Consider the following 72089-nt stretch of genomic DNA (forward strand, 5'->3'; position numbering starts at 1 on the left):
AAAAAAAACAGATGTTTGCATACATTCCCATAAAACGTAGTAAACAACTTGTTCGCGGTTAATGAGATTGTAAGAAAATCTCATTGTTTATCCAGCCACTACGTGACTGACTCCTTCGCAAAACAGCGTGTTTTATCATCGTCTATTGTCACGCATTTTGTATCCATGCCACATAACACAAGCATAAATTATCAGCGTAAAGAAGTTATCTTCAGGCAGATGCTATCACCGCTTAAGCAAAAAAGATAACGCCTATCTCATGTTTTGTCAAGTAGTCAGTCTAAATAGACCAAATATGTATAATTTTCTTTATCAAATAACTCAAAACTGAAACTAATTATACTTAACTGTTTTTCATTTCATTACAGTTGTTTGTCGCAATTGGACTCACAATTTGAAGCAGCGCTTTTTCGGAATAAATTAGCAAATTTATTTTTGAACTGTGATATATTAACACGTGTAAAGCAGAAATTGTAATATTCTCACACATACAATTATCGACACCCTCTTCTTAAAGAAATTTAAAATACCAACAAACACGCCAAAAGATGTCACAAAATCAGTCATACTTTTGGCAAACCACCAAACATAATGTTTATCTCAAACGTTCGGCCAGATTGCAAATGCTCATAGCATTAATGGCCGTATTGACATTCTCCACCATATGTCAGGCGGAGGTAGCACGCAGAGAAATAGATGAAAGTGTTGCAACACTAGGTGTACCAAGCGTAAGTGCAACAAAATCAGCAATAAATAATTACGAAATCCACTAATAATCAATGCTCATCTCTTTCTATAGGCCTTCCCCGATGACACACAGTTTATGAAAGATGCCGTAAATGGAAATGCAGACAATGAATTGAATGAAAGTGATGCCACCAAGGAAACTAAAACTAATTCCGGTTTTATCGATGCGTTCTCCGCATCGATATCAGTAATATTATTTACTGAATTAGGTGATAAGACTTTCTTCATTGCTGCCATAATGGCGATGCGCCATCCGCGCCTAATCGTCTTTGCTGGCGCCATATCAGCGCTGGCGCTGATGACCGTACTCTCGGTGGTGTTCGGCATGGCAGCTACCATTATTCCTAAGATTTATACATACTACATTTCAACGGCGTTGTTTGCCATATTCGGCTTGAAAATGATCTATGAAGGTTATTTCATGAAGGACAGCGATGCGCAGGAGGAATTTGAGGAGGTGCAATCGACTTTGCGTAAACGTGAAGATGAGGTAAGTCAGTGGGGTTGTAGTGAAAAAGTGAAATGAAAATGTAAAAACAAAAGGCAGTGCCTGTAGTTACTATTTAAACACCATTTCAAATTTGTTTTTAGCTAGCTTTTAGCTTGGCCCATTTTTCTTTAAATTACTTTTAGTTAATTACCCTTGGACTATGTACATATTGACATATTTGTTTTTGTTTTTTGTTTGTAAACTTCCTTTGCATTCAATTTCATTTAATATATATTATTATTTTTGCCTGAAAATTCAAAAAATAAAATAAAATAGACCAAATNAGTGCCTGTAGTTACTATTTAAACACCATTTCAAATTTGTTTTTAGCTAGTTTTTAGCTTTGCCCATTTTTCTTTGAATTACTTTTAGTTAATTACCCTTGGACTATGTACATATTTACATATTTGTTTTTGTTTTTTGTTTGTAAACTTCCTTTGCATTCAATTTCATTTAATATATAGTATTATTTTTGCCTGAAAATTGAAAAAAAATAGACCAAACGAAATGCAAAAACTATCTTTATTAGTTAACAAAACTACGATCACTTCATCATTCAGCGCATGAAGCACACACCATACAAACCCTTAAGAGCCTATCAAACGTGGCAATGCAATATCTTTCGAAAAGGCTGTCAAATTAAGAAATTTCAGAAAGCAGTTGCATGGGCAGTCACACCTTGAATGTAAAGCGTCTTTCGAAAGAGGTTTTTTTTTATTTCCGAAAGGCGAAAGCAAGTTGAAATATATTTCCGAAATCGATTTGCGCTCTCTCAATTGCAGTATAATCTTGCAACTTTTATTTCAGAAATTGATTTCCGAAATGTGATAGAAAGGTCNTCACACCTTGAATGTAAAGCGTCTTTCGAAAGAGGTTTTTTTTTATTTCCGAAAGGCGAAAGCAAGTTATATATTTTCCAAATCGATTTGCGCTCTCTCAACTGCAGTCACATCTTGCAACTTTTATTTCAGAAAATGATTTCCGAAATGTGATAGAAAGGTATTTCTGGCTGTTCACACATCAAAATAAAATTTCTCTTTCTCAATCTGACAGCGAATTGCGTGGAAAAGTTGGAAATATTGCCACGTCTGACACGCTCTTTACATATGGACATATATACATTTGGGCAGACGTAGAAAAGCGCATATTGCGCACAATTATTAACAAATATTATTTATTTAACTTATGTATACACAGAAAGTAAAACAGATATATGTACATATAGATGTATACATACATACAAATGTATGTATTTGCACTCTTATCGATGGGCAACAACAATGCTGAGTTAATAAAAGATTTTATCATTTACGCTGTAAAAAAACATTAGTTAGCTTTTGCACTGGGATAGAAAAATGTCATAAAATGGATTCTATATTATTTCATCAACAAAAAAAGCTGTAAATAATAAGGCTTAATTTTCGAATCCCTGTTCACTTAATTATGGCTTCATTTCAAATCAATATTCTCTCATTTGAGTTCATAAGTTCAAACGTAGTAAAAAGTAAAAAGATTTGGTCCTTTAAAACTGATAAATGCATCTCTTCCTAATGTTTATATGACATTCGAAATAAAAAAAAGAAGTTATCTCAACTTAACAAAACTTATGTTACTTATTTAAGCATTGCTTCAAAAACTAAGCCATTAATTTTTCTTAAAAAAAGGCAATACTATTTTCTTGTTTACCATACCAGGGGCTGCATAGTTTTCATTCAAATTCAGATTCATAATTTTTTTTTAAATATTTGAAAGAATTGTGTGTTTAACCTCCTCCGGGTAAAGCAAGGGTTTAAACAGGGACATGACTATGGAAAAGAACCGCCGGCGGTCACCGCGTTTTTGTATTTTCAGTAGTAACGCAAAATAATGTTTAGAATACGTAAAAAAATATTTCACGGGCCGGCACCCTAAACAAGTTAAATTCAAAGGAAATCAATTATTGGATATTATGTTATTAGTTTTAAAGCATTTACAACTGTTGGCAAAAGTATTACTGCAAATGCATTTTAAAGTAGCCTTACATAGCTTCAAAACGTAGTATATTATTTGCTTTGTTCCTGTGAACAGGCTTTTCACTGCATTCCTTTCTCCTTTCTGTTTTGTATTGAGTGGTACAAATAGAAGGGCTTCTGCTTTCGCTGCCCACAGAAGGGCTTCCGAAGGGATTTTGTAGGATGTACTTCAGAAAACCATTTGGNGATGGGATCTTGGTCAATCGCAATCAAAGTGAGGTATCTGCATCGGGCGCAATGTGAAAGATGTAGTTTATTATAGATACATAGGTCAAACCATTTCGAATAATTATCATTCTAATAAACACCCTGTTAACTTGGGAACTCAACCATAGTTACCCCACTCTTACACAAGTGTACACCGAATTATCTGAGTGGTCGGCAATCGGCAGTATTTTTCGAGTTTTGTAGCTGGAGACTGGTAGGGCGCAGTGGGAAAAGCAACAGACAGAAAAAATAAAAATAAAATATTTGACACACACACACATTTTTGTTAAGCATTTAGCCGAGTCTCCTTCAATTTGTAGCGTGGGTCTTGATGTTTTGCGGTAAATGATTTTATTACTCAACGTATGTTCTGCAATGTGAAGTTTCGCAGCACATGCGCGGTGCGAATCCATTCAATTAAAAGTTCTTAGGTTACAACTGAAAAGTGTTACAGCACCCGTCAATTTGAGGTCTTCAAGGGATTCAGTCGCCTTCTCATCGGGTTTTATGTTACACATTCACTTGCTATAAGCTGCCAATTAGTAATATTAAAACATAAATAAATCCAAAATTTCAGGTTTCATAGAGCAATATTCGTTACACTGGGTACACACTACTATATTTTAATCAAACTTTGTGACTAATCGCACGTTCATTTGGCTTCAATTTGCGCGCCACTCTGCAAAAGTACCACACATATCTGCCTTATCAATGTACTTACCTTTACAGTTAATCCATAATTTAAATATTTCTTTAATTTATAAACTTGATTTTGCAGCCGTCAGTAAATAGCAACAAAAAAATATCAAAAATTCAAGCGAAAATTCTTTTCCAACTAACGAAATTCATAAGCCCAAAAACTGCTTTATAACAACAATTTTAATGATAAGCAGAAATCAGAAATGTTACGGATTGTTTTAATATGTATTTTTCTTTGATATTTTTCTCTCTTTTTTCGATACGGATGCATTTTGTTGCACGAATTCTTTAATGAAAATGAATAATAAATAAAAAAAATTACGATATCATAATAATAATTTAATTATGCATAAATGTTGAAATTTAAACAACAACAAAAAAAACCGTTAACCACGCACGCAACATTGCAATGTTCGTTTATGCTACGCCTGCACCACACAGTTGATGCGTAAGAAGCACGGCAAATACGATGATGCCGATGCCAAGCGCAAAAACAGCAACTCAGACAAAGAAGATGAGGGTCTAGAGCGTGGCGCTGGCGTCACCACCACCATCAGCAGCGGCTGCACCCCCACCACCGCCACCACCATCGCTGTCGTCACACAAAACACAAATCCCGAAATGTCGCATCGACAACGCAAACACAATAATAATCATTTAAAAAATACTAATAATAAAAATGGCTGTGATGTTAACAAGGACGGCGCTGATTCGGACAATAGCAGTTGCCATGAAAACGATATCTTCCTAAATGGTGTGAATGGTGGTGTTGGTGTTGGTGTTGGTGTTGGTGATGTTACCATTATTGGTGGTGATAGCTTGAAAAGATCCAACTTCCATAGCAGTCCTGCACTGTCGGCGTCCGTGCTTTCGAATCAAACCGAACAAACGAATTGTGATGAATTTACTAATAGTCCAAATAAGCTTAATTTTAATTCCCAAAATGATAGCGGCAACGACGATAATGCTATTAATGGCATTGACGCTGACGTTGAAGATGATGATGATGATGATGTTGCGACCGTCGATAGTGGTCATGGTGGCACACCGATACATGGCAAACGTGGAAAACAACAACTCAAAAAATCAGGTAGTGTTGATAGATCAACAGCAATGGTGCATTCAGCATCCGCTTCGGCTGTCGTTATGTTGCACAACAACAACAATAAGCTTGGAATCATTACAGGCACCAGTAATAGTATAACTAGTTTGAATAGTCTCAACTTAAAATCAAACGGCAGCTTTGGCAGCGGCGGCGTAGTGACGGTTGTAGGCGGTGGCGTCGTCGGTGGACAGCCGAATGGCGAGTTGAAGCAACTCGGTGGAAGCAAGAAGCGGGTTAGAATTCATTACAAAATGCCATTCATTACTAAATAAACAAAAAAAAAAAAGAAAAGCAAGAATACAAAAACAAATATATCATTCTTAACCAGCCACACACACACACACACACACACAACACAACAATCACCAATAATCAATTGCATTTATTTGTACAAATCAGCAGTTACATCACCCCAAACATTCTCTCTTGTCACTGCAGCTCATTGTTGTGTTCATTTATCCTATAATATACTGCATATATGTATATTTCAATTGCTTTCGAATTTGTTTTGATCCATCAATCAGTCACCGCACCGTTAAACCCATTCCATTATGGTTTTTGCATAACACAACATATTTCGGTTTGTAACCTCATCCTTCGTTGCATTTTGAAACACTCACTGAAGTGAATTACAAATTTTTTGGTTAAGTTTATATTTTTATGCGTACTAAGAGTTTGTGTTTTTCATGTTTTAAACTTACTGCTTTACATATATGTATGTACGTACGTAAATCTGAAAACCAAAATTAACGTGTTATATCGCAGACAATCATTGGCTTCGTTGAAATGGTTTTTCTCATTCAGCGAAATTTGTATGCATTTTATGCAGTACTTTTTTTGTTGGCATTTGCATGCAAAGTTATTGGTGCATGAAATTTTTTTGTGGTATTTGCATGCAAAGTTATTGGTATATGATTTTTTTTGTGGCATTTGCATGCGAAGCCTTATGAATAAGAACCAAGCAATTGCTTTTTCTTAAAATTTTTGACCTTTTACTCAATTTATTGAAATATATTCAAGTAAGAGCAATTGCTTATGGTGATTTCGTTTCTTCCGAAAAATGTTGCCCTTCCCCGGTGTAAAATATGTTTTATGTTACACTCAACCATGTAAAAAGGCATGTCTTTGCCTCCTTGCCATTGTCTAGATCGCGCATTTCCTAATATTTTCGTTTTAAACAACCATCTGATTTTCAGGGCAACCATCTCCTCTTACAAAGGGCAGAGAATGTGCCTTTTTTGCCTTACAAGAGTGTGACATTTTAAGAAACGAAAAGAGAAAGGGGCAATCAAAAGGCGACATTTTTTGGTAGAAACGAAACAACCATTCGTTTTTAGTCGTACGGCCCATTGGCTCATGAAAGTTTTAAAAAAGGGATGCCATCTACATAAAATGCACACGTACATACATAAATGCCATTCATTTCAAAGTAAAATATTTCAATTTAGAATGTAAGTTGATTTGCAAATTATTTAAAATTGAATCATAGTCAAAAAAATTTGGCTGGAAAGAACAAATGGAGAGTTCAGTTAAATAATGTTTTGAAATTTGACAGAAAACCGACCAAACGTCTAAAATCTGTTTTTTGCCGTTAGTCAATTATTCTTCTATTATTTGTCTTTATTTTCCTAACCTTAAAAAACCTATATTTATAAAAAAATTTGAGGTTGGAAGTGACAACTTTTAAATTGTGGTTCCTGATTCCGATTCAATGGCCAAAAGTCTATCGGGTACCGATTTCAAACCTTACGATTTACTATTCTCGACAGGCAATTTGTAATACAAAATTGAATAAAACCGAAAATAGCGAGGTGCATAGGTACGTGATTAAAAGCTTCCTTCGGAGGTGTTTCCTAGTCATGTATATAAAAGTACCATTCGTAAATTTCGGATCCAAAAAATTAAAAGTTTTTGGATATTTTTCCCCATTTTTGATTGGAAGGTATTTTTTAAGATTTCTCGCTCCACCCGAATAGTTACTTTTTCCTTTGAAAACCAAGTATGTATACGTGACATTCCGGGTTCAGCTTTTTGCCTTCACAACATTCTAGAGTATCAACTAAAAGAAACCTTTAAAATAATAATCCAAACAACAAGATTTATAAATCGAAATGTTAATGTTGCCTATGCGCAGCATCGGTCCTCAAAGGGTTAATAAAAACACTGAAAATCGGGATTTAATCGGTACAAATATGAAAAATCGGGACAATTTTCTCAAAATTGGTACTGTCCCGCCAAAATCAGTGCGAACGGTGGTCACCGTACGTGTAGTTAACTTTATTTCCTGTCCATACATGCATCATAAAAAAAACATTGAATTTACCAATCGATTACGCGTAAGTGAAAAATCGCAGCATAGTACTTCCTATTGCAATTATGTACAGAATTTCTTGCTATACAATGTGGTATTTTAATCTCTTTGATGAATGTATTTGAATTGACGCCGTCGAAACAAAATTTGCAAATTTTCTAAGCTTAAACCGTTTTGTCATTTGAGGTGATTTTTTCATAAACCACCTTTAAGAAACTATTTTTGTTCATAAAAAATAATAATAATTTTTTTCCGAAATATTTTGGCTGGCGTCTTAAAATATAATAGATTGTATAATTCCAATGGAAAAGCAGTACAGATTTTTTTGTATGGGGAGTGATGCAGTCTAATTTACATATATATATCAAACTGAAAATTGACTTTATTAGGAATATAGTCTTATGCCATTAGTGTTTGAATATAATTTCGATGATGTGAGCACCGTAGCTAGTTCAGATGTGGCACATTTTGAAAGTCAAATTTTCGACGACTTTTTCAATGAAAGATACGGTCCCCATCTCGGCAACGCTTCGCACAATGTTGTCAAGGCCTCCAAGGTTTCATGTAACATGTGAGAAAATTATTTAGAGGCAGAAATGGCAAACTGAATTGAGCACAATTGATAATGGCGTTGCCAGATTTTACCCATTTGTGACCGTTTAACTTCAATCGGAAAACGCAATCTCTTATAAAACAGCCGATTTAGCGGAACCATTTCTCAAAGCTATTGATGAGAGTTAATATCGTACGTAAATAATGGGCAAAAAGATCTTAGCCGAAACCGTAAAAGTTTCATTAACAGCGGCCAAACCCGCATTGGTTGTACTGTCTATTGACAAGAGAAAAATTCGATCAAAGCGATTCAATACAAAGGGCCCAAATTAATCAACAAAATGGCGCCTTCCTCCATTACGATATGGCTAAACCACACATATCTTTATTGATTCGGGAACAATTTACTGATGCTTTGCGTCGTCCGTATAGTCCGTTTATTGCCTAGCCAACTATCATTTCAGTTTCTGCATGGATCTCAAAATGGTGCAAAGCTTTAAAGAACTTTAAATTCACCACGATCTCTTTGGACAGTATTTCGCCTGGAAATACCTAGAAGGTCTATGGTGTCGGAACCATGGTTTTACTTATCCACTTATCTATTACAAAAAGCAAAACTTATTACAAAAAAAAAACAAAACTTCATCTTACTTATTTAGCTTGAGGGCGTTTTTGTTTATGAAAATTTTGTAGAAAAACAACATTAATTTACATTTTGGCAGAAGTTATAGCTGCTATTTCGGAAAACCAAGATTATTGAGATACTTGTGCGTTCTATCACATATTTACTTTTTATATGTGCATATAAAACACGTTAAATTAAAAATAGTATTTTGAAAAATTCATTTCTTAATTTTTGGCATTCCGTATGCAATTTTACTTTTTGTAAAGAAAAAATTTTCTAACTTCTCATTTAAAAAAAACAACCAAACCAGAGAAAAAACTAAACAACCAAATTAGAATAAATAAAAGAAAAACAACCAAGTTTGGTTGGAAACAACCAACAGTGGCAATCGTTACTAGAGTGACTTTTTTGGGTAACTATTAACAGGAAAATTGTCGCCACTGTCTTTCCACTCACCACAGTCTTTCGTAAGACAATTGTCAATCTTAGCAACAATTTTGAAAGCTCTTTTCTGTCTTTCGAAAGATTAATTGAAAGATTTGCTAGCGAGGAGGTATTAGCATTATTCTGTTTGTCTCTTAGCAATACGTTTTCAAAAATTAGCAATAAAAGAAAAACTTTAAACATGGTGGAACAGTTAAGTTTACATAATTAAAATTATTTAAAGTTTATTTTATTTAAAATATTAGAAAATATTTTTCTTTTAAAGTAATAAAAACTGAAAATGAGCGGAAAAACTAAATGAAAAGAATCAAAAAATTTATACAAAAAGAAAGAAAAACTTAATTAGAAAAAGAAAAAAATTTTATTCAAAAACGGAAAAAAATCAATTAAGAAAGAAAAAAATAATTAATTAACAAAAACTTAAAATTGCATTAAAAACAGCAAAAAGAAAATAATTTGCAAAAAATTAAAAATCCGCTGGATTCCAACCTAGGACCCCTCGAATGCCACGCCAGTACTTTGCTCACTTGGCCATTGCAACTGTTGGAGCAGTGCAATCAAAATGATATACAGTGGTGGTCGCACTATTTATTTATATGTAAGTTTTGACCATTTATATTTTCTTTAATTATTTTTAATTTATTTCTTACAAAAATATAGTTTATACTACAAAGAAAACCATGCAACACAGAGTCGAAGCTTATATATTATTTATAAAGGTGCGCCAAATATCATAAAATGGTCATCAANAAGCAAAAAGAAAATAATTTGCAAAAAATTAAAAATCCGCTGCCCGAGGATTCCAACCAAATATAGTTTATACTACAAAGAAAACCATGCAACACAGAGTCGAACCTTATATATTATTTATAAAGGTGCGCCAAATATCATAAAATGGTCATCAAAGTTTCAAACTTTTTATTTAGAATTTCTAGTAAAAATGTCGTTATATAGCCCACTCAAATTTAGTTTAATATTGTTCAATTGTTAAGCGGCTAAATATTCGCATTGATTTTTTTTTTAAGTGTTTTTTGCTGGCGGTGTTACGCATTTTCGTCCATACAAAGTACTTATGTTCGAATATTTTTTTTATGTGTGAGAGAATGAGCAACACAAACAGCAAAAAATGGTATTTTCTGTTATATCCCCCAAACAAAATAGTAGTAGGTATAATAATATTGCCCCAAAAATGCTTTATACAGTCACTACAACTGAAAGTACCATGTAGGTGGCTGGTGTATAAAGAAAGAAACAAAAAAATATATAAAAAATCAACGCTAATTCTTATATTATATACATACATATATAAATTAAAAATAAATAAAGAAAACATAAATGGTAAAACTTGTAAATAAGTAGTATCCCTAATTATGTGGCCACCACTGTACATACATCTCCATTTGAACATGCTTAAGTGCTTTCTCTCAAAAGAGATTTTCACCATGAAAGTTGGCGACGGAGCTTTATTTGTAAGACTTCAGTGTCAGAATAAACCAAATCTTTCAAACTAACTTGCCTACTGTCTTTTAATTATTTTACAAACGACTTTCAACTATCTTTGAAAATATCAATTGTAGCTTACTAAAAGACTGATAAATAAATTAGTCCAATTCCTTCCTAATTTGCTTGAATATGTATGCAGTAATATATTTCACAACATTTTCATTCTAGGAACTTTATTTTAAAGGCGGCAATTCAATTAATTTTGTTTCCTATAATTTAAGTGCCTACAGAATTGTATAAGTGTATTTTGTAACCACTTAAGATCATCCCGGGTGAAATTTTATTGGGTCAATCCTCCGAAACTCATTACATAATCGTACATAATCCCTATTCTTTGTTGAATTTATGCATGCACCTGGCCATTAAGTATTCGCACTTCGCCTTAACAATAAATAGTTTTGTTAATTTTTTCATTTTATTAAAAAAAAAATAGTTTCATAAAAAACTTAAAAAGTTACAAAATCGGCCTTCGTATTTACTAAATACATACATACATAAATACTTTCACACATATGCACACTTTTTACATATGTCATCTCAACGCTTTGCCAGCGCTTGCTTTGTTGTTGTTGTCGATATATGTAACTGCCACCTTTTTCTCTATCTCGTATTGAAACAAATTTCTAAAGCTCTCAAGCAATCGGCCAACAACAATAATTCGCCAAACAAATATTGTGTTTTGCATTAGGTACTTTTTCTACCGTTACGGCCGCGCTCTAAATTATCTATGAAGTGATCGATCGTTTTCTGCTATAAACATATCGCTTATTTACAAAAAGACTGAAACAACTAAAAAAAAAAAATTTTCAGGAGACGAGTTTAAACTTTTAAATTTACTCTCAAAGTGCAGAAAATCGAAAACCAAACAAGCGTTTAGCACCTAATTTTTACACAATAGTGTGTACAAAGTCAGTAAACATTTTTACGAATTTTCATGTTTTGGCGTTTCGTACGCAAAAACTTGCAAAGTAGTGGAAAGTTAGGAGCGAAATGACAGCTGAAGTTGCAAGTTTTTACTGGATAAATTTTGACTTGTAACAATTTGCCAGTACGAAAAACGCTATCGCATCTGGTGGATGCAATTTAAACTAATAAGGAAACTGTTTGTGGGGTTTTTATAGATGAAATTGACAAAATAAACCTATTTAAATATAAAATATATTGTTTTATTAGGAATTTGCTGCGAATAAACAACCTATTTACAGCTTTTAATGGAACTTGCAAATTATTACTGGATTTGCGTTCGCGTACTTTTTTGGATATTTTTTCTATGAGAGCGAATTCTCAGAAATTAAGTTACTGGGCATTGCTGGCAAGTTACTGTATAATTTGTAAACAAATACAACAAATATTAAGCATTATCTAACGAGTAAAACTAACTGCATCATTAGGTCCATTCGAAAATTAATTTTTTTAAGTTTTGATAGTCTTTTAGTAAATAAACAATTTGTACATATTTTCTGTGTCTTTTAACATAATTTTACCGTAGATGTTTTAACATATTCTTATTTCTTTGTTCAATTACTTTTAATTTTATAATATTCTAGTCGCTTAATTTTAATATTAAGTTATTTGTAACATTATGCACTTTTTCAATTGTATATTTCTGTAAAAATTTTAAAATGAGTTTGTATGAAAGCGAAAGTTTTCTGTAGTACATATAGAGAAACTGAAATTCCATGCTGAGTTTAATGTGATTTTCATATTAATTTTTATTTTTTAATACAGTACCCAGTGTTGCCAACTTTTCAGTTTCAAAAAGCACCAAACCTTGGAAAAAAGAGCGTTTTACCGCACTAAAAGCACTAAAGTTTTTTTTTTATCAAAGGATACTCTTCTTCATAACAGTTTGTGGTAAACAAAAGTAAAAAAAAATAAACAATTTTTACATGTATAAATAAATACACATTCATGCTTGCGAAACTGGTACATCTGGAGAAGGAAGAATCGAATCGCAACAAACGAAATTGAATTTTAAAGGGGAAGAGTAATACTTAATGATACCCTAAGTAGAAATGAGCGAAAAAATTTGTTGTTTTATAATATAACCTCAAATATTGCGAAAACCCGTGTTTTTACACTTAGTGGCTAGGATATCTCAAAATTCTGACGTGGTAGAGAAATTCTGCAGCTAGATTTGGATTCAGCACCGGAAAATCTACACAAAACGGTTCCACTCAGGTGGCAAAAAAAGTTAAAATTTTTCGAACTGTGTAATCAATCAATAATTAAGAAAATAAAAAAATAAATACTTAACTTCTCTGCGTGCAAGCATTTTGAACGCGAATACAATTTAACAAAAACGCAAGAACGTGGGTTTGCAACTTCATCTTTTTATCAATCATGGTTTGCANCTCTCTGCGTGCTAGCATTTTGAACGCGAATACAATTTAACAAAACCGCAAGAACGTGGGTTTGCAACTTCATCTTTTTATCAATCATGGTTTGCATATTAGTGCATTTAAATTTGTAGATTCTTGTAAATTCAGAAATTTTAGTTCAGAAAAAAGCACTAAAAAGGGCACTAGGCACTAAACCATTTTTTGGGCGTTTTAATTTTCAAAAAGCACTTAATCTAGTGCTTAAAGCACTAAGTTGGCAACTATGACAATACCTTCGACCTGAAACCAGTCGCTTAAGAAAGCATCATGAAAATGATTTGATATGAATATGCGAATGAAAACCTTCTCGAAACTTAGCAGTCAAACAGATATGAAACAGGCTTAATTTATGCGAGCTATCATTGTATCCATCGTAGTCCAATTTTTCGTGAAATCTACGAAAATGCCATTACTGATTTCGATTAGCTACGAACGTAGCGTATACTTTGACAGATTTCACTCAACTCGAACTACGATGGATTTATTCCCACTCCTTAGTATCTATGGAAATTTAACTTTTCAGGCGCCGCTCTAAAACTTACAGTCCAGTGTGAATTATGTAAATATTACAAATCGTATTTGATGTGGTGACTTTAGTATCTAATAAAAAAGTTCCTTTGATTTTATACAACTCGGTGACAGTCAGAATAACCCAGTAGATAATTTCAGCAGCTAAAAGTTCTTCCAAAAGGCTTTCTTGAGTGTCAAGAGACCTTTCACTCTGCATTCCTTTCTCTTTTTTCCTCTTTTTTTTTTTGAATGGGTTAGCACAGATTGAAGGGATGTACTGCACTTTTAGGCGGCTTGCAGGAAAGCACTTTTAGCGTAATTTTTTACTGGGAAATTCTGGCTTTGATAGTTGAAGGCTTTTGTAAGACAATTGAAAATGGTAGGCTATTCTGTCAAGAAATACTTACAAAAAATGCTCCCTTGTCAAATTTCATGCGGAAAATCTTTTTGACAGAAGGCACTTTTATGTCATTTTATTCGCACTGATTCAACAATCACAACGGCTGAACGAACAAAGCACCGAGGATCGAATCCTCGGCCAGCGGCATTTAATTTTTATTGTTCTAAAAAGAAATATATGTGCATATATATATTTTTTTATTTTATTTAATTTTTAGAAACTCATAAATATTTTATTTGTATATACTTTTTCGCTTTTGATTTAATTTTTAGATTATTATTTATAAAAAAATTTATTTAACTTAATTTTTAGAAACTGACTGTATCTATATTTCATCCTTTTCTTAATTAAACTTGTTTTCTGTTTTTCTTTAATTTTATTTTCATTTAATTTTTAAATATTTCAAAATTATTTTTATTTTTTTAATAACATTTCATTTTTAAAAACTTATTTTATTTTTAACCGACTTCAAAAATAGGAGGAGGTTATCAATTTAATTTGATTTTCTTTTAATTTTTAAATATTATTTCAAAATTATTTTTATTTTTTTAATAACATTTAATTTCGAAAAACTTATTTTATTTTTAACCAACTTCAAAAATGTATGTTACCGCATAGCTTTGGATCACGTTAACTGTTTTCTATAATTATTTTTAGTACTTCAGAGATGGTCCCATACCAATTTGGTTTAGATCCGATCATTTCATCATGAAGAAATTAACGGTACTCCCAAATTTTTATATGAGAATTTAACTCGGTTTTATTCTTTTTAGAAAGAAAAATATACATATATATATTTTTAAATTTATTTTAATTTTTAGAAACTTATCTATGTACATATATTTTTTCAGGGAGAAAACAGTTATAAGTTTTATAGCAAAAACGTTGCTCCATAACAGTTATTAGATGAGAAATATTTTTTATTTCGTCGATAAGAGTTATAACCCAACGTTTACATTTTACGTTGCCTGATAACTGTTATGCAGGAGAAATAGTTTTTCCATTGCCGATAAGAGTTATTTCCCAACGTTTATTTTTTTACGTTGCTGTACAAGAGTTATTTTACAACGTTTATTTTTTACGTTGTCTGATGAACGTTGTAAGATTAGGATATTGATGAAGATGGAGATGGAGATGGAGAATAAGATAAAGATGATGAAATAAAAGTGAGAGAGTAAAATAACTATTATCAGATAACGTCGGGCAATAACTGTTATCAAGCAACATAAAAAATAAACGTTGGGAAATAACTCTTAGCAGCAACGGAAAAAATATTTGTCATCTATTAACTGTTATGAAACAACCTTTTCGTTAAATTTCAGAATTCAGGCAACGTTTTCAATTTGTAAATTCGAGATAACAGTTATTTTTGGTCCCTGTATTTTTTCTATTGAATTGAAAAGAAAATAAGTTTTTTTTTAGTTTAATTTCTTAGGAACTTATTTTTTCTTTTTTAATTATATTTTCTTTGAGATTTTTTGAATTTCATTTAATTTTTAGAAACTTATTTTATTTTTAACCGGCTTCAATTCGCCGGAATATACATATATTTTTTTCATGTTATGCATAACCTTGGGCCACGTGAACCGATTTAGATAATTCTTTTTTTTTTATCGGAAAGCTGCTTCCTCAAGGGTGGTCTATACTATTAATTTGGTTTTGATCCGATCATGGGATCATAAAGAAATTAATGGTACTCCTGAATTTTTATATGAGAACTGAGGTCGGTTGTGTTTTTTGCTTACAAATTACTTGTTTTCTTTAACATTTTTTCTTTGCTTTTTAATTTAAATTTCTTTTAATTTGTGGATTTTATTGGTTTAAAAAGAAACATATTTTTTAATATCATTGAATTTTTAGAAACTTATTTTATTATTTTAATTTATTTTTTAATTTAATATTCTTTTGTTTTTTTAGTATTTATTGTTTTCAAAATAATAATTATTATTTAAAAAACTTATCGCTAAAAGGCAAACAGAATAACCCGGAGGCACAGCACAGCACAGGGCCCAAATCGCGGCAACCACTGCATTCGATAGCGAGTGTGCTTTTCCCATTTAAATTGCAATAATGCCCTGTGCGCAAAAGCAAACGACTATTTATCACTCCAATGTAGCTCAATTCTTCACCGCAAGAAGCCTAACCTTATTCTCCACCAACACTCGCCCTATGAATGCCGTAAATTTGAACAACTCTTATTACAGAAAAAAATCTTCAGCTACGTAGGAAAACCTCCAGCACAATTACGATCTGGATACTGTAGCGGGTGAAGGTCCTATTTATCCACAATCGACCCTGTCATAGCTAACGTACTTAACATCGCACATGTTCCGATTTAATGTTAATTTTTGTTATTATGCGCTAAAAAAAAATCACAGATCTTATGTTTACCTCCCAGCAAACGCGGAAGCAAAATTTTGTTGTCATTTGGTAAACAAAACTTAGAAACAGTGCTTAAAAAATAGTGTTTTTGCTGGCTCGTCAAAAGTGTGTATGACTTCCCCAATTTCGCATAAAATGAAATTTCAAACATTCGCTTTCATAGCAAACTCTGTAAAATTAGTGTAATCAGAATGTGTATTATTTGTAAATATCGATTTTATTAGTCTATAATTTTTGTTTTGTGCCGTTTTTCATCAAACAATCATGCTTACTTTCTGACCCGAAAATATTTCCAACATTGTTCCCAACTTACATATGTATGTATTTCGTCCACAGTTTTACTATTCACAAGCAGTAAATTATAATTTTTTCACTAAAAGTACAACACGGTATACCAACAAAAAAAAATACGATCCCTCTATTCACACACGCCTAATCAAATTTTCTTTATTTCTCTCTTGCCATCCAATTTCTTAAAAAAAAAACAGCTGGAACGTTCCGCTAGCTTGGTTCAGGATGCCGAAAGTGGTGTTGTACGCAAGATACCAAAGAAGAGTGCAACCCATATTACCATGCGCATTTTGATGCAGGCCTTTACGATGACCTTCCTGGCCGAATGGGGCGATCGTTCGCAACTAACCACCATTATTTTGGCCGCCAGCAAGGTGAGTGAATATGATTTTTTTTTTTTTGTTGAATTTTATATTAATTTTTCTATTTGTGATTGCTTGCAGAATGTTTATGGCGTCATTACCGGCGGTATTATTGGCCACTCCATCTGCACCGGTTTGGCTGTAATCGGTGGACGTATGGTGGCCGCTAAAATTTCTGTGCGCACTGTTACAATACTCGGTGGCATTGTATTTATAGGGTTTGCAGTGTACGCTTTGATTGTAAAACCAGACGATATTTAAAGTGCAACTTATACAAAAAAAAAAAAAAATGGAAATTCATGTGCGAAATGACGAGGATAAACGCAACGGAAATATGCAGCATAAAAAATAATTTACTTTAGTTTCAAAATAACACACCAATTCTATATTTTTTACAAAGTAAAGTGCTCAAAGTGTTTTAACAGTTTTCATTTATGTTTTTTTTGTTTCAAATTTATTTAGATAATTTTATAAGATACCGAACTTTAACAAGTAAAGTGCCTTCCTTTTGTCATTTAGAAAATTATTTATTCAAAGAGTTCACAAAAACTGCAGAAAAATGTGCTAAAGCACTATGCAACCATGACATTTTTAGTTGGTTTTTAACATAAAATTTGGCGCGCATTAATTTTTCGAAATTCGTTTGATTTGTAATTCGTTTCGAATTGCTGCATAGCTCTTTCTTATGATGCACTTAAATATACATTTATAAGTTGTTACTATTTGCCAAAATTACTTAATGTAAAACAGTCTGTGTTGCTTACTCTTACAATACATGTTGTTTAAATAAGCTCAGCGTGTGTAACAAAAGTTATATAATTAAAAAAAAAAAGAAAAAATAATCACTGACTGTATAAGCAATCAAATCCTACCTACTACTGAAATGTTTTGTAAATCCGCTCGAAGATGCAATTGACAAAATTGCCTGCATTGATGTAAATTAAAACGAATAAGAAAAAAAGCTACCAAAAATAAAAGCTTGTTTAGTGAGTGTATTGTATTTAATATGTAAAAAGTGAGAAAAGTAAAAGTGGAGCATCATACAAAAACAAAAATATACTAGTAAAATAAACTCAGCAAATTTTAAGCAAAACGTAAAAGACTTGTATTTTCTTTCCTTTTTGTCATAAAAGCGTTTTTTTTTATATTTAAATTTAACAACTTAAAAATCTATGCCAAATTATATTAGATCGATATAGTAGTTTAGTACATACATATAGTATATTAAATAATGTTCATTTTTCTTTTATTTTTTCATAATTTTTAATGTAAAGTTATAAAAAATAATATTTATAATTTAAAATTTGCTTCAACTTAGCACCGCCATTTACTTCTGTGTCATTGGATCGCGATAGATGCCAGTGAATAATATCGCCTTGGCGCTGTAGTCATAAATAAGGAACAAGAATGGATGATTGCACTCGAATTTAGTTGGTTCGAGCGGACGTGCTGAACGGAAACTGAAAAGCACTGTGGCCGCTGAGGCGGTGCTGCCCTCTTCGTCCACCTTTATTTTGGCCACATGTTTAGCGTCACCGATTGGCAGGCTATTGGCCGAGAAATCGCTTAGATCGGCTTCCTTTTCGAATAGAGAATTGATGCCAACTTCGCGGAGAATCTGTGAAGTATAGAGAGGAGAGTGGAAATATACGATTATTAATACATATGTATTTACATAATTACATTATTTTTAGTTTTTATTCAAAAAAAAAAAAAAAAGAGTTTTTAATACTAAAATAATTGCATAAAGAGGTTGTACGGTTACAGCCTCAGAATGTGATTTCTATTCACTGCATGAACTCAATATCGGACTCACATTAATTTTGTCCTAAGCGCATGATAAATGACCTAAATACGATGTAAACCCCGTTTTTTCGATGTACTTAACCGACATGAAGCGTAAGGTGCAATTTAAAATCCTTTGAAAAATCTTTTTAGGCCAAAAACTGTAATGCAATACGAAAGGGCAATGCGATGCGATAGCCAAATACGCCGTAAAAAATACGCCTATCGTATCGCATTTCTCTTTCGCATCGCGTTATATGAGTAGCCCCCCTGAACTTAATTAATTGTGAAAATTATTCAGTGTTTTTTTTTTTTTAATTTTCGATGTAGATTAACTCGGAAATAGAGCTCTCGATCGCTTAGTTCGATTTTTGATGAGCAAGTCAAATACTTCTTGTTGTTCGCTTAGGGACTTTGGAGGCATTCGCCACCTAAAACATTCATTTCCTAGAACAGCCGCTTCCTCCGGAATGTTCAGAAGGATTTCGACTAGACGTCCGGATAGGATGAAGCTTGCTGCTGCAGCAGTGATTAACTTTGCGGAACCGACGTTGGCCTGGTGTACGCTTGTGTGTGTCGGAAGGACGGCGAACGTACTCTCGGTAATTCTGCGAAGCCGTCCCAATCAGCTTTGTTGAAGTTGTTATACGGACGATGGTCTGCGCTAGTCATTGTTAAGTCAGGCGAACTGCTACAACTACCCATTGTCCTTGGTGAGATGTCGTCGTTCATCGAGCAGAATGTCGAAGCGTCTATCTGCTCCATTAATAGAATTCCCTTGCGATCATTTGACAGGCTTAAGTTCCAAATATATTTCAAGCTCGACATCGTCTAGGCGGATTGATTGGGTTCGCCGACCTAAATAACAGTCATGGTCGGGGAAAATCGCGAGTCATTCCGATGCGTAGAACCGGTCGAACTAATCGGGGTACTAAATTCTGCTTGCAATGATGGTCTTGGGAGCTCATCCCCTTTAAGATTTTGGAAGGATATAGGAAACCGCTTTAGTGGACAGCAGAGTTCCCAGATCTTAGGACGTCAAGCAAACAACTCAATCAATTGATCCCATGGAACTATATTATGCTCGCATAAGGAACTTTAAAACAAGGCTAGGAATCTGTATGTCTTAAATTAAGTAAGCTAAGAAGCATTATTGGCGAGCGTTTGACGAAAGCCGTAGAAGGCCGGATCTAAACGCGTTTTCTCGAGGACCGCTCCTATTCTTTGGAATATTGGGGAGACGAGACGGAGGCGAGGACGGCGAAAGCTCCTACATCTCTATTAAGAATTTCAGGCCAATCAGGGGAGGCAAGCCACAACTAAGTTTTGTAATGAAGCAAAGGGTTGGTTTTGGGGCTAGGAAGAAACTTACTCCCTTCCAAATCAGTATTTTGTGTACAAAGATTATAATAACGTACGTAAATCTAAATATCAATTAGAACAAGAAAACGGAGTCACACTGCTCTGATTTAAACGCAATTCTTCTATACAAGAGCGTAATGGAATTATATTTCAAGTTTTCTCATTGACATATCGATACCTGACCTGACCTGAAGATCGACCTTTCTCTTTTCGAAAACGTACTATCTTAGAAAACTTTTCAAGAGCGCTTTATTTCAGAACGCTCTATCCCGGAATTTGATTGAAGAACTTAGAATTCAGAACTTAGTTCAAAAACGCCCTATCTCAGCAAATTGTCAATGTATTTTCAGCTGAGATAGGGCGTTCTTGAAAAGTTTTCTGAGATAAGACGTTTTCAAAATAGCTGCCAAGATAGGTCGACCTTCCACTCAGGTGTCGATATGCAAATATTGATATCAAAACTTACCGGCACCAGTTCCAACTTTTGTTCAAATGCGAATTTTGGCAGCGCCACTTCTACCTCACGCGCCATGCCTTCTTTCAGCGCATCGTCCAATGAGTCCGGTGTCAGTTTAGCCAAAACGCCATCCAAATTGTGGAAAGGCGGAAGAATCACGATCATCGAGATATCCGATTCCTTCTCGTTGTCATTGGAAGTGACATAGGGCATCTCCAACACATAGGCACCCAGATATTCGTCCAAAGCGAGATTGTAAGTGCCACGCTTATGCATCATATCCACAAATGAATGCTTGCTCTCCGATGTGTAGAAAATGTCTTTCTTTGTGTCTTTGGGATCAAATTTATTCGACCACTGACCCTTAAAGTATGCAGCATTTGCCAAAACTAATTGTGTCTGCGCATCAACATCGCCAGGACTCAACATATCGGGAATTTCATTCTGTGTCACATTACTAATCCAATTGTTGATTTCAATACGACTCTGTTCGGCGTTATTGTGGAAATCAAGCGATGCCAGCTCCTCATGAAAAATATCCTTAACACAGTCCGTAAGCGGAATTTCCTTGTCGAAGTAGATGCGATCGGCGCCAGCGAACTGTAGTGGCATTTTCTTGGCGCGCATCAAGCGACTCTTCTTCTCCAAATTATAGCCGCTGAGCACATGATTCTTATTCTTTGCCCACTGCAAGGACAAAGCTTGCGTCAGCTCCGCCTCTGTCTGGCCGCGTGCACCAAAATACGCCAGCAGGAGAGCGTGGAATGTGCTGTAGGGCGAGAAGAAGACATTCTCGTTGGGTGTAGCCTTATTGATGGCTTGCAGCATCGATACGGTGAAGTTCTGTTGGCCGCGATACAAATCCGAGCGTACGGTGTGTGGCACATCGGCTAGGTCGCGTCCAATTTGGCAGGTTTCTTGAGCGAATATGCAGGGCGTTAGAAAGCACACGAGCAGCGCTAAAAACTCTAAGCTTAACCAAGTCATTGTGTACTTTACTGGCGGAGCGACTGTAACGAAATTGTGAATTGTTTAGAGGTGATTAGTAATACTGATGTTTGAATTGTCAGAATATAAATTTAAATACGGTAAAAATTTACGACAATGCAGCTTTTAGGTGGAACTGGTGAGCTTTTGCTTCCAAGAGCCGAGCCAAACGAAAAAAAAATTAAAAAATTCCCATAACAAATCAAGACTGAGCAAGCGGCCTTGCCGGTGAGGCATCGAACCGCATTTCAATCAGATTTCAAACGACACACGCACTGTGGCCGCATTTACATACAAATGCATATATAGCACATAGATATTTGTGTTATGTTGATTGTTTTTTTTTTGCAATTTAATTCGTCGTTTGCCGAAATTCGCTTTGCCGCAACACCTGAATCAGCCGAGGCACTCAAACCAAATTGAAACGTGATCCGACTGCGAGACGGCTGACCGGTCTTCAACTTGACTCACTTTTGCCAAAACTTCCACAGCAGTGATTCTGCGTAGCGGGCATCGACAACAAAGGTGACTTGCTTACAAATCTAAATTCGCACTAAAAAATTTGTATATTGCGATAGGTATATAAATCTATAGCGTGGCATGTATGTATGTAATGCCAATTAGCGTGTAGGTTTTAAGTGTTTTGTAGATTATGCAGAAAATATGGCTTAAGGTGATTTTTTTTTTAGCGACAAAATGACAGTCTTGTTGCCCAGTAAATATCTAACAAAAAGTAGAAAACTTGCCTTGAAATCCATGTAATCTTTAGGCTTAGGTTTGTTTTAAGTGTTAAAAAATGTTTGATACTTTTAATTTGGAGAACTAAGTACGATTACCATTTAGCAGATTTCGAGTTCGATGTCCGGCTATCACAACATTGAAATACTAAAAAATATTCAGAATGTCTTGTGGTCTTATTTATTACAAAAAATTTTTCAACGACACCATCTGATACATACATACATACAAATGTATTACAGTGAACAGCTTTTTTGAGGAAGGAATATTTCCAACCCAAGACGCAGGACCTATCACGAGAACATATCACGAGTCAGACGCACCGTATATGCCGCCTATTACACAAAAATTTCGATCTTAAAAAAAATAAAAAAATAAAAAACGCGAATAAATATTGGATTCGAAATTTAAATTCTATGTATATCTAATATGAATGTCGTGTAGATGAATATAGCGCTCCTTTACTTTTATACTGTCATAACTCAAAAAACCCAAAAACTCGAGAAAAACGATAATTGGTTTTAATATCTTTAAATATGCTTTTTGCTATAAACATATATTTTATGCATGTAGAAGTAAACTTATTGAGTAAATATTTGTGAAGTGGGCCACCATTTCTTCGAAGATTGAGCTTTTTTTGTGCAATTATCTGTTTGTGCTTCACAACAATAAAAGAAAAATACAAGTTTCACAATTTTTCCAAATTCGATTATTTTGGAAGTTATAGCTATTAACAGTTTTCGTAATTTTTTAGATTTTAATTGTTTTCTCGCTATTAGTAAAACCGATTCTGCTCATATTTTAAACAGTTGAGAATAATGGTGTTTTCTTACCATTTTTATTTTTTATTTGGCCATAATTTTTTTTTACAAAAGTTATTAAATTTTTTTTTTAATTTTCCGACGAATTAATAACCTCATCTTTTTGAAGTCGGTTAAAAATATAAACATTGATATCAATTATTCATTGGGGACTTAGTTCCTATTTATTAAACTGTCGCAATCGGTTCATTCGAAGAATAATACGAAAAAAATAAACAAGTAATTATGCAATTTAGATGAATCATCAAAGTGACATATGCACATATGTATGTACATTAGGGTGATCCAAAAATGCATATGAAAAAGTAAATTCGGAATTTTAATGCTCTCACCCGCTAGGACTATTCTATACCGAAAAAAGTTACCCTTATTTTTTATTCAAAGTATTGCATGTATTTTATATGAGGAAGAAAAAACAATTTTTGGTTGAAAATCAATATTTTCCAATGGGAACTTTGTTTCTCTGCAGGAGACTTTAAATAATAATATTCAAAGATTTTGTTAACCATTTTTAAAAGTAACTATATTTTATAGGTCCGCCAAAAAGCACAGAAAATGCAATAAAAAATCTTTAGTATTAAAAAATGGTAAAATAAATAATTGGGTATTATTATTGGAAGTCTCCTGAAGAGAACCAGAGTTTTCCGATCGAAATATATTGATTTTCAAGAATTCTATACTATTTCTACGTTGGTTTTTTGCCCATATAAAATACATTGACAACTTTGAGCGACCTCTAAATATTTTTTGATTTCAAAATAAACAGATATGTATATATTTTCTTTCGGTATAGAACAATCCTTGGAGATGAGAGCATTAAAATTCCGATTTTACTTTTTGGACTACCCTAATGTATATGTTTATGTGACGTATTTGGATTTAAAGTTGAATGTGAAATTAAATCACTGAATATACGTAGTTGGACAAACTTAATACATACTAAATTAAAGCAATTACAACAAATCACAAAACAACAACAAAATGCGAAAGTTAACTATGAGTAAGAGGTTGTGAAGAAAAAATACTGTTACTCACATAATTGGAGTATGTATTTTTTCACCAACACCCATTAAAAGAGCAAGAAATTGTTCAAGAAATCCAATAAAGTTTTAAAATGAATTGAAAGGTTTCGGCTTAAGTGAATTTTTTTATCGAAATATAAACCAGAGTAATAATAATAATTACATATCGGTATGTATATGTAGCTAATAGGGATGCTAATTTTTTGGCTTTTTACGATCCCGAGATTTTCGGGATGTCGTTATTACAATCCTGGGATCCCGGGATTAGTCCCGGTATTTAGATATTCATTACTTTTCAACAACTAAAATCTGCGTGCTATTTCGGAAATCACCACATTTTCTCATCAGTGGGATTCGATCCAATAACCCCAGCTGACTCATCTTACCATAAAATAAATAATAAATAAATGGGTTTGAAACCTAGTTTTTTATTTAAAGTGGGGTTTTTATTTTTTCTCTCTGACATCAGGATTTATTTTAAAGGACTTTGTAATTTCAAAGATATGATTAATTGCAAAAATTATTTTAAAAATTCAATGCATTTTAGAATAAAAATATGGGTACCAAATAAAAGGAAGGAAGGAAATTTCTTTAGAATTTAAAAAACTTAAAATTTTTTAGATTCACAAGGAGAAATAGGTAATTTTTTAAGCTGATAAAGTTAGAAGGACGAAATTCAAGGATGCTATCGAGTTTAAATAAGTCCTTAAGATATAATTTTTATTAAAAACAAATTTTGCGAAATTTCAAGGAAAAAATTTTAAAAGGACATTTTCAATACTTACCAATACTTCTTTAATTTTCACAATATTTAGCCCATGGTTTCACGAATATATTGCTCCTTGTGTGTAAAATTTACTAAACTAATTTGCTAAACATTTATGAAAAAATATTTCATGGCAAAAACACATTTGGAAATGCGCCATTACCTTCCGAGTGTCGACCGTTGTTAAAAATAACTTTTTCTAGTTTAGATATTGCCCAGACTAGGGATCGAACCCAGGTCCTAGGGAGTCGTAGTACGCTCTTAAACTCAGCCATAGCATGGCTTTGGTCTTGTAAAAATTAGTAAGTTTCGGTTGCATATAAAAAACTCACAATTTATTAATAACATCTCTGGCGAAAACTAAGCTGTGTAGTTTCTCAATTTTAAGTATTATTTGCTTCATTTCTGAAACCTTCTCTCTGGAACAGCAAGCGACAAACAAGCTAAAGTCGACATATGTATTCACAGTAGCCTGGTTATCAGGACAAGTTTAAAGGCATGCGATACCAACACTCCTGTACTCTACCTGTGTGTGTTTGGTCTACACCATGTTAAAACTGACGTCACGATTTTGTAAATTTAACAGCTTAAAACCGGTTGCACTTGCACAAATAATGAATCACAAAAGGCGAATATGTATTAAATATATAAACATGATGCTATGTATGCCCAATGTATTTATTTACTTGTGTAGTGACGTAAAACGTGGGGAAGCGAAGGAAACACGACTTGAAAGTGAGTCTTTCACGGACATACAAAATAGCATATGTCGACCAAAATATATTTTACCGTCAAAGAGAAAAATGTTGCCATTCGAAAGAAATTTTAAATTATTTTATCGCTATTCACAACCGTTAAAAATGTTTCTGTTTGCAACAACTGCATGTTTTCGTTTAAATAAACGGCCTTGCCTTTTTTGTCCGTGAAAGATACACTTAAGTTGTTTTGTCAAATGTCCACAGAAATGATGATAACTATGAGTAAATGTTGTGCAACGCCAGACATGACAAGAGTATGCAATAAAGCTCCATTTCACCATATCGAGCCATAACCGCCAAAATAACATACGCGAAATTTTTTTCAAAATATTCTTTTTGGTGCAGAAATGCATCCAGATGCTGTAGAAATATTTCTGCATCAAAAAGAAAATTTTGAAAAAAATGTCGTTTACGTTATTATGGCGGTTAGGGCTCGATATGTCTCAAAGTGAAAGACGTGATATTAAAAACAAGTAAAAAGGTCTAAGTTCGGGCGGAGCGAAGATTAAAAACCCGGCGCAAGTTTTAAATACAGCTTTTTCACGTTTCCGAAAACTACCGCTACATGGTAGGCAGGAGTGGTTTTACCCCTATTTCAAACATCATCGATAGAACGTTCAGTTAGACATAATGAGATAAACTTATATAGATATATGTGGGCGGTACCACGCCCATTTTCCAAAATTCTATGAGAAGTTTATTTCTTTTCAAGGAATTGTAGTTTATTATTTTGAGTAAATTAGCGTTCTTAAATTTCGAAATATCGAAGTTTCAAGCATTTCTGAAATTTACCGTTATATGAAAAGTTTGCGTAATTTTAGTCCGATTTTAGTAATTTTCCACGTTTTGCTTTTGTGTGGCAAGCACAATAATCATACAAATAAAGATATGTGGTCACAAGTGGCCGTTGCCACAGCCATTTTCCAAAATTTTGTTATAAGCAAATTTTTTGCTAACGAATTATTGGAAGCATCAATTTTGAATAAATTAGCTTCAGTAGTTACTGATTTATTGAAGATTTTGTATTTCTCGAAATTACCGTTATATAAGATGTAGACGTGGTTATTGTCCGATTTTGCCCATTTTCAATACCATCGGAAGTGCACGTACCAAGTTTGTTAAGATATCTCAATTTTTACTCGAGTTATCGTTTGCACGGACGGACGGACGGACGGACAGGCAGTCACCGCTTAATCGATTTCTCTTCTCATCCTGATCATTTATGTATACATTTGTCTATATCTATCTCGATTCGTCTTGGCTGTTACAAACAACCGTTATGTGAACAAAGTTATACATAATACCCTTGTGCACAAGTGCGCTCGGGTATTAAAATTTCGATTTTAGCCGCTGCTTTAAATGGCTACCCTACAAGAAATACATACATATAGCGGTTCTGAATTAGTGTAATTCAACTGAGTTAAGAGTCAAGTTAAGAGAGAGATCTTCTGATCTGATATCAAGTTGTGAAGCAGATAATCCAATCAAGATTACCAATTCAGCTACCTTAATATCGACACAACCTCTTAATTATAAAGAAGAAACAAAGCGAGTGTGGAAAAAATTAAGTATTTGCAATAGACAATTATAATTTTGAATTGGAACTTCATCCACTACAAGATTTATGTTTCATTTTTATTAACTCACAAAAAGACACTGAACTCGGTTAAAATTGGACTTTAGCTACATTATTATTTAACTCAGGTACGATCTACTTATGTAGTAGGTACAAGGAAACATGAGAAACATTTAATGGAATGTATGAAAAAAAGCCACTTAAATAAGGATTTTTCGATAATATTGCATGAATCAATTAAGTATATGTATAAGGTTCTGTTAGTGCACCTTATAGACACTTTATAGATTGATATCGTTATCTCCACATATGGTTCCTGAAACCCTGCAGCCTTGTGTTTTAGCCCACACCTTTCCTGCCTGACGTATGGTAGCGCAGGCATAGTAGTCCAGCGTTCTGGCTCTAATTTAAGCCTAAGTAGAAGGTTCTTCCACATTTTTTTTTTTGCAAGAGCTATTCAAATGTTGTAAAAAAGCGATTTTTTGGACCTGGTTAAAATCTCGAGCTGATGAAAACCTTATACTTACGGATTCGTAATCAGCATAACAAAGTCAATCAAAAAGAGCTTTAACGTTTGCCGCACCAAAATTTGTTCCATTTTTGTAGGTCTGTGTTATTAAATTTTAAAAAATTCAACTTACAAGTCGTAGGCTTTAAGAGGCTAACTACCGCCTCCCCCTGGCTACGCCTTTGCATATTGTACATACAAATATGTGTGCGAGATACTTAACTGCGTGCAGTTAATGAAGCACATATTTGGTTGAATGTCGTTCCACTTAGGGAAATTCCATGTATGTAATTTTATTACATTTTTACCGAATGGGAAATCCTCAATTGCTGTTCGTGCTATAATTTACTAAATATTTTTTTTTTGTACAAATGTTGTGGAAGGCCCACATATGTAGGTACATACTGTACGTACATTTTTTAAACATACATAAATATATTTATGAGAATTTCCTTACACATATATTTGAAGCAAATTAAGCAGGTACCGTAGCGGATATGATCTTTATAATAAAAATCCTAATTTAGCCATTGAAATTGGATTTCTATTTTCCCGATCAAAATTTATCAGTTGGGTAAATTTTTTTATCAGTTCGATAAATTTTTGATCATTATTTTTGATTCTAATTATTTTGTTCATATTATAACCGTTATTTTCAGATATATTTTTTTTAGATCATAAGAGATTTAAATCAATCATAAAAACGCACTCTCTTAATAATGGCTAGAAATTATCGAACCAAATAAAAATCTAAAATAACGATTATTTTTTATCGAAAAAAAATAAAGATTACAAAATAACGATCAAATTGGACTGAAAAGATTAAAATCCAAATGCAGCGATTACACGGTTCAACTAAATTTGGTCGTATTTTATCTCAAAAACGGGGCCGACCTCATCTTATAGATTTTTTGATGCTGATTTGAAGTGCATTTATGAAAGTTTTCTAGCACGTCCAGTTTTTGAGAAAAAAAACTATTGAAGTGTCGAAACATGGCAATTTTCAAAAATTTTTTTTTATAGAATTTGGACGAAGTTTTTTAGAAGAAAAAAACCACGTGTTAATAAAAATCCAATTCGTCTGATGCATTCTACCTCATGTCTACGAGTTGATTAGAAATGCGTGGAAAATTAAAAAAAAAAAATTCAGTCTTCAATAGCATGCACTTGTTTTCGTACGAATACGAAAAACTCAATCTGTGAATTTATTTTAAAGACAAAGTGATTTCAAAAACAAATCAACATTGAAAAATCAATATCTCAGATTCATCATTAGCCAGTTTTTTGTTTCTTAACACATTCCGCGTTCTGGAATGAAATCCTCTAACATTCTTTTGTGGATCGCATTGTAAGTGTTTTTTTTTTTTTTAATTTTTTCAATCCATCGACATAAGGTAGAATGCATCAGGCGAATTCGAATTTCATTATTTTTGTATTCTTTGTATTTTATTGTATTTTAAAATTTTTTGATATTTATAATTTTTGCCATTTTTCGAAACTTGGACAGGTTTTCTCTCAAAAACTGGACGTGCTAGAAAAGTTTATAAATGTTATTCAAATCAGCATCAAAAAATCTATAAGACGAAGTTCGCCCCGTTTTTAAGATAAAATATGCCCAAATTTTGTTGAATTGTGTTATTCTTCGTAAAAAAAATAAAGATCTAGAAATAAGGATTTTGCAATGAATAATTTAGAGATATAAATCTTGATATTTAACGGTTGTTTTCGATCCCTGAAATTCCCCGAAATAGCTGAGTGTTTTTACATAAACTTTTTCGCACCTGCTTTCGAAGGTTTGTCATTACTTGCGGAAGGCGGCTGCTGCTAGAATGGGCTGTCTACCTCATTTATACATTTGTTTACGTGTGCTCCGGCTGACTCATAGCGACTTTGTATGCCGCCCCACTCAATACAGAGAAAATAACTAATCCAAGAGCAAATATGCGTTTTAAGCTTGACAGTGGAAACGGTAATTTTTATGACAACAAATCGCTTCACATTTTTTTTTTAAAAATTGTATATTTGTTTATTTATGTATGTATTATCCCACCATGCAAAACATGAGAAATAGGCAACAATCGTCAATGGCAACAAATTGGCGACTCACCGATTTATTGCTGTGGTGACAAATCGGCAACATCACTTCATTCATGTCAATTTTGAATAAAAAAGTTCTCAAAAATTCCGAAACTTATGAATATGGCGTCAATAGTATTGGCCAAAAGCATCTAAATTATGCCCAAGGACAAGATTGATAAAATACGAAGCCTCACAGCGAGAAAATGAATTAATTCCGATTGTAAGTTGCAATTTGGTATACAGAAAAATAAATGAAGTATTAAAAAGAATAAAATTATTCCAAATATCGCCTGAAGCGATAAGAAAAAGACTCATTCAGGCAATAAGAAAACGACTCGCCCAGGCGAGTTGCCTTCGGCGGACGTTTTAGAGCGACCGGTAATAGGAAATCGATTCGATGGCAATATTACCGGCAATAAATTTGTTTCCGAGGGCGACACGTTTTCTTATTGCCGGCAACACAAATTGTTTGGTGGGTAGTATGGGAAACCTCGAAAAATAAAAACAAATGGTATATGGAGTGAAACCAGACAATGCCAAGCCGGATCTGCGGCGCATGAACAGATGAGTACACAGATGCGCTGAATATGTATGCTGGCATGTTGGTAGGAAGTGAAAACCGGAAAACCGCAAAAATCAAGTGGTATTTTGAATTTCTGCAAAGTGAAATTCAAATACATACATACTACATATGTTTCATTGCTAATGAGTATAAGTATTGCAAAAATGCAATTGTATATTTGGGGCATGCTAGCCTGAATTTTTGTACATACATACATATGTTGTAAAAATTTTTAAGAAATACCTCAGAGCAATCAACAATGAGGGAAAGGGAATCAAGTTTAATAAGCCAACGTTTAAATGCTTATCAGCGAAGCTTTCGTAGATTCATAAATACATACATACATACATATGTGCTTACATATATATTTATATATTATTGCATGAGTAATGCAATAATAACTATTTTTTTGTTTACTACAACCAGCAGAAAATTATTTTTAGAGATTTCAGGTTGGGTTGGGATGGATCACCATTGCGTGGCTTCGCAGAGACTATTAAGGTCCCTAGCGTTAATAGAAAGACCTTCAGGCGGATAACTTGGCTAATCTCTTGAGCCAGGTGGAGCAATATCCGCTTTTTTGGCAAACTGGAACAACTATTTTTTTTACCCCCATGAGACAGAGCCGCAGCCTATAAAACGATAGGCATATACCGCAGCGCTTACTTTTTTACACTTTGGACCCATCAGTATACGCTTGCACTCCCGCCAGCCTTCGAGTCCGAGGTAACGTAGTCTATTCGTCTACATAGAAGTTGTTGATGCTTTACTACCTTGACCGTAGGGTCTCTTTTCTTGACGGAACGAGGCACAAAGCAACGCGTGCAAAAAAAACTCAGTATAAATGCCGTCGATTATATTGTTTTCTTGTTCCCTTTTAATTTGGTGTAAATCTTCACGATTTACAAAAAATAAAAAGAAAGTTCGCCTGGGCCACACTAAAGAAGTGAAACTTACGTTACATACATATCTATTTTGTCTCACAACCAATATGAGGTTATATTTTTTGTCTTTTTTCTATCTAGATCCCTACCTCTACCCCTGTTAGTTCTAATAACATTTATGTACATTATTCTGTTTTCCCCTTTTCTATTATACTCTATCGATAGTAATACCCAACAAAATATTGATAACAAAACCGATAAAAAATCGATAACAAAATCGATGAAAAATTCGATAAAAATTTCGGTAACAAAATCGATAATAATATTGGTAGCAAAATCGATAAATATATCGATAGCAAAATCAATTAGAAAATCGATATCAATATCGATTGGTAAAAAATCTATAACAAAATCAAGAACAAAATCGATAGGAATTTCTATAGCAAAATCCATAATAATATTGGTAGCAAAGTCGATTAAAAAAACGATAAAAAATATAGATAACTCGATAATAATATCGATAGCAAAATCAAGAAAAGTATCGATGAGAAACTCGATAAAAATGTCGATAGCAAAATCGAAAATAACAAAAATCGATGACGAAGTCGATAAAAATATCGATAACAAAATCGGTAAATAAACGATAACAATTCGATAACAAAAATCGATAAAATTAGCGATGACAAAATCGATAAAAATATCAATAATAAATTCGATAAAAATATCGATGACAACATCGATAAAACGTATAGATAACAAAATCGATAAAAATATCGATTATTATATCGAAAAGTTCCGAAAATATCGATAGCAAAACCGATGTCAATATCGATAAAAGTTTCGATAACAAAATCGTTAAAAACATCGATAAAAATATCCGTTATTATATCGATATGTCCCGAGAATCCCGAAAATCTCCAAAATAGTTCCGAGATTGAGTCTCTGTGTGTCTAGGTATATCCTTTTCTCTACAATTACCTTGATTTTAATCTTTCTTCTTCATTTTTACCTTTATCTTTAGGCATCTTTGTTTTTGTTTTTATTTTTACCTTGATCGTTTTCTTTATCTATGTATGCACGTACTGACCTTTACTTTAATTCTTGTATTGGTCTTTTTCTAAGTGTCATTCTTTAACGAAACGAAAAATGACACTGAAGATGGCACAACGCCGAAACCGGTTTGTCTCCAAACCAAATTTGACAAGGGATGACGGAAAATCGTTCCACATTACATCACACTCCTACCCTGTCGGAAACACCAACAACGAAAATGAGAATCATTCTTTAACCTTTTATTAGCAAGTTTTTGCATACCATGTGTATGCACTCAATAAACACTTCCAACCATTTCCGTTCCACCACTTCCGTTGCACCTTTTCTGTGTGCAATTTCCGTTGAATTTGCCAATTTACTCACAACCAACCAATCGCCGCTAAAGAAGTTTCACTTCAAAAATCGGAGCAGCTCAAGTGTTCGTCTCTCCACACATCACTGCCAAAAGCTTCCTCTCTAATTCTTGCAAAGACGGGGAAGAAGCACACAAAGTGTTCCGTCATCTCAGCCACTTCTAGGCACGAAGGACAAATGGGATTGCCATGTACGCCCATTACAGTCAGGCGTTTATGTCACAGGAAGTGACCAGTCAACAGTCCCACAAGTTGTCTACAGTCCCATCGCAGAAAACGAATGATAACTGGTGTTGAATAATGGATCATATAGGACAAAAGCTTGTGCAAGAATCCTGATCTATGAGAGATGAGCTACTTAGACGATGGGAAAACCACGGAAGGTAATGTTATGTATTTGGTGGAGTGGGAAGGATACTGCAGTCAAATAAAGAAAGATAAATTTCAGTATACGCGTCTGCGAGTGAGCACCTCCAAGTTCTATGCGACCTGGTTCAAGGTGCCTTAGGCGTTGTGGAAACCTGGTCTTAAGAAGCAGGCCTTAGTGTGAATCCGGCAAAAACGGTCTTGGTACTTTTTTCAACGAAAATCAAAATTGCTTGCTGACTTTTTCGGAGGAAGTTATATATGTGGGCGTTATTTTTTATAGAAATCTAACTTTGCGGCGCAATTTTAAGAGCGTCGCAAGAAAGCGACCCCTGTACATCTGCAATATAACAAAAAAAGCGCTTCATATTGTGAACTGGATGTACAGGGCGGTGGTGCGTTCCATTCTGTTCTACGGTCTGGTGGCCGCCCCGTGATAAAGCTACAATAAAAGGCAAACTGGCAAAGCTTAAAAGGGTGAGGTGCATGATGATCACGGAGCGTTACTCTCAACGCCGACAAAAACTCATAACATGTACGGTAAACTCAGGCAAGATGTAACTCTATTAGATTAAAAGCGCTGTTCAAGTGAAGTGATACGAGATTTGGACAGTCTTCCAGTAGTCTTCAGACACCTGGGATACACAGTCCCGCCCACTGGACTGAGTAATCATTTCCCAATAAGGGTCCCCTCAAAGGTCGAATGCAAGAAGGATTCAGTCCTGATCTCTTACTCCGACTCGGCAGCTATATACACTGATTGCTCCAAGTTGAATCTAAATGTAAGAAGGTGAGTGTCCTCGCAAGAACTCTCATTTAGCCTTAGTCTTCTGGGGCGTTTTTCAAGCTAAACTTACAACAATCAACGAAGCTACAACATGACTATGTTCTCTAAAAGCCTGGCAGCTGTCAAAACAATTAATTGTGATAAGACGTCGTCGAGGATTATCATGGAATTTAGACGTACCCCAAATGAGCTGGCAAGGACATACGTCACTCATATTGTATGAGTGTCAGGCTTGCTGAAGAATAATTTTATCGAACGGACAAATACAAGATGGTCTGAGGGACCCACGTGCGGGCCAGCAAGGCAATTTGGCTATCTACTTCGCTTGGAGCGACCACTATTCCGGTATGTAATTGGAGTTCTCACCGGGCATTACCTGATGGGAACACACGCTAGTAGGATGAGCATGGAGTCAAACGACTACTGTCGTAGCTGCCGTGATGAGGAGGAAATCGAAAGCATTGGCGAGGACTCGTCGGCGCTCGTTTCTCCACTATTTCTTTGAATATTCGGCAGAACTGGAATTAGCTAGCATCTACGATTTTGTGCGATTCATTAAGGCTACAAATTGGTTTTACTTCTAAGGTATGAGAATGGGCCCACAGAGGCCTAATTTGTTATTTTCCAGCGATGGATAGGGAGAGTCAAGATAACTTTACCTAACCGTACCTTCTAAGAGAAGCTGAGTCAGAATGCCTTGAAACTCTGGTCATTCCATAAGGCTAGTCCTAAGGCTTCTTAAGTTCACAAACCATCGTAACCTAGACGCCATCTATTTTCTAATTTTGCCCACCGGATATTGAAAAAAAAATGTATCTCAAGCTCTAAAAACTAGTAGGATACACTTCGTTTCATTAAGTTTTTTACCTAAATGCTCTTTTTTGCATTTATTGTGACAAATGAGAATTTGAAGTACCAAAATCTGGCCGGCAGGCAGTGTAGTTTTACATTTCGCTTGTGTGAACACGACGGCTGGAGCAAGTTCTACTCAAAAATAGCAACTTTTGCCAACATTTTATTCAACCAATTTGTATTATGAAGCGAAACTTAATAGCGAACAACAGTCGACTTATTGTTGAGTAAATTATTTAAATGCACACACATACTTCGAAATGACTAAATAAAGATTTAATAATGAAAAATAATACTGTGATTAGGGTAAGTTTCATTGAAACTTTTCAATAGAGCGGATGTGATTCACACGCAATGTGTAGTATCTACACTAGGGTGATCGAACTGGTTAAATTTTTTAATACTTTTCTTACTGATAACAGTATGTATACGAGTATGTATTTATTTATACAAATAAGCAGTGGGGTTCCATCTTCCTATTCCTTTGTACAGCTAAAGTTTTTAAACTCACTTATGTAAGTGGCAACACTGTTGACGCGTTTGGTGAATAATCATCCAGGCAAATTTTGATATAATGATGAATCGCACTAAATATTTTATCATGTCCTTCATAAATATAAAATACAGAATAATAATATAGAATTTCCTAGAGGAATATCTGTCAAAGTAAACACATTGATATTTACATACGTATGTGTATATACAATTCGTAGACTTTTATTTACAAAATTCGTTTGCTGTGCGGCAAATAATTTGCTACTTTTTGGTTCCTTAAGTCAATATCAATCGTCTAAGTGCTAAATGGTTCTAGAAGGACGGGGCAACAAGCTATACAGCGCGTAAAACCACCATTGGTCCAGCGGAAGTAGAGTAGTAGTATCTCACCAATGTCTTCAATCTGTTCATGGCCACTGTCCTTCCGGACATCTGAAAAACGTGGAAGCGAAGACACTTGGGACCTCGCTACTCCCGCACAATACGTACCACCCGACCTCAATGACGCATCAGCATCGATTCCGTAAAGTACATCGCAAAACAACAGCACTTAACGTCATAAACATTTAGATAGCTCATGGGCTACGCCGAAACCGCCCCTATGAGAGAACAGTCCTGGTAGCGTTGAATCTGCCAAACGCGTTTGACTTCGTCAACCACTAATATAAGATATTTCGGCTTCCTTTCTTCCACAGGGACTCAAACGGTGGTCATAGAATGATCTGAGTGGTCGACATTCGTCAGTAATATTCAGATATGAAACCAGCAAACCCAGAAAAATTAAACAGGGGGTCCCACAGAATGGAGTCCATTAATTATTATATCTCAAAGCTCAAGTAGGAACTTGCTCGAAAATGGCATCTGAACTAACGGACAAAGTCCAGAGGTTCATGCAACAACCTCTGGACCCGAAAGCGTACCAAGAGGCCATAAACAGCATTCAAAGGCAATTAGTCTCAACTTACACCAACTCCCGACCTTTAAAAGCCGATTTGGGAACACAGACACCTGACGTGGACGAGACAGAACTTTGTCTGCCTCGGGACACTTCCACCAGCATAGCACAACTTTGCTCTGGATGCTGCAGCAGACTAAGATGGGCGCAATGAGTGTCCGACATGCGGAGAGTCACCTCTCGACTAGCAACATCTCTTCGCATGGCCCCCACCCACTGCGAAATTAGCGCTCCTCTCCCAATGGACCAACCAAGTTGGAGTGGCACACTTCTTGGGTTTCGCGTTAGTTGAGCTTGACGACAACGATTGAGGCATAAGCCGATCTAGGCAGGGCTAAGTAGCCGCTACAACAACAACAACCATTGGGACGAACTTTGGTGACCGAATAATATCAAGAAATGGGACTGTCGGTTGGCCACTTAAGGCAGGCTGGAAAATGTGGTGCATTATTGGACAGACACGAAGGACTTCCTAAGACGCAGTTGCGGTGGCCATATTCCCGAAATTCTGTTCATAAAAATTATAAGGCCAAAATATTGGTATTTTCATAAATATGTCTGAGTTTTATTTGAAATATAATTATATACCTCTAAAAAAAACACCCGATACATATGCATAAGTATGTAATATAAAAAGACTCTTTTAAAATTCCACGGACTTAATCAGGAATCGGTGCATGAATAATATATGTACTTTTGTACTATATACATACATTTGTGTGTATGTATACAAGTATATACTTTTCGTTTTTCACTTGCACAGATAACCATGCAATTTGGTTTTTCCAAGTCATCCGCTTTAATCTTCCCTGTGCCGTACCATAAACAATCCGAGTACACAGTTTAATTCGTATTGGCATGCGATAAGATGGAACTTCTTATTCTTATCGCTTTTTAAACGTTTTTTATTTTTTTATTTTTTATTTAAAAGCAAAGCTTTATTCGGTTTTTTCCACTTTTCTATTAAAAGTTATGATTACAGAATTGTAAAGAATTTTACTTCAAGCTCATTTTTCTTGTACGGTAGCAATTACAAAGCTTTATTAAATAACAGTTACAACTTTTCTGTGTTTGCATATAAGAATTCTGTCTGATTAAATACCGTCATACCTGTTTCATTTTCTAAGTTCCGTTCAGTTAAGTTAAGTTGCCATAATCACTCTCTTATGCTTACTTAAATCTCTTTCGTTTGACACCCATGATAAAATATTTCGTATAACTTAATAAAATGGATTTTGAATTTTTAAGCAGGTGGCAACCTTCTTCAAAACTATTTTTGAGGTAAAACTTTCTTAAACCTCTCTTGCTTGACACGCATATTAAAATATTTCATTTGCCTTATTAATTAAGTTGGTTTTAAATTCCTAACCAGGTGGCAACCTTCGTAAAAAATATTTCCGAAAAATAAATCTTTCTTAAAACCACCTCTTTGATACCCAAAAAAAATAGTTCACTCAGTTTGTTAATCTAATTATCTTAGACATTTTGAACAGATGGCAACCCTCTTCAAAGTTCTTTCGAAATATGTCGTTTTAGAATCACTTTCGTTTGAAACCCTTATTGGTATGATATTTTGCTAAATCTATAAATTAATTGATTTTAGGTTTTATAAAAAGGTGGCCACTCTCTTCAAAAGATATTCTATATGTTAATCCAGGTCCAGCCGTTTTAGCGTGAAAGATCAACAACCATACTCAGCCGAACGCGACTAGGACGGAATAACCTTTCTTAATATCGAATACGGCGTTTTAAAAGAAGTCTAAAGTCCACGACAAGCAACAGGTTGGAACTTTAGACCCTTTTAAATCTATCATAGACCTGGTATTCAGTTGGCAAGCGTAGGAAAAGACTCATGAGAGAAGCGTCAACACACATCATTTTTATTATCGGCGCTACGGAAAGCAGTTGCCTACATGCCGGATAAGTATTCCCGCCTTCTCTGAGTCGATGTTTTAGGCAAGGTGCTTCTATTTTGTTCTAATATTGGAGAAGGTAATCGGTTCTGCAGGACTGAACCTCTTAGGTACCATATTCTATATGAGCGTACAATAGAACAATTGAAAGTATACCTTTGCAAGCAGCATTAGACCAGCAATAATATCTGCTTCAACAAGAACTAAGTACTCACTATAAATTGAGTAGACAATTATGTAATAAAACCAACTCTCGACGAACGAACATCTCTCGTCTCGTATCATGTTCAAGAGAAAAATTGTGTAGTACCGGAGACAATGGCCAGTACGGCTGTACTGGCTGGGTTCCATCGTACGAATGTATGCGGTAACTAGCTCTTAAAGTAGTCCACTTAGCCAAACCTAATTGCTAGAGGAAAGCTCGAGAGTACTCTCTGCAAACAAAAGACGTCTTAACATAACGAAGGGATGGTGCGCCAGAGTGGATCTTTACACCAACCGGTCTAAAACGGCCATCGTCCGTTTTACCAGAAGAAGAAATATTCTAGGCATGAGTAACGTAATGATGAATGGAATCGTAGCCATGGATGTTAAGAAGATCTGTCTAATCCTGGCATCTAGTAGGCAAGTCTTGGGGTGCACCCCAAAGATCCTTAGATGCGTGTACCTACATATATTATGATAGTACGGCCATTAATTACATATGGGGTGGTGGCATGGGATTCGAAACTCCAACGTTTGGCCTGTGTATGCATGAAGCAAATTGGACTATATATATACCTCGACACCTCCTCCAGCTAGCGGACTAATTCATGTTTCAAATTGCATTGTCAAGGTCTACTGAGCTAAGTTTGAACTTTCAAGCCTCTAGCCTAGTCAGGAAGTCGGTTACAAATTTATAGTAAGATTTGATTAAATACACACAGGTGAAACATAGAAAATGCTTGTAAAATAGAGCTCTGCAGAAAAGTAGCCTGCAATAGTTCTGTTTTAGCGTTTTTGACTTTGAAAATCTTGTTTTTCTATTCGCACTCAAGCGACCCAAATCCCCTAAATACCAAAAACATAAAAAACCTATGTAATTTATTGAAAAGGCCAATACATAGCTCCTTTAGTAGAAATCAACCTATGGAGCTTTATTAGAAAGATATTGAAGATAGCTTTTGTAGCTTTCGATAACTCATATGCACTTAAAAATTAGTTGCGATGGAGATACATTGAAATATTTATTTATTTATTTTTTGCCCCAGCAATGCTTATCGACCCACTGTAACTAGACGTTTAAGGGTATCACCAATTGTCGGCTATTGTAAGCGCTTCGAGGCTACTTTGGAGCATTTGTAATGCTACTTTGGCAAGCGCATGGGAAATGCCAGCCATGAAACGCAAACATATCTAAGTAATTCCAACAACAATAAACAATACATAACATAACTATAAAACGTTGAAAGTAAATAAATAAAAAAAAAGCCAAACAAAACGCATAACGCATACTTATATATGTACTTACATTTATACACAGATATGTATATAAATGTACATACATATTTATATACATATATATAGGTATTTACGTGTGTGCACCCACTCAATTGTATACACAAGAGTGGGTATAATTGCATTGAGAGGCTTGCGAAGCTTACCACTGCAAACACAGGTACAGGTATTGAGTAAGTTGAGGTTTTCCCCCAAAAAAAAAAAAAAGTTAATAAATTCCTAAATCACTGCAAAGTGTGCGAAAGCAAAGCATTCGGCCTCCACGGGCGTCAACGAGTTGAACGGGTGAGTGGATGGACGTAGCGCGAAATAGACAAATATAATAAATTCTCTTATTTATACGCATTTACTTAATAGGATTCATTAGCGAATTGCTGATTGAAATTGCCAAGACCATTTTTTTTTTTCGTTTTTTTTGCGCAAGTAAGGCAAGTGCACGAAAAATTTAATAATAATAAAAAAAAAACAATATACATAGTTTAATTTGTTTAAGTGTATGGTTATTTGCGTGCAAATTGAAGCTACAGCTATAGACATTTTTTTACCTACTCATAGTTACTATTTTTTCACTTTATTTTATTTATTTATTTTTTTTTTTTTTTTGGTGTGCACCAATTGCGAATAACTGCTGACGGTTTCTTACTTTGGATTGTTGAATTCGACTGTGGTCGGCTTGGTTGTGTGGTGATATAAGCGGCCCGTTGAACCGGTCCGTCGTCCCCTTACACAGTCACTTACACAAGCGCAATATAAAGATTGCGTGTAGTTGTGATCGAAAAAAATTAGCTACTATTTTTATTAACTTTATATGTACCGATTTACGTAAATGACTCTTGATTGCTTTTCAATTTTCTTATTTTCACATTAAGCTCGGCTTTTGTCACCTTTTTGGGTTTAAAGTTAAGAAAAAAAGTATATATTTTTACACTTTCACTTTTTTTTGCGGTTTCTTTAAAGCACGTCTCAATTCCACAAACGTTCACGTCGAACTAAAAGTTCATAACTGCTTACGCTAAGTTAACACATCGCTGATTTGTCTGCGCCGTTTTGTATTGCCGGCTGATTGGAAGTCGAGCTTGGAGCTTTTATGACTCTTGGTAGGTAGCAAACGACTAACAATGGTCGCACATTGAGCATGCCGTCGTTTAAAGTACAGAACCGCGTATCAACAAAATGCAAATGTGAGGTTGCATAAATTATTTTCTAGAAGAGTAAATAAATACTCATATTTCAAAATGGTTCTCAATCGCAATCGCATTTCTGCATAGTATATTTCAGGACGAATGGATTATTTTTGGCAGCAAATGTCAGTTACGCGGTTTTGCACTTTAAACGACTATATGTAGAGTGAGTTCGTATTTACACTCATACTTAGTTTGGAAAATTGTTCATAGAAGAGCAATGTTTTAAAAAATGTATAAGTTGTATACCCGTTGGAAATATTAAACAGAGCTTAGGACTTTATTTGCTCTCCTAAAGCTCAACCAACTATTTTTCGACGTAGTGGAAATTCACAATATGACTACTATGGTATCTTTCGAACCTAAACTAGCTGTTTAAAGTTTCCGACAAACAAAGAAGCTGTAATATTTTTTTTTTTTATCGTTAACGATATCGTCCTTCTCATAAGTATTATTATTGTAATTAGTATTGTTTACATTCTCCCATAGCTTCCTCCCTCTTTCCCCTGCCCTCCATGCTTCCCGTTTTCCCCCCCCCCTCTGAGGGCATCACAACGGACAGCTTAGTCGAGTCCAAGTGTGCCTCCACATGCGGAGGCAGCCCGCTTACCTAACCTAACCTATTGTTTACACTATGTTTATAATCATCCAAAGGCGTATAGACCCATAATCCTCAGCTCTTTTCTAATCAAAACATTTAAAAAAAACTTATTGATCTTTAAGTCAAGGACACCTATCTCAAGAAAAAAACATTTTGTGAAAGTCAACATGCCTATCAGGCAGGGAAAGTCTACTATCCATGGTCTACTATTAGTCACAATACCCGACCCAAGTAATTGAAAAGTCATTTCTTGATATATCAGCTGCTTTCGACAATATGTACATCGTACGAAGCAATTATCCTGGTTATGACCAGAATGGATTAAGCTACATATATCTTACTGAATTATAAGCATGCTGAAACACAGAACTATAATAGTCGAACTAGCACATAATGCAATAATTAAACGTTTGCTCACTAGTGATATCAGAGTTTTGACACTCCCTTAACTCCTTTACAAAGCTTTGCACACACGCACGAACCCACACTCAGTTCCTTGCTAAAGGAGCCGATTTTGTCAAGAGGGAGCGGGAAAACTGTTTTCTGAGCAACCCTTTTATTATTGAATCATGGAAGTAGAAGGCAGTAGGCGAACGATTTCGGCATTCGTGGCTGACCGAAGGTGACCCTCCCTGCCTCCCCATATTGTAGAACTCGTTGTGGACGAACTTTTGGAAATACTTAAAGGTATTATTATGCTTAATGCATATGGCTATGCTGTTTGCCTTGTTATCTACGTGCTAGGCTGGAATGAGGACACCTTATACTTCAGGATGCAGGCGACTCTAAACCCCACTGTAGTATGTTGTGCCAAAAAGGGCCTGTCAATTAAGCCAAAAGTATGTAGAGTCGAAATATCCAAGCGTGATACTAGATAAGAGTTACAACTGGAACTCAATCAAATAGCGGTTGCCAATAAAGTCCAAGAAAGTTTTACTTGTATGTCGATGTCACGGAGCTAATTTATCGCAACTGATCTATGGCCATAAGTTTATTATTCTATCTTGTAACTTTGCACTAACTCATCCAAGCACGATTATTTCACCTTATCTTAGAGCTGTGTCGTAACTTCATAGCTGGGTGAGACTGAAAAAAATCTCGTTCATTTGATTTTTAGGGACCACCCTAATATTCATACATAATGCCTTCATAAAATCTTAAGCTCTTGCTTCATTACATGAAATTCAATACAACATTCCATCTTTCGTTTGCAAGTATTTATTTTTAGAATGATTTTAATTCCATACGAACAATGGTAATACCAAATTAGTTGAAGAAGGGGGTTTACATTCGAGCACACAACATGATGGGAAATGCCTTTAAGCGGAGTGTCGGATAATACATAGTACCTGCAACTTTGTTCTTTCTAACACGTAATCGGTTTTGGGACCAAATCGAATTATGTACGTACATATTTGTGAATTCCCTTCAAAATGTACGATCATTTCTTTTAATTACCACTTATTGACATTTTTATTGCTTTCCATTTTCAGATTAAGATTTCTTTAGAATCACATACGTTATTTTTAACTATTTTTAATGAAAGTCATATCCTATCATGGTTGATCTTTAATGTAGCACAATTTGCAAAGTGCTTGGCGGAGCTTTTCCTATAATTTATGGGCTGCATCTTAATGCTGTCGCAGAAGTTACTTTTCGCTAGATCTACAAGCTGATATTGTAGGTGGTGCTCGGCCTGGATCCCTGTCAAGCCGGCTTCATCAGAAATGGAAAGCATATATCCCAGCCGCTTGATGTCAAAACAGGTTTCAGATAAGGTGCGCCCCTTATGCGGTTTCTTCAACGTAATATTGGAGAAGTCTCCAAGATCTTCAGAACTGGACAGTTCTTTCTCAGCAACAAGAGCATGCATACAATAATTATCGTGTGCCAATGATATTGATCAATTCCGGTATCTTATGGATGCCATTCGCACGTATCTAATCCGATTCGTTGTGTCATAACAATCGAGTGCGAAGGCTGGTGGTACCTGATAGAAATGGGCTTAGCTTCACTTGATGTTTTTGATTGGCGTGAGTTGGCACAGAAACGAAAAGCTTGGTGTGCTTAAAAAAACGCAAAGTGCTTATGGCGCAGAGGCAGTCTTCTGCAATATTCGGGAGAAAGACTCTGCATAATACTTACAGGCCTTTGCGCTGTAGTGTTGGCGGATTCCGGAGACAATGAAACAATGCACCGTTTCGGCTGGTTGTGGTACAAAAAGAGGAAGACCTTCTCTGCTTTGGAAATTCCAGATACAGATGAGCTTCGCTCACTTGGTGTTTCTAATTGGCGACAATTAGCAAGAATAAGAAAAAATGGCATGCTAAGACAAAGAAAGATATTGGCAACATACATGGTATTTGGCCGGCGGGATCCAAACTATAGTACGCCTGTTGGTCACTGATATGTCACGCATCGCTCTGGTATACTATGGCATATCTGCTAATGCTCGCAGATAGGGACACATAACAGAATGCTAAACGGCGAGAAAAATGAAATGCCATCTGCGAAATTCCACCACAGCCCATAACAGAGGAAGAACTTTATCTGCCTCAAGAGACCCGCGGTAAAACAACTTTTTTTTTTTTGCGCTTACACTTTTGCTAATTTTTTGGCCGAGCTTTACCTTCAAGTTCAGGTATTACGTCTTGATTATGTTACACAAATTGAGAGGCTTATAGCTTTGCGCCGTCTCCGTGTTGCAAATATATTTTAAGAGAAGCTTTTTCGGGCCAGAAATGCAGTGACGTGGATGCCAAGGTGCGAATGCGCTCATTGTTTGTTTGATGACAGGAGATACTTTGTCTGGTCGTAGACCGCCAGACCCACTCGCTTTGTTTCCTTATCCAACTAGGATTTCATCAGCGTACGCCAGCAGTTGCTCGCTCTTGTAAAAAATTTTACCTGAGCGATTCAGTACTGCAGCTCTTATCTTCGCCAACATCAGAGTAAAGAAATCGCATGAAAGGGAGTCGCACTGGACGTTTTTCCTGTCGGCCAGCATTTAGAGCTCTTCGCACTCACGTATTTCGGCCTCTCTCTTCTTATTACGGAAAATACGTCTCGCTTCCCTCTTCAGCTCCCTATAACGGTGCCACATGGCCCGATCGCAGCGTGGCCCTATAGGCGGCATCTTTTTTCTCTTCAGATTCTTGACACTCCTCATCATGCCAGTTGTTATTTCAGGCTAGCTGAAATTCGACTACTACTTCGGCGGTGGTGCTTAATGAACGGCAAATATGGTTCCACTGTTTGCATATGTCGGTTTGTGGAAGAGTGCTCTCTGAAAGCAGGTATGAGAGTCGAGTAGCATACATTGGCCGTCTGTTGTGATTGCAGCTTTTCGACGTTAAGCTTCCCTTGCATTTTTGGGCGCACATTTTTTGTTACACAGAAGCGGGTACGTTTGTTAGCTGCAACAAGATAGTGGTCCAAGTCGATTTTTGGGCCTCGTAGTGTATGTACGTACGTCCAAAAGACTGGAAGCGTGCTTTCGATGTGGAGACAACCACGTAGCTTGATGCGAGCGGGCGAGCCGCTTGCTCCAAGACAGAAACCCGCTTGCAGACTTCAGTGAGCCCTTAAACCGAATAAATTGGAGTGGCCCACCGAAGCTCCCTCTCTTTCTGCCGTGACCCAGAGTGCGCAAACGAGGACGCAAGAATCGGGATTGAGTATAGCCGTGCAACTGTAACTGGGGTGCGTTCAAAAATGCATCAAGCCAAAGCATCAGAGTCTTTTATATCTAAACTATAATTGATGGAAATGTCTTATTTGCGCAACTAAGTTCCACTTCGTCTTTTAACTGTATATATAAGTAATTATAGTTTAAAAATAAAAGAGACTGATGCTTTGGATTGATGCATTTCTGAACGCGCCCTGCATTCCGGCAAAACGATTTAGGGCCGGTTGTTCAATGTCTGGTTATCACCAGTACATCGTTATCGGCGATTATGTTATGGGCCTAAAAGACGTTACCGTTACCCTTAGGCTAACTTCAACATCTTTATCGACGTTATCGAATCCCTGTTATATGTTATGCAGAGTGCAATAGGGTATATTTAGGGCCGATTGTTCAATGTCTGATTAACACAAATCGGAGGTAGATGCTTCGGTTAAATACAACGACTGTTTTATCGATCACATATTATGGGCATGATATCGAAAACGCCGATAACGATGTTTAACTCGGAGGTGGTGATAACCCGGCATTGAACAACCGGCTCTTAGGGTCCTTCCATATTAAGATAACGATAAATAAAATTTTTGGTAAAAAAAACAGAGGCAGCTAACTTTTATGCCGGTCAGTTGCAGTGCCCCATTTGATTTGTTACCATGTTAACAGTTATTTTTACTCATCTGTTAAACGCGCGACCGACCGAACGCCCAATTGCGATTCTGCTATTAATATCTAATATGTGACCACTAAAATACATTCTTATTTTATAGAAGTTAATTTCTTTTTTTATGCATTTAAAGAGCGAAATACACCACACAAGCGGTTTGACAAACCAAGCGAAATTTCCCTTTGCTTCAAGCCATTTGTGCTGTGTATGGGGGTGTTTGAAGGTTTGACGGCGGTTTGTCAAACCTTCAAACACCCCCATACACAGCACAAATGGCTTGAAGCAAAGGGAAATTTCGCTTGGTTTGTCAAACCGCTTGTGTGGTGTATTTCGCTCTTAAGTCTATTGTATTTTATATTTTATAATTTTTTTATTTTTAAAACTGATAACTATTTATTTTTTCTTCTGGTTTTATATATATATTTTTTTTATATAACCAACAACAAACACTGGACTTTTGCACCAAAAAAATTTAGCTCCCGTAATGGAGTCGAAACACTCATTTGACGGCCTCAAAGCGCAGTCCAGTGATCGGACTCTACCACATTGTGTAGATCTGCACTTTTTTGAACATCTACCACACAAGTAGCCCGTTCCCGTACTTCACGATTTGAAAGATTTGCAGGTTTTACAGGAACAGCTGTTTTCATCTAGCACACATTCGCATTTTTGAGTAGTTTTATTTTTGCTCGACATAATTTTCTTAATTTTAAGAGCAAAACTTGTCCAACACTAAACACTAACAACAAAGCCGAATGGGAGTATAAAATAAACTTTTTTTCTCAATAATCAATTTTTCGATGGAAAACGTGGTTTTATTGCAAAATATCTGATCTATAAAAAGAATTAATAGCGAAAGTGTTAAAAAAAGGCAATTTTTGTGAAAGTATTAGCAAATTTCAGTGCATCTTAAGTATATAAGGCGTTGTTTACTTTTACTTGAGAATTGTTAAAATCGGCAAATCCCAAGTAGTGGTTTCTGGAACATGCCACATTTATTCGCTACCTCGTGATGTGATAAAAAGAAAAGCTGGCAGCACTTCGCAATGTAAAAATCTCTCAAAACTTTACACTTACAAGGAAAAAAGTTCCCAAAACTCAACGCAATTTTTAGGAACTTCAATCTTGCAATTTATGTTAGTAAATTAAATTTTTCTTTTACAGGTATATTCTGCACGTTACAGAAGATTTTGTAACCGGAAAATGTTATTACCGAAAAGTGTTACTAGTTCCTGTCACCACGATTCTAGGAACGTTGGTAATGCAGTTAAAATATTCAGCAATTCAGCTACGAAGAATTGTGCAAATTCTGGCATGGTATATTTCATGGGGCAATACTTTGTTACCAGCTTATGAGACGGTAACAAAATTTACCGGTTACAAGAGTACACAGAATGCGAAAAGGGTTCAAAAATTGACAGGAACTTTATTTACCAGTTACAAATTTTCATTACCAGCGCAGAATAGACCTGTAAGATTCTAATTAAAATGTTTGCAAATTGGGTAAGACCTTTCAGAATTTGGAACAAATGCAGTTGGGCTCAAAATCTCAAAAAAAAAAATAAAATATTGGAATCTTTTTTTGGGCAAACAACAACAACAAGAATTATCAAAGATTAAAGTTCAAAATAAGCAATTTTTGAAATCAAGATTTCTCAAAAACGAATAAATGCATGTCTGCACAGAATTTTTTGAATGTTTGTACAGAGTTTGGTTCAAAACCTGAGATTTACCAAATTTTTTTGTATTTTTTTTTAATTTTTGAAATGTACCAAATTTTATTTCAGATTCTACACACGAATTGTTGTGTCCGATCACTGTCGCTGTCAATGTGAAATTTCCCCGTGCAATCGCAGCCAATGCCACAAAGTGAAAATCTGTGTAGCTAAAAATTGTGTGAAAATTGTGCAGCTCTACTAATAAAAATAAAAAATGCAGTAAAAAGTGTAAATTAATTGTGGAAAATATATACAAATGGCAATCCAAAAGCCCGGCGAGTGGGCGAACTCGCTTTTGGCCCGTTTCGAGGACCAGGTGAGCGGAAAACATGGATTTTCACTGGGTCTCGCCCAGGGGCTGCTGCAGCGCAATGCAAAAAAGCTGTCAGAAAATTTCCTTATCGATTAAAAAATGTCCCATTGAGCGAGCGTGATAGCGCTAGTGTGCAAGTGCGATGGCAAACGTTTGTTATTGTTTTGGGATATTCATTTGTTTACGTTTTGTTTACACCGGCTTGCGTAGTAGTTGGGTGGAATTATGAATGAAATCGGATCGCCCGAATGAATTATGAATGGCTCGCGATTGTTGCTGCGAGAATGAAAAGTGAAAGTTGGGAAATTTTAACGTAAAGCCACAAGTTGCGGGGCTCACATGAATGAATGTATGAATGGGAGAATGGCTGTCGTTTTGTTGAATGCGAGCGTATTTTGGGGAAATTTTTCAAGTGCATCGAAATGTTTATTGTTTTTATTTCGGTATGTTGTTCTGGTCTACTGGGCACTTGTTGTATTGAATTTCGCTTTCAATGATATGCACAATATAACCAGTAAACAACCTTCGGTGAATTTGGCGACTGCCTTCCTNTATGTGTTGCAGATAAAGGAACGAACTTATTTTTTGCTAAGCATATGATGAAATAGAACTATAGAATGCCTGGAATGGATTAGGAAAACGGATAAATGGGAAAAATCTAGATTATAAAATCAGTAAAATGGAGATGGCGTTTTAAGTTTTTTGCTGGCCAATTAATTCTTATGAAGAATTAGGAAGTTACTTTAAATTACAAAAAAAAAAAGAAATAATAAAATTAAAGCAAAATACAATTTGAAAAATTATGTACAAGTAATTTTTGAGCAAATAGCTGAATTTGGTTAAAAAAAAATAAACAATTGTTGATGTTATAGAGTTTGCAATAATATACTCCCAGGAGATGCTGCACGTTCTACTGAATTACACGAAAAACGAATTCATACATACATACAGTTGTCCACAAAATAATAGGAGTGCGATATTTTGACCAGTTTTGGCTATTTGTCTTTTGTTTATTTAATGTTTATTATTTTTTTAAAAAAGCCTAGCTGGCTATACAACAAACACCATATAAATTGAGATTTTAAACTTTGTATAAAAATTATAAAAATTTTGCAATTTTTCACCCAAATTTCAAACTGTTTAATCAGAATCTTTAGAAAGAATTCTGGTATGCAGTTTTGTAGCACATTCAATTCTAGTCTGAAGAAGTGCAAGTTTCAAGCGGCTAAAAAATTCCGTTGATTTTTGAGAATTTTTTTGGTTAAAGGTGTTTCACTAGAATTGAATGTGCTACAAAACTGCATACCAGAATTCTTTCTAAAGATTCTGATTAAACAGTTTGAAATTTGGGTGAAAAATTGCAAAATTTTTATAATTTTTATACAAAGTTTAAAATCTGAATTTATATGGTGTTTGTTGTATAGCCAGCTAGGCTTTTATAAAAAAATAATAAACATTAAATAAACAAAAGACAAATAGCCAAAACTGGTCAAAATATCGCACTCCTATTATTTTGTGGACAACTGTATGTTCTCGATTTCGGGTAGTATAGTAGCACATAATCCATTCTACATATAGAGACATATTTACTTACTACATACAAATTGCATATGTACTTTGCCCCATATATTAAATTACATATTTTACTTTTTTAGTAAAATTTATTAATTTATTTATCATTCTTCCAATTTCAGCTCCCCAACAAAATTGGACCACATAGCACACAGGCGCGTATCAGTCAAGATCAGCTGAGCGCATGTCTCATACATATTTCTCGCTATCGTTTCTCACTGGTAATATCCGGACTCACTAAAATACTGCAACGCGTTAATGAGGCGGTAAGTTATTTTTATATTTTCCTTAGAAATGTACATATGTACTTATCATACTACATATATCTTTTTTCTAATTCCCTGCAGTCTTTCCAAAATCGTCATGACGCGGAGCGTTGTTATTTCGAATCGCTTGTCATCATACTTACTACACTCGAACGTTGTTTGGCCAACCAGACCAAGGATACTGCGCGTTTCGAAGAGGCAATGAATGTTAAGCTATTGCTACGTGAAATTTCACAATTAATCGATGTACAGAGTGACAGTAATCCCAATGCAGCACAGTTGAAGGCCATTGCTTCAAAAGTGCTTTTTGCACTCTCACAAAATCACTTTTCAGCGGTCTTCAATCGCATTTCAGCGCGTATACAAGAGTTGACCACATGCTCGGATGAGAATCCCGACTACTGTGACATTGAATTGATACAACACATTGATATGGATATAAATAAATTGACGAAATTGTTACAAGGTAATAATTGATTGCATGTAAATTGTAGGAGACAATGTTAAATCTACGAATTATAATATGTAGAATTTCTTTTTCATGAAACAGTGTCCAAGTCAAGATCGAAGCGGGCGCCACCACTCCTATTGTTGCACTCGTTGGAAAAGGCTATTTGGAATTGGATCGAATATCATCCACATGAGTTTCAGGATTTGCAACGCGGCATTACAACTAAGGAAATATCTGGGTAAGTGCACGGTAAATGTAAATTTGCTTATCATGTAGCCAATTTTCGGTACTATTTTTCGTGTATAGTTGTTGGGAAGCTTTGCTGGAATTCGTTGAAGCGTACAAATTAGAGAATAAGAAGAATAAAACTACTGTATGGCCGCTGCAGATGCTACTGCTTATACTTAATCCTGTATGGTCAACAATATTTTTGCTGTCAATTGTATGCACTAAATGAGTTTTGTACTTGCAGAGTTGCTTGGAAGCCACGGTCAATGAATTACAACAATCTGAGAAGGAGAAAGACAAAGAAAAATATAAAGATAAAGATAAATCATCATCCGCACAACCTTCCGCACAGACGACACGTGACAAAGAGCAATCGGCTAAACAGTTTATTGAGGGTGTTAAGCGCGGACTGGGCCCACACTCACCCTCCAAACAAGTCACCGAGTATGCTGCCATCGCATGCGTGAAACTTTGCAAGGCCTCAACCTATGTGAATATCAACGATTCGAATAATGTTATCTTCAAGCTGGTACAGTACGTCATTAATGATTTGAAGGCGTTGCTCTTCAATCCGGTAAAGCCATTTTCGCGTGGACAAGCGTACAATTATGCCGATATTGAGCTAATGATCGATTGCTGGGTCTCGCTCTTCCGCATTAACCCTCACAATATTGACACTTTGAAGGTGTGCTTAAATCTGTCGTCACCGCAGGCGTATCATTTCGTGATTGTATGCTCGTTATTGAGGTAAAGTGTTAATATGAAGGAATATAAAGGGCAACTTTTTTGACTATCCACTCTTGCAGATTAACGCACATTCATGTTGATTTTCGACTGCAAAATAAAAATCCATTTCGGACCATTAATCAGCCCTCGCTGCCTTGGTGGCCCGAAACGAATGTCGTACATTACCGTTCAGCAGAGCTGCGTGCACTCTTCACTGACACATTAAATAAAGCTACACAGGGTTATATCGCACATACGCCTTTGCGTATGATCACATCTTTGACGCTAAAATCGAAAGATACCCAAAAAGGTTTAGCGCGCTCTGAAGAAGGACCTGCGCACAAAATGCTGCTGCTGCTCATGGTTCGACTTATACATGCCGATCCCACCTTATTGTTGAATGTAAGTGTATTAGCATCACTATTTGATTGTACTATTTTACACATTTCCTTCAACCTTATAATTACAGACCCAAGGCAAAGTGGCACATGAAATGCAAAGCTCCTCGCTCGAACTCATTAATGGTCTAGTGAGTTTAGTACACCAACCCACCATGCCGGATGTAGCTCAGGAAGCTATGGAGGCACTCCTCGCTCTGCACTCGTTCGACAAAATTGAATTATGGAATCCGCAGGCGCCAATGAATTGCTTCTGGGATGTCAGCTCGCAGGTGCTTTTCTCGATTTCACAGAAGCTTATACAACATCAGATCGCCAATTATACAGATGTGTTGAAGTGGATGCGTGAGATATTGATTTGTCGCAACGCGTATCTGCAGCGGCACAAAAAATATGCGTTGGTCGGGCATGAGTTGCAGATTTGTCGGCAGGCGCGCATCAAGCTGGAAGTTGTGTTCTTCATGTACCTGTGGTCAGTCGATTTGGATGCAGTACTGACTTCGCTATCCTGCTTTGGCCTGCTGTGCCAAGAGTCTGATATATTGCTGACAGCAGACGATGCGGCGACAGTGTTGCCGGTGGCCAATTATCAAATCTATCAGGATCTAACGCAGTTAGCGAATTGTGAGCGTTGAGGAAATTAATAAACAAAATCTATTTTTATACTTAATTTTTCATTTCCAGCCGCTACTGATACGCGCATCTGCTTCTACGAAACCAATCATGGAAATGCATTTAGTGAGTTCATCACTTTTTTCATAACCCTTTCAATTTGACTCAAGACGCGTTTTTTCGTTTTTGTAGGCCGCCTTACGCTACAACGACGTATGATGAATTTGCTCCGTAAAATCGAGCACTGCGTGGATGGCGTGCAAACTGCTTGGGAGGAGACTTTTAGGTGCCTTTATTTTATTTTATTTTTAAATTTGTAAACGTTTTAACTTTGTATCGCCATCTCCTTAGAAACTGGGAGCTCACTAGCAAAGTGCTGCAAACATATCCTAAATGCAAGACAGACGATGCTCAAGCTGAGCTCTTTCATCGTGGTGTTGGCAAGCGTCGCGCAAGTCATCAAAGTTCCGAGCACGATCTGGAGGAGCACATAACCGAATGGGCTAACATGACTTGGTTTCTGCTGACGCTTGGCGGTGTTTGTCTACAAAAGCGTTTGGCTGCGCGTTGGAAGCAAATGCAACAGCAGAATACTGCCGCAAATGTGGGCGCAACTAGCGGTTTGGCTTGTGGTCCGGGTAATCTCTTGCAATCGCACAACAACTTGGCACATTCGCAGAACACACTAGCTGCATCAGGCAGCATGACTTCTATTTCCTCGATACCAGCTGTATCGCTCTATTCCCTCTACTCATGCTCCACCAGCTCTGGACGCGGTTCACTGCTACATCCAAGCACAATTTCTTTGTCTACTATAGTGCAAGCGCCGCAGCAGGATTTGCAATACTGCCCGGTGACACAGTGAGCTAATAATTTGTCACTAAAATATGCGTTGTCATATTACACAAAACAAAATTTTTTTGTCACTTTTTTCACAGATTCATTGGTCAACTGTTGCGTTTGCTCGTGTGCAACAATGAGAAGATTGGCTTGAATATACAGAAAAATGTTAAAGAGTTGATTGGTGAGGAAATGACACCACAACTTTATCCCATACTCTTTGATCAGATACGTTCGATCGTTGAGAAGTTTTTCGATCAGCAGGGGCAAGTGAACGTTACCGAAATCAATACACTATTCATCGAACATGTTATTTACATTATGAAATCCATATTGGATCCTAAATCCACCAAAGACCCAAACAACGAACAAGCAGCCTCTTCAGAGTACCTGAGTGTGACGAGCATTGAGGGCATGATGCTGGGCATTGTGCGATATGTGCGTCATCTGGATATGACTGTATTTGCAATACGCACGAAGACAAGACTCTGCACATTGGTAGAGGTGATGATGAAGCGACGTGATGATTTGGCATTCCGTCAGGAAATGAAATTTCGCAACAAATTAGTAGAGTACCTGACCGATTGGGTGATGGGCACCACGCACCAGATAGCGCCATCGAATTCAAATGAACCAACGCCTTCCAAGTGAGTAGAGTAAACGCTGCTTTGAAAGTTAAATCAGCTAAGTTGTAAAGCACTAATGGAGTAATCAAATGCTTCAACTTTTCGTGAAATGTTCCCTTAAAACTAAAATACTTGCTGTAATTTCTTGTAAACATTTTTATAACTCTTTCCTTCTTCGAATGCCCATTTTAGTCCCTCCACAATATTTCGCGACCTCGATCAAGCCTGCATGGAAGCTGTAGCCGCATTGCTACGCGGCCTACCCCTCCAGCCAGAGGAGTCAGATCGCGGCGACTTAATGGATGCCAAGAGCGCGCTATTTCTCAAGTATGTCACGGAGCGGTTTACACATCTTTCACGTTTTCCCTAATTTCCCCATTTCTTAGGTATTTTACACTCTTCATGAACCTATTGAATGACTGCATTGACAGCTCTGAGGCTGAGAAGGAGCTTAATAATCCACCACTACTTCCACCTCGCCCACCTGTACAAGGCAACAAACTTACCGCACTACGTAATTCTACTATACAAGCTATGTCCAACCTATTGGGCGCCAACATAGACTCAGGCCTCATGCATTCTATCGATCTGGGCTATAATCCTGACTTGCAAACGCGCGCCGCATTCATGGAGGTGCTCACACAAATCTTGCAACAAGGCACTGAGTTTGATACGCTTGCCGAGACGGTGTTAGCCGATCGCTTTGAGCAGCTAGTGCAGTTGGTTACAATGATATCGGATAAGGGTGAGCTGCCGATTGCTATGGCGCTAGCAAATGTGGTGACCACTTCACAAATGGATGAGTTGGCGCGTGTGCTGGTCACACTGTTCGATGCCAAGCATTTGTTGTCGCCACTATTGTGGAATATGTTCTATCGTGAAGTGGAAATATCCGAGTGTATGTCGACACTGTTTCGGGGCAATTCGCTGGGCAGTAAAATAATGGCATTCTGTTTTAAAATTTATGGCGCCAGTTACTTGCAGAATTTGTTGGAGCCGCTTATACGGCCGCTACTCGATGATCCGAACACTAGCTATGAGGTGGATCCGGCGCGGTGAGTTGTGAATGATTATTTTGTAATCTAAAACAATAAATACAGTTCAAAATGGCTCTTTCACGAGTATGGTCGTGCTGACCTGTCGAGTACTTTTAAAGCAAATATCGGATTAAAATATAAACAAATAATGAAGTCGTTTCATTAAATTAAACGTATAAAGTTTTAATTCAACTAAAGAAAATACTTTAATATAATAATTACATAAATAATGTAATAGACGCTGACTTAAAGAAAATTAATAACACAATTAAATTGAAATGTTAAAGTATACCGTTTAAACGGTACTATCGTATGTGAAAATTAACTGAAATGAAAAGTATATATATGTGTATACGTAACTGTTCCAAGAAACGGAACAAGTAACAGTTCAAAGAAAAATTTTTTTGTACTTCTAATATTGGAAATTATAACCTAAAAATATTTTGACGAATAACTATAAAAGTTACTTGTGGACTAAATTAAACTTATAAAGTTTTAATTCAACTGAAGATAATACTTTAAAATAATAATTACATAAATAATAAACCAAAGCAGAAACTTGTATAGCAAAGCAGAAACTCGTCAAGAATATAAGTACCATACTAAGACAAAGAAAGCAAAGCAGAAACTCACATAGCAAAGCAGAAACTCATGTTTGCGGTTCTGGCCTATTGGTATTACCTGTGTGCATCAGTGGAGCAACGTTTGAGATATCTACACATCACTCATAGCAGCAAGAATATACCATACTAAGACGTACAACCTGATTTGTGGGGACTACTGAGTCTTCATGTCATCACTTCAAACCCCCCCCAAAAAAAAAAAAAAACAATAAATACTTTAAAAAATTACCTTTATTTTTTTTTGCAGGCTTGAGCCGGGTGAAGACTTGGAGCGCAACAAGGAAAATCTGATGGCGCTTACCAAACGATTTTTTGATGCGATACTGAACTCAGTGGATCGTTTTCCCTCACAATTGCGCTCTATGTGCCACTGCCTCTATCAGGTGCTGAGCAAACGCTTTCCCACTGTGCTGCAAACCAATATCGGAGCCGTGGGCACTGTAATTTTTCTGCGCTTCATCAATCCGGCAATTGGTGAGTGTTCTCCTCCCACTTTAAATATTGAAAAATTAATGTTTATTATTTCACTATAGTCTCACCACAAGAGCTCGGCATTGTTGGCCGCCAAGTGCCCGCTTCGGTCAAGCGCGGTCTTATGTTGATGTCGAAAATTTTGCAAAATATTGCCAATCATGTTGAATTCTCCAAAGAGCAGCATATGGTTTCTTTCAATGATTTTCTACGTACGCGCTTTGAACAGGGGCGTCACTTCTTCGTACAAATTGCTTCGGATTGCGAAACTGTTGATCAGACTTCGCACAGCATGAGCTTCATCTCGGATGCCAATGTACTGGCGCTACATCGCCTGCTCTGGACCCATCAGGAACGCATTGGCGACTATTTATCCAGCAGTCGTGACCATAAGGCGGTTGGGAGACGACCATTCGATAAGATGGCTACACTGTTGGCTTACCTGGGACCGCCGGAGCATAAGCCCGTGGACTCGCAGTAAATAAAACAAATATATCGCTTCAGGAAGTTAATTCATTTCATTAAAAACTCTGTACATTGCAGCATGATGTTCTCATCGTATGCACGCTGGAGTTCCATCGATATGTCATCAACGAATTTCGAAGAAATTATGGTTAAACATCAAATGCACGAGAAGGAGGAATTTAAAACTTTGAAAACAATGAATATTTTCTATCAAGCGGGCACAAGCAAGTCTGGTTTCCCAGTATTTTACTACATCGCAAGGCGTTACAAGTTAGTAGTAGCAGAGTGAAATTGCCTCCTGGGGTTTTTTTAACAAACCAATTTAATTTGCATTATCGTCTCCCCTTCACTTATAGAATTGGCGAAACGAATGGCGATCTCCTCATCTATCACGTTATACTCACGCTCAAACCTTTCTGTCACTCGCCCTTCGAAGTAATCATCGATTTCACGCACACCTGTTCGGATAATCGCTTCCGCACAGAGTTTCTACAGAAATGGTTTTATGTGCTGCCAACCGTTGCTTACGAAAATGTGTACGCTGTTTACATTTACAACTGCAATTCGTGGGTGCGCGAATATACCAAATTTCATGATCGCATACTAGCGCCGTTAAAGGTAAAAAACGTTTTTTTTTTTGCCTCGAAAAAGTTTCTAGTTAACTCTTTCCCCCGATACAGGGCAACCGTAAACTAGTGTTCCTAGATACACCGAATAAACTGAATGAATTCATCGACACCGAACAACAAAAACTGCCAGGTGCCACACTATCACTGGATGAAGATCTGAAGGTCTTCAGCAATGCACTCAAACTGAGTCACAAAGATACCAAAGTGGCCATTAAAGTTGGTCCCACTGCATTACAAATCACATCAGCTGAGAAAACCAAAGTATTGGCACACTCAGTGCTGCTCAACGATGTTTATTATGCCTCGGAAATTGAGGAAGTTTGTCTGGTGGATGATAACCAATTTACGCTTTCTATTACCAATGAAAGCGGCCAGCTAAGTTTCATACACAACGATTGTGACAACATTGTACAAGCAATTATACATATACGCAATCGATGGGAGTTGAGTCAACCTGACTCGGTGACGGTGCATCAGAAAATACGTCCCAAAGATGTGCCGGGCACGCTGCTCAATATGGCATTACTTAATCTTGGCTCTTCTGATCCGAATCTGCGCACTGCCGCATACAATTTGCTTTGTGCGCTCACCGCTTCCTTTGATCTGAAAATCGAGGGGCAGCTGCTAGAGACATCTGGCCTATGCATACCATCGAACAACACTATTTTCATTAAATCTGTCAGTGAGAAACTGGCCACTAATGAGCCACATTTGACGCTGGAGTTTCTGGAGGAGTGCATACAAGGTTTCCAGCGCAGCACAATTGAGTTGAAGCATTTGTGTTTGGAATATATGACGCCGTGGTTGAAGAATTTAGTGAAATTCTGCAAATCCAACGATGATGCCAAAAAATTGAAGGTGTCACAAATTCTAGATAAGCTGATATTGGTCACCATTGAGCAGAAGGAAATGTATCCATCAGTGCAAGCGAAGATTTGGGGTTCGATTGGCCAAATACCCGAGCTAATCGATATGGTGCTCGATAATTTCCTACACAAATCCATTACATATGGCTTGGGTTCCCCACATGTGGAGATTATGGCTGACACAGCTGTGGCGCTAGCTTCTGCCAATGTGTTACTCGTTTCGAAGAAGATTATAACGCGCATGTGTCGCGTTATGGACAAGACCTGTACAAATCCAACACAGTTCCTGGAACAGCATATGATGTGGGATGACATTGCCATACTGGCGCGTTACCTGCTCATGTTGTCGTTCAACAATTGTCTCGATGTGGCCACGCATTTGCCCTATCTTTTTCATATTATCACGTTTTTGGTGAGCATACTCAAGTGTTATAATTGCGAATTGTTTAAGCACATTTCAACTTTCACCCACCGCTACTTAGGTCTGTTCCGGCTCAGTGTCTATGCGTGCTTCCACACACGGACTGGTCATCAACATCATTCACTCGCTATGTACCTGCACTAAACCGACTTTCTCCGAGGAGGCGCAACGTGTACTGCGTCTATCGCTTGATGAATTCTCTCTATCAAAGTTCTATTTACTCTTCGGCATAAGCAAGGTAAAGTCGGCTGCTGTGACCGCCTTCCGTTCCAGTTGCCGCCATCCATCCGACAAGTGGCTGGGCAATGAGCGTGTTTCGCAACCATTGCCAGCTGATCGCGAACGTCTCTCTTTACCCTCACTGGAAGTAATTGCCGATGCATTGCTCGAAATAATGGAGGCTTGCATGCGCGACGTGCCCGATTGCCAGTGGCTGCAGACGTGGACGTCGTTAGCGCGTTGTTTCGCTTTCTGCTACAATCCAGCGCTTCAACCGCGTGCGCTCATAGTTTATGGTTGTATTAGCAAGAGTGTTACCGATCAGGAAGTGAAACAATTGTTGCGCATACTAGTAAAAGCGTTGGAGTCATTCAATGACATCATACTCATAGAGGCATTGGTTATGTGCTTGACACGCATACAACCACTCCTGCGACCTGTTAGTAGTGCCATAATTCCCTAAGTGAAATTCTGTGCTCAAAATTTTAATACCTGCCTTTCATTTTGCACACTTAGGAATCACCCATACATCGCGCGCTCTTCTGGGTCGCTATATCTGTGTTGCAATTGGACGAGGTCACACTGTATGGCGCCGGTCTTGCGTTGCTCGAACAAAATCTGCATACACTAAAGTCGCAAGGCTGCTTCGAGCATGAGAGCATTGCTGATGTTATGATGAATACGCGCGAGAAACTCGAGTGGCATTTCAAGCAGTTGGATCATGCGGTGGGCCTATCGTTCCGCAGCAATTTTCATTTCGCGCTTGTTGGCCATTTGCTAAAAGTATTTCAAATGTGTTTTTGATTTTTTGCAACCTTCCTTAACACTAGTTTTTGCACAGGGTTTTCGTCATCCCACACCCACAACTGTCTCACGTACATCGCGCGTGCTCACCATGTTGCTGGGCATTGTCGCCAAACCGTTGCGTCGTGACAAGTTCGAAGTCACACCGGATAGCGTTGCCTATTTGACGGCGTTGGTCGCCGTTTCGGAAGAGGTGCGCTCGCGCTGTCACGTTAAGCATGCCATACCGCGTTGGCCCGCCGATTTGAGCATAATGGAAAATGGCGAAACGGCTTTGAATGGCAACCAGAATGTAAATTACTTGTGCTGGCCTTCTTTTTTTATAAATTCTTATTGAATATTATTATTTTTTAAATATAATTCATATAGACTCTCGGCATGCCGCTTTCGCGTCGCCAAAAGTCGTGGGACATTCTTGATCAGTCTGCTTTGCAATTTGCTCGTCATCACAAAGGCCCTACACATCAGGTGAGTTTCTTCGGTGCATGCGCATGTTGTATGAAAATCAGCTATCAGTATAATATTGATTTAATATGTACCCGAAGTACTGTTATTAACATCCTAATTTATTACCAGCATTTATTTGGATACTGTACTCGCATATTTCAGTAATTTACCATTTCATATGCAGGATGAAGGCCATTAAAAGAAACGATTATGCCTTATTTTGTTTTTTGATTTTACTTAAAATATTTAGATTTTGAGAATAATTTTTGTGTGAGGTCACACTGGCTTTCTGCAAGTTGCGTAAGTGTGACATCATACAAACAGCGATTCTATCAAATTCACTGAGGGCGGAATAGCGGTAAGAAATGAGCGTCAACTTTGTTATCTACTTCATGGGCAGCACAATAGAATAATGCATCAATACATTAAAGAAGATAGAGAGGGCGGAGGGAGATGGGGGAGATATAGTGCAGAAATGGCGAATAGGGAGAGATATTTTGGATGGAGGAGAGAGGGGAACTAAAGAGAGGAGAGAGTGGAAGAAAAGAGAACAGAGAGTGGATGATAGAGAGAAGAAAGTGGAGGATAGAGAGGGGAGGAGAGAGAAGAGAGATAAATTAAAATAAAGCTGAACGAAATGAGATAAGCGTGTGGAGAAGTAAGCATTGAGGGAGGAGAAGGAGGGAGAGGATAAGAGATAAAATAAAGAAGTGAGAAAGAAGAAGAACGAGGAGGAGAGAATAAATGAAATAGGCTTAGTAAGAAAAAGATAACTAAAGGAACAAAGCAGGAGAGCAAAGACAATAGAGGAGATGAGAGAAGAATAGTAGAAAATCGAAGAGGAGAGAGGAGAAAGTTCGAGTAGGATATTTGGAAAGGTAGAGTAGTAGTGAAGAAGAACCCAAATAGGAGAGAGTCTAGGAGGAGGAAGAGGATTATGGAAAATAGATCAGGAGAAATATGCAATAAATGGGACTACAGTGCTTAAAACTGAAGTATTCTAATGCAAACGGGGAAGAATTCAAGCATCCGTGATATTAAGCATCCATTTTAAAGTTACATTTAGAGTAAAACTCTAGGTTAGGTTAGGTGAGCTTGATCGATTGAAAAGTTCTCACATATACCAAATACTGGTCCTTAGTGTTGCTAAGAGGTGTAATCTTACAGACAGATCTTATTCATAATCCAAATTTTGGCGAGCTCTACAAAATTGCTAGTCCTTTGGTCCACAATATACTTTAGTGAGGAGTAAAATGCATGTATAAGTGTTAGTGTTGAGCAGATAAAGCCAAAAGTATATAAACTTTGCACTTTCGTTGTGAAACAATAAATTTGAAAGCCCGAAAAAGCCCTTAGTAGGGAGGATAAATTTGACCGTCAAGGTTCTATACCAGAGTCCAGCAATTGAGAGAGAAAGCATGCGCAGAGCTTTCATAAAGTGTTTTTGTTTTCTATTTTATAGAGGAGACCAGAATTAAAACACTTCCTGACCTACGGTCCCGTGGGAAAAGCTTTTTTTGTACGAACGCTCAGAGAGTCCAAGCTCTGTTCATCATTTCTTTATGCTACCGACGACCAAAGAGAACTTTTATTCCCTTCATACCTGAATAAAATCTATAGAGAGCTTTAAAAAGTATCTTCCGCTTATTATGTTTTGTCCGTTACTGCTCTATACCAGTGTTGGCCAGAATTAGTTTTTTTTTTCTGCATATCAGTGGCGGTCAGAGAGAGCTTTTACTCCATGCACGCTCATATAAAATCTACGGAAAGCTTTTCGCGGGGGTTAAGTTTTGTTCATTACTGGTGTATATAAAGCGGTGATGGGCATCGCTCTGCCCGCAGGCAAAGCTCTTTTAAGCTTTCCATAAATTTAGTAAAGGTACGTGTATAGTAAAAGCTCTCTATTCCCATCGCTGATATAAGTTAAAAACCGATCCCGCGGGAAAACATTTTTATAGCTTTCTATATATTTAGTATGAACGCGCATAGAGTAAAAGCTCTATCTGATCGTTGTTGATATAAATTGTACAAAGGCTTGAAAAAGCTTGCCTCGAGGGAATATGTAAATATGTAGTGGCCGATTAGGCTATACACCTTTTTGTAATGATATTTTTGAAAACATAATGCTGGATTTCCACTAGGCATTACTTAAATGGCAAAAAAGACAAATGACAAAGTTGGGCATTAAAAAATAGTGTTGTCATTACGTTAAAAAAATAGTCATTAAGTTCATTTCTACATGACATATTATAGATGCCTCCAATTTTTTGTCATTTCAAGAAGCTCGGCATAACTTTGCGCTCAGGGGGAATTAAAAATTAATTATATATATATATGTATGTACAGCGACTCAAATAAGTGTTCACATACTGTTTGTTTTTTAATATTCTAAATGTTTTTCAAGCTAAAATTGTTTTGTTCTTTTTTTAATATCGTTCAAGCTCTAACCAAAATTATATACATAAATCAATGTGGCTGTTTCAAACTTTATATAAAATTTAGAAAAAACCAAAAAAATGTTGAACTTTTTTGTCTGAATTTTTGGCTATTTTTGGGTCCCATAAAGTTGGGTTTTAATTTTTTTTTGCTGGCGGCTTTTGTGTTTTTTATATAAAGAGTGAAGTTAAAAAAAAACTGCCATTATTAACCGCCTTCACAAAAAGGAGAAAGGTTATCAATTCGGCGGAATTTTTTTTTTATGTATCTTACCGCATAACTTTAGACCACGTCAACCGATTTCTAAAATTCTTTTTTGAAGGAAAGGTGTTACCTCACAGGTATAAATTTGGTTTAAATCCGATCATCGGGCCATGAAGAAATTAACGATAGTCTTAAATTTTTATATGAGAATTGAAGTTGGTTTTGTTTTTTGTTTAAAAATTACTTTTTTTTTTAATTTTTCTGCGAACGGGTTTACGCAAATTATATCAAAGGAAATTTAGTTTTGTATAAAAAAGTGGAAACAAGTTATTAAAAATCGTTGCGATTTTTTAGCCGCTTAACGCTTGCATTTTATTCTACGAAAACTTTATGTGCTATAAAACTACATACCCAAAAAGGCTCTTAAGGAAGACTCAGATTAAAAAGCTCGAAATTTAGATGCATTTTTTTAGTTTTTCAAGGTTTTGTTAAAGTTTGAAACTTTGATTTATTTTTAAAAGAAAAAAAAGTTCTCTTGCGAAATATTGTGAATATTTAAAAAAGATCTGAACACTAATTTGAGCCACTGTATGTATGTATGGAGCGATTTTTTCATATAGAAACGAAAATTTAGTTTGGGTTTTGAATTAGGAGCTTGCATTTTTCGAAAATTTATTTAATCGTATATTTAAAATAAATTTTAAAAAAAGATTTGTTAAAAATTATCGTTTTTTTTTCACAAAAAAACTCAGTTTTATGTATTTTTCGAGAGTATATTTTCGAATACAAGCGCGTTCATCCTGCACTACTATTTATTATGCGTAGTGTTATTATAATATGAATTTTTGATAAAAAAAATTTATTCAAAGTATTTTTTAAAATCGTTAAAAAAATCAGTTATATTTTTTATTATAATTTCGTTCATCCTGCAGACCACTTTTATTCATTATGCGTAGTGTTATTGTAATTTGAATTCTTGATTGAATACAATCATATATCTATAACGTTAAGTAATTGATTTAAATCTCTATTTTCTCTATTTTTATGTTCATTATTTGAAATTAACATATTAAAATAAAAAATTAATTGATATCATTGCCTGCCTGCTGGTTGATTGGTGCTTGCATTTCATAAACGTAATAATACTCGTGTACTGAAAACAACAACTCGTATATCGTATATACATATATGTTCTACGTGCTGCTACTCGTTATTTAAATACATAAACGTATATTATATTATTATCTAATTTAAACTAATTGACAACAACAACAACCCATACCCAATAAAATACGCTAAAATTAATGGTCCTACAATCCTACTTGGAATACCAAATAATTATATTAAATATTTAAATTTTTGTTTTTATTTTCGTTCAACCATCACCAACAACAACAATCACAATCAACCTGTATCACCGTTAATTAAATCAACATTAAATTTATTATAATAAAAACAAAAAAAAAACATACCTACCACAAACTGCATGCGACTGTCCCTCTGACTCCCAAACCCACGAATATTTGCGCTCGCGTTTCGCCTCTCATCTTGCTCATAAATTGATATACAAAATTGGAATTTGTTGCTATGATTTGAAATGCTTATGATTTTTACCTAAATGGCTGCCTATATTTGGATTTTAATTGTTATTTGATTTTGGAAAACTATCATATGTATGGATAAATACTTCGATATTGCAATATTTAATGCATAAAAAAAACACAAAAACAAAAATAAAACAAAAATCGAATTCAAATTGAAGGGCGCGAAGGTTTTATTTAAAACACAACGCTCATTTTCGGTGCCGACCACCAAAGAACCGAATAATTCGAGCGCTATCGAAGAACGTCAGGTATTGTCTATTGACTTTTCTTCTTCTTTTTTTCTACTGCTTATTCTTACTACTAGTTCTAATGCTACTATTTTACATAGCGTTTTCGAAGACCTGCTCTTCTAGCTTTATTTTTAGTTTAATATAACTTTTTTTTTATTTTCTTATCTGTTTGTATGTTTTAGAAATGTTGGTGTATGTTTGTGTGAAGGCTAATTAAAAGTAAGCACACTGCACTTTCTGCACAGCACTTGACACTTTTAAAGATGTTTTACACCAAAGCACACAAGCGATTGATACAAATTTCTAAAAAGATGTTAGATTTTTTCCAACAACATAAGCACTCATGTCGAATTTTCGCTAGGCATTGCAATGACACAAAATGTATCTTAAGTGGACACCCCAGGTTCGATTCCTGGTCGGCCTCCATAGAAAAAGTTTTTTCTCAACTTTGTCATTCAACTTTGTGTCATTTCAATTCTGAGTGGAAATTCGGTATTAAAAATATATTTTGCACCCACAATAATTGTATTTAAATGTTTGAGAAATTTTATTGAAATCAGTTTGACTTTTAACAAATACACATTTAATTTATAATTAGAAAGGTTTTTAAAAATTTAAATTTATTTGATTGAAGAGTTACTTAGTCAATGAATTTTTTAACGCTTAACTAACTGCGCACGCCAGCGCCGGCTCCAACCGAACTTCATTTCAGTTAGGTGTAACTCTTGCAAAGGATGGAGCCACCTAGGTACCTGTTCTGACCTTAAAGCACATAGGAAGTGGCCCACGTTTCTCCAGCCATACAGCACCACCTGTTCCCACCGCCTACAGCTCTCACTACCGACGATACAAGCATGCATCCAAGAAGCTCCTTCTAGGCTCCATAGAACTCACCCCGATCTTGGTTTCTCGCACTGTCAGCTTCGTGTGCCAGAACAGAATATATCAGAATGTAAAATTATTCAAATGCAATTTCTGCCTTAGTTGTTTTCCACTTTCGTTTTCACACTAGAATGTCAAGCTAAGGTGGGCATCGGTAAGGCAAAAGCTTCCAAATCTATTGGTCCCAACAGAATATGCAAGCTGATGCTGAAAAAATTTCGTCCAACGAGTATAAATTACCTCAATAAGGTCTTTAATCGGAATATAGCCATCCTCGTCATTCCTGACTTATGGAGATTTGGTCTCAGATAACTCGTGGTTTTAACCGAAACTGCGAGGAAACTACCCGAGTATCATTCGATTTTTCGAAAGATTTCGACATTACCCTCTCTCTCCCAGCGAGGCTTAAACGGTGTGTGGCGAGTTATCTGAGTGATCCACAGTCGCCCGTACTATTATAAATATGAACTCGAAGCTTCTCCCCACTACTACTTAGCTTATACATCTCGAATCTTCCTCAGACCAGAGAGAGAGAGAATTACACTGATCTTATGCACTGCCGACTGCTCAGCATTGGCGTCCAGCAAAGGCATTGATGACCTGTGCCTAAAAGTAAACCGTTATCTCTCTGCTCATCTCCGCTTCTTCACTACATGAAACCGTACGCTTTTGCCTATGAAATCAACTGCGGACTTTTCACCACCTGGGCGAATAAGATCAAGATGAAATTAGGCGTCCATATCAACGGCATACCCACCGCCGCAGCAAGGTCCCTAAATCGCTCACCGGCAGGAAAAGCAAGGAAACGTTGTTGGAAACATATAAGGCACTTGGCCGGCTGGTTCGAAATTATGCTTCGAGAGTTTGGCAAGTTTATAAGCTAGGAATACGGCAGTGTACTGAGCTATGTAGCATCCAAAAAGACACTTGCTGGAAGTAAAGCAGCCTCCTAGGCACGTCACAAGGCTTCTTTACGAACTTACGGTCGATATGCAGATCTAAAGAACTCAACCACTGGATTCGTTCGTCCGTTGTGGTACCGTTTTGTCATGTAGTTGATTCCAATGGCATATAAAGTATTCGGCGTTCTTGAGTCCCTCTCGTTTTCCCTACAGTTGCCTACAGTTGCCTACAGTAGTCGTTCAATAGAAATCCCACTCTTTCCTCATTGAGAAATAGTCACCGAGATTACCTAAGACAGAGGCATGCCAAGCGAGGAAGGAAAGAACCGCTACTACTGGATGCTAGCGGTAATCCCGCATTGTAGGAGGTATTTAGGACTGAAAGCGATCCACCTCCTTATGTAAATTCGTCTACTGCGCAGATCAGGATTTTTATCAATCGACCATAGCTCAGCTTCCTTCTTGGATGTAAGCTCCACTTGAAGCACGCTACAATGATCAAGCATACGAAGCTTAATTTTTGTGAGTGTTTCCGCAAATAGACCCCGCTTATGGCTATTTGATTTACCCTGAAGCAAAGGGCTATAAAGAAAAAATATACAAAACATCGAAAATTAAAAATAATTTACAGAACTTTGAAATTAAAAAAACCTAAAAGCAAAAAGTTATAAAAAATTTGGCTAATTTTTTTTTACAAAATGGAGGTATATTATACTGATCTTAAAAAAATCCTGAAATTTTCGAGAAGGTGGTTTTTAAAGATATAAATTTCGAAACAAAAAATTGTTTAATGTAAATTTATTTTTAATCTAGAGTTGAAAATAAATTTGTTTTCATAAAAGTTCAACAAATCGAATCTTTAAAGATCAGTTAGAGGTATTGTATAAAAAAAGAATTTGCAAAAAGTTTATATATGTAAGTTTCTTTTACAATTTTTTTAAATTTAGAATTCTGTAATTTTTTTTATTAACGTTTTTTATAAATATATATTTTTTCTATAGCCCCAAATATATATATATTATATAGTTTTTGAGATGTACAAAAATTAAATTTGCAAAATCCGGGGGTTTTTGAAATTTTGCGCTTTGGAAAAAATTTGTATCTCTTTTTTTCTTTTGTAGAACTGTTTTATATAATTAAAAGAAAACTTCTGACCAAAAATTCATCCAAATCGATAGTTGTCGATTCTCGCCATTGGTCAATTTGACATGGATTGATCCATATATATTTTTTACTTTTAGTTTATTTTATGTTTTTAATAAAAAATAAAGCAAACAAAGTAGATTAATTTTGAAGTAACTGTGTAATGTTGTGGTATGTCTTTTGTTTAGTTCTTTCCGTATCACTTTTATTTTATTTTTTTATTTGCTCGACTAGCGCGTTTGCACCACTGCTTTCCTCTAATGCTTAAGTGTTTCTAACCTCAACAATTTTTTAAACAATTTTTAGCTTTTATCCACTCATGTAAATACAATATATCCAATACTTAACAATATCAACAACAAATTTTTTTCTACTCCACAGGAGCGCGGCTCGCGTTCATCTGTCTCAAATGAGTCGAATGTGCTGCTAGATCCTGAAGTGCTCTCCGATTTGTCCACCCAGGCATTGGTGTTGACCGTTTTGGCCACATTGGTGAAATATTCAACGGATGAGAACGAGACGCGCGTGCTCTATCAGTACCTAGCCGAGGGTTCGGTGGTTTTCCCCAAGGTTTTTCCAGTTATGTAAGTTGCATACCACTTACAAAATAAAATAAAATATTTTATGTAATTTATTTTTTTCTGATAATATTTGCATTCGAACAGTCATTCTCTGCTGGATCAGAAGATCAATAATATACTCTCTGTCTCACATGATCAAGTCGTTTTGAATTCAGTACAAAGTATCATACAAAATATGCTGGCCAGCGAGGACCCCTCACAGCAGCAGTTACATTTTCTGCAAAGTTGCGGTTTTGGTGGACTCTGGCGTTTCGCCGGACCCTTTACAAAGGTAGGTGTGCTTATTTGTTTTTTTTTTTTTTTATAATTAACATAACTTGTTGTGCTATTCTTCAGTACAACATGATGGGCGAATCATCTGAGTTATTCGTTAACTGCTTGGAGGCTATGGTAGAGACATGTCTGCCGGGTGATGATGCAGTACCGGTGCCACCATCTCCACGTCCATACAATTTAAGTTCGAGCCTGAGCAGTCTGACTTTGGGCTCACCAACAGATAAAGGTAAGCTATGCGGCTTCATTGTTTGAGTTGAAATTTTGGAAATAGCCAGTAACATGACACACATTTACTATCTTATGTCATTTTGCTATTTACTTCGTTGCATTTCTTAGTTGAGTTCTGTTGGAAATTAACGCCGTAGATATTTCGTATCCAGTCTGTGCGTGCGAACTCGTAATTTTAAAGCTTTTATCTAGCCAAATTTGTATTTGTTTTCTAATCATCATGTATTGAGTGGCATCTAGTTAAGAGTTATGGCACTTTTGAAGCGCCCAAAAAGGAGGCTCACATACATACAGCACCAACATAGAATACTTATAGGAGTACATACCAACAAAATTAAACATCAACACGCAAATCGGCTAAAAGCTATGAGAACATACAAATGAGGCAATCAACTTAACAAAATCAAACACGCAATTTACACAGCTTCCGCTTCTAATACACACCACAGTGCCGCTGTTGTTCGCTCGTTTAGTAATGTACATTTACTATACACATTCTCATATACATACATATATATAAAATACACACCCTTGTAAAATTTTCCGTAAAGCACCTAATAATTCACTTCTCCAAAACCTGCTTTATATTGCCCTGCAAACCATTTTTTCAGAGTATTCTGCATTGTAAAGAAATTTTAAAGAATTCGTTAAGATTTAATTCGATTTTTTGCCGAATTTTTTAAAATGAAATAAATTACCCACACTTCCATTCTTTTACGAAATTTCGGAAGAAAATCTGTGAAGCAACGAAAATAATGGTGCTATGTGAAGAATATCTTTCAGAATTTTTCCAGAATTTTCTTTATTTTTCATACAGAAATTTCTTTACGAGTTCGTGTCAACCACTTCATATAATTTTCTTTGAAAATTCGGAAAAATATCGTTAGAGAAATGAGATACTCTTAACGATTTCCTTAAGATTTCGGGAACTTTGGTTTGCAGGGTTGTTTACTTATAATTTTCAAATACATATACTACTTTTCCTGCATCGCACGTGTATTCCAAGTGCCACTAATATCTCAGCTTGTTGAACCAAAAATAAAACTACTGAAACTTCTCAAGCAGTTTTCGTCGTCATTAGAACTATTCGAAAATAAAATAAACATTCCACATGTTGTACATGGAATCACACAGATTAATATGTGTCAATTCATGTCAAATCGAGCAATGGTTGAAATCGACAAATTTTTGATTTCTATGAATTTCGGTCACAACTCTTCTTTTATCATATAAAAAAAATTCTGCCATTGAAAAAAACTAAACTTCTTTTCGAAGGTGATGCAAAATTTTAAATTTCACAATTTTCTTAATTTTGCCAGCTTATTTTTTGAATATCTCAGAACTATTATAGTCAAATAGTTCTGGCCGCATAAACAAAATCAAAAAAATTTTACCACATTTTTAAATTGAAAAATTGTAAAAGCAAAACTTGTAAACATTCGACCACAATTTTTTTTCATACAATATCTACCTCCAATAGATCTTCAAAGATGCGAAAATTTTAAACGTGTTTTTTTTTTAGATTATATTATTTATTTATTTTTTTTGAGCTCAAGGCTGGATTGAAATAATGTTTTTGTTGCTTTTAATTCGTCTACATTTCGATTCCAGTCTGAAGTTATGGTGTTTTTTTAAGTCTAAGTCTAAGTAAATTTATGTTAAACCATTTTATAAAATTTATTTTTAATTTGTACCAAATTTCCACAAGGCATTGATAAAAAAATGTGTACTATTTACAAAATGCCACGTGGAAATGAATTTAATGTCCAACTTTGTCATTAAAATTAGTGTCATTGAATGCTCAGTGGAAATCCGGCATTAGAGTTTGCAAAAATTTTTTTTTCAAAGTTAAAAATTCATATCTTTAAAAAAACAGCTTCTTGAATATTTCGTAATCATTTCAGATCAGTTAGAGGTATTATATAAAAAAAAATCAACCAATATTTCATATAAATTTTTGCTTTACAATTATTTCAATTTCAAAATTCGGTAATTTTTTATTTAATTATGTTTTTTATTTAGCCGCAAATGTCATATTTAACACGAGACCAAAACCATTCAGAAAATAAACTTGCAAATTACGGAGTTTTGTAAAATTTTGCACTTTTGAATCTTTTTTTTTCCTTTTGCAAAACTTTTTTATGTGATAAAAGGTAAGTGCTGGCCGAAATTCATCCAAAACAAAAATTTTCGATTCTTGGGCGGTTTGCACAATGTGCCACTTTTTCTAAAGACGAAATATTACTCTCTCCTTAAACGCGGTCTATCTTGTTCTAACTCCAAAGTAGGTTTGATTGCTACAGACCAAGGGCTGAAAAAACCCCAAGTCGCAAGCAATAGCTGCTGTTGGATAATCCTTTTCCTCAAAAAGTTGATGATCGACAATAAACCACCTTAAAACCAATCCTTCATTCCAACACTTTTCCTATATCGTTTCATCTTGCATGCTTTGCGCATTTTAATTTTCGCAAAATTATCCTTTCCTGACATAATAATTTGGATAAATTTTAAACAAAACGTTTTAAATTGCATACCCTTAATTGTACATACTTACATATGTATCTATTCATAAAATTTCATATTTAGAAAATGAAAAAAAAAATAAAATTAGTTGCAAATTCTTATGAAACTTTTCCCTTTTCCCGTTTTGTATATTTTCTTCCAAAAAAAAAAAAACAACGTACGTAGCTTTCTCATCGGAATCATTAGATCATGATAATTTCGGCGGCAGTGTTAGCTCCCTGCGCCGCGCCTCATGCAGCAAAGCACGCGCCAAACATCGAATTACCGATAGCCCATCACATTAGTTATTGTTATTGTAGCAGCACCATTTAAATGCAGAAAAGCAGAAAACAAAAAACAAAAAAAATTTACTAAAAGCAACAACATAAATATATAAACAATATATCCACTTAAATGCCATGCACTTAAAAGTATTTACATAACTAAATTAATTGAACAATTTTATTAAATAGCGCTTAGATACAAAAAAAAAAATTAAAACAATTTACAATTTAATAACATTAAGAAATTTGGTAGTAAATAATGGTAGCACTTAATTTGCTTTAAAATTATGGAAAGCTTGCTTAATTTAATTTTTTTTTTATGCGTATTATGTATGTAAAATGTAGTGGTTTTATCAGTTGTATAGCTACTAACAAACACACAAAAATAGAAATTTTCACTCCCAAATACACACAAACATGGCTTGCATTCATTTTGCAATTGAAAAGTTCAAATTATTGGTGTAAATGTAATTACATACATATATATATTTGTGGCATAAATTATTCACATACAGCTAAATAATTTTAAGTAAACACATACATATATATGTATAAACCAGAATCTTGGCTGTTATTTGTAAACACGAAGCGGGATATATATGTATGTATTTATAAATGAGTAATTTTTCCAAAACGCGAAAAATATCCACAAAGTAAAATATGACTTCTGCAGTTTAAAAGCTTTTTTCATCATTAACTTCAATACCAATGTGTGTATGTATACTAGAGTGCATCACTCCACATACAAAAAAATGGTACTGTTTCTCCAGCGGAATAAAGTTATTATATTCTGAGACTTTAACCAAAATGTTTCATTAAAATATTAAGATTTACGCTAGCTGAACCCTTTAAAAATAACTCCAAAAACCGAGCTTTTTTTTATAAAAAAATAAGTATATATTTAGATTTTTTTCTAAATAATCACGTCAGATGATAGTGGAGTCTAGACTTAAAAGATCTGCAAACAAATTTGAAAAATTTGAGAAATTTTATCGACCGAATCAAAATATTTTTCTAATCGGTCTAGTTCAGGTAAATCTTACTATTTTTCCAAAATATTTTTGCCACAAGTCTTAAAATATAATAAATTTTATAAATCCGGCGAAAGCCCGGAATTTTTTTGTTTGTTGGTGATGCACTCTAATGCACATATGTACATATGTTGGTTGATTGGTTGTAGCGCCTCCGAAGTTGCCACTCAGAATTCAATTAGCGTTCAATAGCGCCATTTTGCTGCACTTCTCATGGACTTTTTTTATTCTAATACCGTAGCCTTCCTGTCAAACACTTTTGCAGTTTACGCGGACCACTTTGAAACGCTTATGAATGTGTGCATAAATACGCTAACTGCTTCATT

At 35.7% G+C, this 72089-nt stretch overlaps 3 protein-coding genes across 14 annotated transcripts in view; 2 read left to right on the forward strand and 1 right to left on the reverse strand.

Moving 5' to 3' along the window:
* The first annotated feature begins 76 nt into the window (after positions 1-76).
* Positions 77-21706, forward strand: LOC108364240 (transmembrane protein 165). Of its 5 annotated transcripts, none has more exons than XM_017617830.1 (7): positions 77-274; positions 369-728; positions 800-1237; positions 4597-5245; positions 5342-5493; positions 16857-17033; positions 17103-17282. In XM_017617830.1, the coding sequence occupies exons 2-7, from the start codon at positions 549-551 to the stop codon at positions 17280-17282; spliced, it is 1776 nt and encodes a 591-aa protein (XP_017473319.1). In that variant the 5' UTR covers positions 77-274; positions 369-548. The 5 variants fall into 5 exon arrangements, 4 of the variants coding, with proteins under 4 accessions (XP_017473319.1, XP_017473317.1, XP_017473318.1 ...); XR_001847737.1 differs by adding an exon at positions 21696-21706 and having other exon boundaries at positions 78-274; positions 4597-5493; positions 17103-17822; XM_017617828.1 differs by having other exon boundaries at positions 77-271; positions 4597-5493.
* On the reverse strand, positions 18296-40610 carry Spn88Ea (Serpin 88Ea). 2 transcript variants are annotated; one of them, XM_017617833.1, is made up of 3 exons: positions 40241-40610; positions 20635-21635; positions 18296-18639 (listed from the first exon to the last, which is right to left on the reverse strand). In XM_017617833.1, the coding sequence occupies exons 2-3, from the start codon at positions 21610-21612 to the stop codon at positions 18349-18351; spliced, it is 1269 nt and encodes a 422-aa protein (XP_017473322.1). In that variant the 5' UTR covers positions 21613-21635; positions 40241-40610; the 3' UTR covers positions 18296-18348. The 2 variants fall into 2 exon arrangements, with proteins under 2 accessions (XP_017473322.1, XP_017473321.1); XM_017617832.1 differs by lacking the exon at positions 40241-40610 and adding an exon at positions 40147-40165.
* A 7029-nt stretch (positions 40611-47639) lies between these two features.
* Nf1 (neurofibromin 1) overlaps positions 47640-72089 on the forward strand; it is a 30374-nt gene continuing 5924 nt past the window's right edge. For 2 of the 7 annotated variants that reach the window (XM_017617839.1, XM_017617840.1), the window contains exons 1-27: positions 47640-47762; positions 49454-49597; positions 49679-50063; positions 50127-50286; positions 50355-50460; positions 50521-51023; positions 51083-51404; positions 51472-52024; positions 52085-52138; positions 52205-52298; positions 52364-52873; positions 52951-53499; positions 53671-53805; positions 53865-54533; positions 55386-55612; positions 55672-56086; positions 56153-56344; positions 56431-56692; positions 56755-57981; positions 58052-58648; positions 58726-58992; positions 59051-59305; positions 59383-59481; positions 63863-63952; positions 67243-67445; positions 67527-67713; positions 67779-67944. In XM_017617839.1, the coding sequence (XP_017473328.1) occupies positions 47703-47762; positions 49454-49597; positions 49679-50063; positions 50127-50286; positions 50355-50460; positions 50521-51023; positions 51083-51404; positions 51472-52024; positions 52085-52138; positions 52205-52298; positions 52364-52873; positions 52951-53499; positions 53671-53805; positions 53865-54533; positions 55386-55612; positions 55672-56086; positions 56153-56344; positions 56431-56692; positions 56755-57981; positions 58052-58648; positions 58726-58992; positions 59051-59305; positions 59383-59481; positions 63863-63952; positions 67243-67445; positions 67527-67713; positions 67779-67944 (8431 nt within the window). In that variant the 5' untranslated portion in view covers positions 47640-47702. Of the gene's footprint in view, positions 47763-49453; positions 49598-49678; positions 50064-50126; positions 50287-50354; positions 50461-50520; positions 51024-51082; positions 51405-51471; positions 52025-52084; positions 52139-52204; positions 52299-52363; positions 52874-52950; positions 53500-53670; positions 53806-53864; positions 54534-55385; positions 55613-55671; positions 56087-56152; positions 56345-56430; positions 56693-56754; positions 57982-58051; positions 58649-58725; positions 58993-59050; positions 59306-59382; positions 59482-63862; positions 63953-67242; positions 67446-67526; positions 67714-67778; positions 67945-68054; positions 68424-70634; positions 71349-72089 lie in introns of those variants that run through there. The other 5 variants (XR_001847738.1, XM_017617835.1, XM_017617836.1 and 2 more) reach the window with 5 other exon arrangements.

Source organism: Rhagoletis zephyria, unplaced genomic scaffold, assembly GCF_001687245.7.
Source record: "Rhagoletis zephyria isolate East Lansing unplaced genomic scaffold, Rhagoletis_zephyria_1.1 Rzeph_scaffold_01504, whole genome shotgun sequence".
NCBI classification, from domain to species: domain Eukaryota; kingdom Metazoa; phylum Arthropoda; class Insecta; order Diptera; family Tephritidae; genus Rhagoletis; species Rhagoletis zephyria.

What these genes read in the sequence shown, in the direction of transcription:
- Spn88Ea (XM_017617832.1), bottom strand. An exon ending in AAAAGTTGGAACTGGTGCCG is followed by an intron (nt 18,640 to 20,634) that starts GTAAGTTTTGAT and finishes TATACTTCACAG; the next exon opens with ATTCTCCGCGAAGTTGGCAT.
- LOC108364240 (XM_017617828.1), top strand. Translation starts at nt 549, where the DNA reads ATGTCACAAAATCAGTCATACTTTTGGCAAACCACCAAACATAATGTT. An exon ending in CAACACTAGGTGTACCAAGC is followed by an intron (nt 729 to 799) that starts GTAAGTGCAACA and finishes CTCTTTCTATAG; the next exon opens with GCCTTCCCCGATGACACACA. An exon ending in TTATTTTGGCCGCCAGCAAG is followed by an intron (nt 17,034 to 17,102) that starts GTGAGTGAATAT and finishes GATTGCTTGCAG; the next exon opens with AATGTTTATGGCGTCATTAC.